General features: G+C 36.9%; 3 protein-coding genes across 3 annotated transcripts in view; all 3 read right to left on the bottom strand.

Moving 5' to 3' along the window:
* Window positions 1–669: 669 nt before the first annotated feature.
* On the bottom strand, window positions 670–4956 carry LOC108990127 (double-stranded RNA-binding protein 2). Its single transcript, XM_018963998.2, has 3 exons — window positions 4397–4956; window positions 2180–2399; window positions 670–1697 (listed from the first exon to the last, which is right to left on the bottom strand). Exons 1-3 carry the CDS (start codon window positions 4640–4642, stop codon window positions 970–972), a joined length of 1194 nt encoding a protein of 397 aa, XP_018819543.1. The 5' UTR covers window positions 4643–4956; the 3' UTR covers window positions 670–969.
* Window positions 4957–29146: 24190 nt separating this feature from the next.
* LOC108990112 (vacuolar fusion protein MON1 homolog) lies at window positions 29147–40482 on the bottom strand. Its single transcript, XM_018963979.2, has 14 exons — window positions 39695–40482; window positions 37338–37417; window positions 37126–37197; window positions 36949–36988; window positions 35891–35992; window positions 35656–35777; window positions 34672–34804; window positions 34422–34513; window positions 33658–33739; window positions 33400–33464; window positions 32500–32793; window positions 32292–32383; window positions 31098–31162; window positions 29147–29448 (listed from the first exon to the last, which is right to left on the bottom strand). The coding sequence occupies exons 1-14, from the start codon at window positions 40217–40219 to the stop codon at window positions 29353–29355; spliced, it is 1860 nt and encodes a 619-aa protein (XP_018819524.1). The 5' UTR covers window positions 40220–40482; the 3' UTR covers window positions 29147–29352.
* Window positions 40483–71926: 31444 nt separating this feature from the next.
* The window catches only part of LOC108990041, a 929-nt gene continuing 766 nt past the window's right edge, over window positions 71927–72089 (bottom strand). Inside the window, exon 1 of the mRNA XM_018963886.2 lies at window positions 71927–72089. This exon is cut by the window's right edge and continues 766 nt beyond it. The gene's annotated coding sequence lies outside the window, so the exon portion shown is untranslated.

Here is a 72089-nt window from a genome sequence, read left to right as displayed (position 1 = left end):
ACCTAGAGCAACGCAGGCTAAGTAGTGAGATTGATAAGCAACCCATTACAAGATGTTAACACCAAGATATCCAGATCATTGACTCTTTGATCCGTCTTGATCATAATTAGCTTCGTTTAGATTGAGAAACCATCTTAACTCATTTCATCTTATAATTACAATTTTATCAAATTTTCATACAAAATATAATAAACAATTTAAGTTTTTCAAATCTCAAAACAATAATAATATTAAAAAATAATATTCTAACAATATTTTATTCAACTTTTAACTTTTATCTAAAACGGGAGGCTAAAACTTTTCTCCCATCGTGCAATGCAAATTTTAGTGTGCACGATCTGATAAAATGGGCGTCTCCTCTCCCTTGATTGGAGACATTTTCTTCTCCTCGTGACTTTTTATTTTCTCCTGGATTCCACGGTGGAAAAGACCAACAGAAACAACTCTCCCCCCCTCACCTCGGGATAGCTAATTTCTCCGTGATTTGGAATGAAAGGAGAATTTGAGACAAAAGGTTCTATAAAATGATTGTATAAATTTGGAGGGGTGTTTGACTACAAAATTGTGGAAGATAAAACTCATGTAATCGACCACGTCTAACATTTCTTCCCTGAATGCCACAGTCATCGCAAGCCGGCCACTCATCAAGAGCTCTGAACCAAGTTCTCATAGAAAAAGGCAATTAATCACCTTTGCAAGTACACTCTCACATATAATATAACTACATGCACAAGCAATACTGGGATGAGCAGAGAAGACGCAACTGTTGTTGAATGCAAAGATTCTAGACTACTGATGCTAATTTAATCTGCGCTGTAGCTTTTAACAAAATAAAGATGGTAACAGTAACCAAAAAAGAGCTAAAGAACACTCAAATAACAGATGATAAAAAGACAGGCAAGCCAAACTTCAGACCAGCGCAAAACCATAACAAACCTTTCCATGAATTCAAGTCCACCTTAATCATCATTAGATTTTGAGTTGTTCCAGGCTCTGTACTGTCTCAAATTCTTGTGGACTGCTTGCACTTGTGTTCCCGGTTTCTTCTACTCGAGCTGGTAATTGACTTGGTTGGGCAGAAGCAGTAACAGTACGAGGATCTTCTTTTTGAACAACAGGGGAATCTTCTTTGCGAGCTGGTGGAGCAGCAAATACTGGAACAGCCTGCCTAATGGATACCGGAGGAGCAACTCGGACAGATGGGGCCCGCATCACCTGAGGGGTTGGCTTGGATGGTGGTGGTAGCGGTGGTGCAGAGTAAACGGGCACTGCAGTTCGTATTGTAACTGGTGGCGCAATACCATGGCAAGGTGTCCTAAATTGTCGGATGGGAACATAAGGAGCTGCTCCTGCTGCAGGGAACTTCTGAGGACGGTTCCCACGGCCTTCTAGTGAATAATGCTGTGACGGTAGCACCTGGCCATCATTTGCTATTGTTGATGGCAGTCTGTTTCGAGGAGCTGTCTTCTGGCAGATTAATGGGAGGATCTTTGATGTGGTAGCAGGGGGAGTTTGTGGACTGGTTGGCCTGGGGCTCTGAATTGTAAACTTCCTAGGAAATGGTATTGGAGCATTGGGGTTAGCCATTGCCATCTTCTCCTTCAAACAATATTTCAGTAAAGCCCGTGCTATTGTGATCTGTTCCAGCTCATCATTGTTTTCTGGTTCGGATGAAGAACCCACAGCTTCTTTTGGGACTGGCCAGAAAGAAAACAAATTATTTCTATTCAGTATTAAGTTCACAAGCTCCATCTACGAGCATTGGTGACAACTCAAGAGAGAGAGAGCGTCACTAATCTCATGACATTGAGCCTTAAATTATGGAAAAGGTAAGTCTTAACTGAATCAATAACTGGTCCACCATAGATTTTAACCTTCAGTAACAACTATCAGGTTTCAATCCAAAATGATGGTTGGAACACCAAGTCCAACTCTGTGCCACATTTATAGAGAATCTTCATATGCAAACATGTTTTGAAAATTATTGTTTGTACTTTTAATGGGAGCTCCAGAGATAGGTACGAGATTCATCCTCTAACGATGCCATTCCATATAGAAGTTTTAATAAGGAATGAATCCAATATGCCCAACAGCATTACCCCACTAGCGAAAGAGACCTGTCTTCCGACTTTTTACACTCTCACACCAACCATCAAAATAAAGTTGGACAAAGACTCACGTTGTTTTAGAGATGACCAAGCTGCCATAGCTGCATTCTTCTCAGCTTGTTTCTTATTCTTAGCAGGTTCCCCGGTGAATGTAATTCCAGCCAATTCCACGGTCCCTGTGAAAACAGGTAGGTGTCCAAGGCCTGACCTGAATGTTATGTACTGTGGCAATGGGGCTCCAACTCTTTGTGCTATTTCCTGCAAGAGGTTCTTGTAAACCCCCGTCTCATCCTAACCAAAATCAAGTCTAATCAGTATCAGAACAACCAAACTAACAACCAATATAACAACAAATGTTGACAAGTGTAACCACTTAGTGAAACGCATAGATATTCCCAATATAATTCAAAAAGTAAGGTAAAAGTGGTAGGCTATACATGGTGTTTGCTTAGTTATGTTCCATACAATTATATCTTGAATGTAGACTTTCCTTCATGAAAATGACATTGAATTATATGCATCTACTTATATCACCAGCATCCCTTCTCGTATAAACTTAATAGTCCATCAGTTGAAATCAGGCCTCTCTTATCTATCATCCTGTAGTCTATTATCAAGCATTAAAATTATAATCTCAGGAAGTATTTAGAAAAGATTGAGGAGTCACCGACCAAAAAATCGATGGTTTCGAGCATAGGGGAAGCTTCAAACAGGATAAGTGCAGCTAATCCAACAAATTTGGACAACAGTTATGCAACTTATATGAATAGATAAATTTATGGTACCTTAGCTGGCATAAATTTGACAACCAATAAAAGTCCACATATATAAAAAGCGATTTATTTTTGAAAAGTGTATATTTGCATATCCAAGTTAAATGAGGGTCACAAAAGTCATAAATTTAGCCTTTGGGTTTTTGGAAAATACAAAATAGCCCCTTTTTGAAAGGATAAACCTATTTTCTCCAATCCATAGGTACATAAACATCTGTTTCCATTAATTATTTCCATCAATGAATGTGTTAAATCCTCATTAATTTCTACATTATTAAAATTTAAGACTTCAAACTGCAAGTTAAAATCCCACATCTTTGAGAAACATAAATTGCTATATGCATTTAGATATTCCAATGGAAAAAATTAATTTTAACTTTATTTTACTAGCTAGCCTGAGCCTAACCTCCTCCAACACCTCACTTTTCTTTTCTTTCGTTTTTTGTTTTTTTTATAGAAAAAATAAGAACAGAAAAGATAAACTAATTTATGCAGGTATATCTTATGCTTCATCTTCTAATTTCCTTATTGTTTATGTGACAGTCCAAGGTATCAATCTACTTGAAAACCTCCTAGAAAAGCGTAGAGTTTTTTTTTTTAATAAAAAAGGACACGTCTCTTCATATTTATTAACTGGAACCCAATACCAGAAGTGTCTATCATTTGGGACCCAGAAACGCAAAAACCTCCACTGATTGATGCCGAAACAACCACTTCAGTTATCTGAGTTGATTTGTTAATATTTTGTTGTCTAATCTTCTGGAAGTTGTGACAACAAAAAAATTGATCTGAAATATTTATTTGGCATTATGTTTCCTCTATTTTCTTGGTAAACAATCAGAGGGTCAATACGCGGAAGAACAAGGGTTTGCTAAGTTCCGGTCATCAACCGCTCTCACTACTAACAGCAAACACAACCTTTATGACCGAAATGCCCTTGAATGAGCAATTCATTGAACCGGAAAATCCAGGAGAAACAGTACAGCTCGTTCCCAGGCATAAAAGACAAAACAAGAACCAGATGGCTCTCTCCTCTCTCTCTCTCACTCTCTCACATACACACGCAGACACTTCACTCCCAGAAGCTTCCCAAAATTGAACCAAAAACAATGAAACACAGAAAGTACATGATTTTATTTAGAAGTCACTGTTCGTCAGCTAAGGTCAGAAAATCCCACTGCCAATAAGCAAGTGCCCAAAAGCGGAGAAAGGGCGTTTCCGTCATTTCACAGAACAAGCCCATTCTTCAAATCCGCCGGGAAATTAAGGACAAACAGAGAAAGCTGTGTGCGCAGTACAGACGGCGCATGATAGCACGAAGTAAATAAAGTAAAGCGCAAAACAGAGAGAACGGCGCACGGAACAGGCGGCGCGCGTTAGCAAACAATATATGAAAGAAAACTCGTTTCGTGACACTGATTGATCGGTAGCAGTGAAACCAAATCGAAGGCTTAAATTAAGGAAGTGACGGAACCCTAACGGACCTTGAAGAGAAGGGAGGTAGGGGGGACTCACCAGGATCCTGGCGGCGAGGGAGTGAGAGGGGCCGCGGTTAGAGAGGGAGTTCAGAGCGACCTCGGCGGCGGAGTGCTCGGCCTGGCGGAGGGTGGAGCAGTAGTGGGGGCTCTCGAAGATCTCCCCGTTAAAGTTGACGGTGGCCTTGAACCTGGGCGCGTGGTCCGGACCTTCCCGAATGCACGTGTACGAGGGGAGGTTGAAGCAGCTCCGCTGGGCCAGCTCTTGAAGCTGGTTCTTGTACATTTCTTCAGCTCTCTCTCGCTCTCTTATCGCTCTCACTCTCGCTTCTCTATGCTACTCTCTCTCTCCCTATCTCTACTGCTAATTAAACTCGCTACTCTTTCCCAGGTTGGATTTAACTTGGAGCCCAGATCGGATCCGAGGGAGGGTTCCAGGGTCTGATCGAAACAAATGGGTACGGTTTTGGGTCGGGACTGTGGCGCCGGAGAATGGTGTCTCCGGCTAGAGGGAGCAAGGGAAACTGGACGTGAAGTTCAGAGAGAGAGAGAGAGTAATTTGAGAGGGGAGTTTTTATGTTTGTTTTTGATTATTTGGAGGGTGTGGAGTGGAGGATTATTAAAAACAAAAAAGAAAAAAGAAAGGGCGAATTTACAGTATTACACCACTAAATGCTTTTATTGCCCCGGGGTCAACCCAACATTGGGCTGCATGATGTCATCTCTTCCCCCTTCATTTTCTCCGCTGCTTCTGTGATAAATATATATTTATTTTACTTTAGCCTGTTACCAATATATGTTAATGTATTTTACACATTAAAATTATATCGAAAAGTATTTTTTTATTAAAAATTAAGTCGAAAATACCATGTCAAACTACGTATATAATTCACTAAATCGTCCCATTAGGGTACGTGCTGATGTTTTCGCAATAAGTAATGACAAGTTTCACTTCTATATATTTTTTCTTTCTCGGCTAAAAAGGTTAGAGAGGTGATCGGAGATGACTTTCTACTAGGATATTATTATAAAAGCATCTAACTTACTGGAGAGTCAGACAAGAGGGGTCTAGATAGCGAGAATCGCAAACACTTCGTACAAAACGAACTTGAGCCATAGCTTAACTTCAATTCCATGAGAGCATCAATGGTCCATAAGCCAATGTATCATCAATAATCCTGAACGCTTCTTATTGTGAGATTCGACTGTAGAAGCTAGTACCTACTACTAAACTCATGGATCACTGAGCCACCGTGGTGATTCACTTCCATTTATTCCTACCAGTTTAACATTAGAGTTTCTTTAGAAAACCAATATGTTTTTCAATAGTACTTGTAATTAATAATTTAGATTGTAAGCAATACTTTTTCCAAATGCCAATACGCGATGACACAATAATGTCCTTCTTAGACCAAGTTCAGCCCTTGCCTCGCAGCATATTTTCATGCAACTACACTGATGAGAGCTATGTAATATTTACAATACGCGGACTTCGTAATATTTGATCCTTTTAATTTGTTGATAAAGTAGACGTTATTATTAAGAAAAAATTTATTTATTATTTTTCATACTACACATCAACATGTGATTTGTCATTTTTATCATTTTATTTAAACACACGTGTTAATAACATTTATCTATTATTAAAATAAACATTTTAATAATCTTGTGTTGATGTAACATTGTGCATCAATTATTTAGATAAAACAAAAATTCAAGAATTGATGGTTAAGTCTACATCATCATACTAAGTAGATATGAAAAGAAGTATAATATATAACATTTTATATTATAAAGGATAGAGATTCTCTTCTGTTCGAATTGGATTATCTAATTTAAATAGAGAATAAACATATTAAATGAGTTATATGATAAAAAAAAAATTATCGAAAAATAAAGAGTAAGTACAAAAATAAATAATAACCTCCAAAAGAGGCATTTAGTTAGATAGATATTCAAGATAAGATAAAAGATGATCCCAATTCAATTAGAAAGAAAAGGATACACTAAACAAAAGGTATTGTTTGTATTCATAATCATTATCATCTCATCTCATCTCATCTCATCTCATTATTATAATTTTTTTAAATTTTTATATAAAATAAAATAAATAATTTAATTTTTTTTAATTTTTAAATAAAAATAATATTAAAAAAATATATTTTAATAATTTTTAATTTTCATCACAATTAATCTACTAAAACAAACTAGGACTTATGATTTGTGAAAGTGGTCATCAATTATCCGACCAATACCAATAAAAATGATTGCTTCATGATGACATAAACAATGCCATTTTTTTCAACTCATCACGTGATCTCAGTAATAATGCTCACGTGCCCCAATATATATATATATATATTTATATTTAAAACATATTATTGGGTATGAACACGTGGTGGCCTCCAAGCCACTTTGATGAACCCATGATAATATAAATATATTATAGGATGCTCAAGTCAGAGGATCATGAATCTCCATCACTAAGGATTGCCGTTTACGAAACTACCCCCTCATACCGTTAAGGTAGATGACGATGTATTTATTATCGGGATGACTTTTATGGTAATTAAACATTATTAAAAGTACCCAACTTCATTATCATGGAGAAGGTAAGTGGGGAACAAGCTTTTTTAATCTCCGAAATTGGTGAAAGTTTGACTGTTTGAAATCGCCTAAAGGCCACTAAAGAGTTCTATTACTTTTTTGACAGATTTAAGGGTGGGTTTGGTTTCACACACTTTTCAAAATCTATCTCATTTTAATATTTAAATATAATTTAAATATAAATATTTTAATTTTAATTTTTAATTTTTTCATCTAATTATTATAATTTTTTTAAATTTTTAAATAAAATATAAAAATATTTAATTTTTTCAAATCTCAAAATAAAAATAATATTAAAATAATTATATTATAACATTCTTTTAACTTTATAATTTTTTATTTAACTTTTTCTCTATCTTTTCTCAAAATTCTATAAAAATCTAATTCAAACAATTTCAGTATTATTCAAACTTTATCTCATTATTATTTATAGATTTTTTTATCTCATCTCATTTTATCTGTGTAACCAAACGAGACTTAAGTTTAACTAGATTTTGTTTTCAGAATTTAGCATTTAGATTAAAATAATATATAAATAAAATTAGTCATATATTATTAATTATTATTCATGCGAGTCTCTCGACAATTTTTTTTTTTATAATACTATAATAATAATAATAATAATAGTCTCTCGACAAAATTAAATGCTAAGAAATGCGATGTTTTAGGATGGGGCAATCTAAAGATTTTTGTTAATCTTGAATTTGTACTGAAATGAATTTAAACGTTCGAGATTTCTTCCCAACTACTTTCTTATGAAGAAGATATTTTAAGAAGAGCACTACTATAAAGATAAATAGATTACATAAAAGTAAATTTATAAATTAATATAGTTTCATGAGATTTATTAGATCTATTTTACAATAAAAATAATTTTAAATCTGACGTACCACATCAAGTCACGTCAATTTATAAGTTTATTTTTATGTAATCCCTCTATAACTAAAGTATTTTTCTTTTAAGAATAATACTATTTGATCATTTGAAACTTACGGTTCAATGGCTCTCTTGACATGGTGCCACTTGATTTATTAAAAATAAAATTAAAAAACACGAACATAAATGTGACAGAGGGAATCTAAGATTTCAATTTTTATATTTTTGTGTTATCCGATCTCCTTTTATTTTGAATATATTTTTGTTAAAGAAAATGATAGTATACCCCATGAGTTCATCCCCTCGTTTTGACCGCTCAAGTATTTATTTATTTATTTTTATTTTTTTGTTTAATGGTTAAGAAATTGACTTTTAGTGTATTAGCGTATTTAAAAAAAAAATTATTTAAAGATGTTTAAAAATGTGAAAAAGAAAAAAAAAGAAAAGAAAATTAAAATGTGTAATTTACATTAGTGGGCACGCCCAACAATCAAAGTTGGACGGCACGCTAGAAACACCCATTTTTTAATAAACCATGTGGCACCACATGGTGTATCACGTGAAGAAAGTCATTTGAACAGTAAGTTTAAGATGACCTAGTTGTAATTATAATTTTTTGAGATATTAAGAGGAAAAAACATAGAGATATTTTGGGAGCGACAAAAATTCCTACTGTCACCGAGGAAGAAACGTGGCATAAGTAAAAATGCAATATAATTTACATATTTCAAATGGGATAGGCTTGAAGATTCTGGCGAGCTAGAAGATGATCACTAGTTATTTGAATAGGTTTAGTAACATGAGAATCTTATTAATATATATTCTTGAGAATCCTATTAAATTCCTATGAATTCATAAGTCATATTTTTTAGGGTCTATATTTTGAAAAGGAAAAAGCTACTCTTCTTGCTCGGGCGTATAGTTGATTTTTTTTTAATATATTTTTTTACTTAATGATTAAGTAAATATTTTTTAATAATGTTGTAAATTTTTAAAAAAATATTTAAAAGTGTTAAAAAATATATGTTAAAAAAAAAACTAAAATAAACTAGCAGGAGCCCCGGCGGGAGCTCCCAACGGTGACTGTAGAGCCACATTTTTGAAAAATTTATAGATTTTTCGAAATTAAACACCCCATGAAGAAGAATGATCTTTATGACAAATTGAAGACAAATGGAGAATGGAACGTAAATGAGAAGTTTCAAAGGTCTTCTAGTTCTTCCCCCAATTCAATAAATGTAATTAATGGGTACTCCCCCCTCACCAAAACAAATTTATTGATAGTGGGCATTTAATGTATTGAAAAATCATTTAAAGAGCCCACATGCTTTCTCAAACTTATCTATATCCTTTTGTTTAATCATACGCAATAAATAAATAAAGAAAATCAAGATTTCCTAGGAAATCTTCTGTTTTCTAAAGCCCTTCGGAATTATTGCTGTCTTTGCATGCTGGTTAGTATTTACATTTAGAGCACTAATTGGGTACAAGTGGTCTTACCCTAAAGTTGGTAAGTAATATAGATCGACTATATCATGTTAGAAAATTCACATGAGGCCACGTGTTGGTCTTTAATTGTTTGACATATGGCATCAATATCCACGTCAGCCAAGCGATGGCTTACATGTGGCATACTTATAATATATGGTACGGTAATCCTCTTATTTAAGTTTATAGGAGATTTGAGAGATTTTCCAATTGTGAGTTTCTTAAACATCACGTATCAATTTTATGAGAGTTGAACACTAATGAGTTATTTGGATAGTGAGATGAGATGATTTTGGATAAAAATTAAAAAAATATTATTAGAATATTATTTTTTAATATTATTATTATTTTGAAATTTGAAAAAGTTGAATTGTTTATTATATTTTATGTGAAATTTAAAAAAATCATAATTATGAGATGAGATGAAATAAATTGAGAGTGTTTATTAATCCAAACGACTCTACGACTTAAATCGGAAAAAATGTAAAAACTAAGTATTTACAATTAACCCCTTGGGAGAAATGAGATTCTTGTAATTATTTCATGAAATTGAATTGCTCGAGGCACTAGCTAAGGATGCACTAAAACTCTCTCAGGAGAGCATAACAATAGAGGGAATCCCTCTTTGTATCCAACATATGCTAAATTAATGATGAAAGCTTGAATATTCAAAAAAAAAAAAAAAAAACATTTTTAACTAAAAACTTCTAAAATAACTCCACATACAACATTAAATGCTTATATAGGATTTATACTATCTGAGAATTCTATATAATTTGCAATACCCACATATTATGTTTATCTTTATACAAAATTGTACTATAAAATGATTAAGAAAAAAGATATTATCCATATCTTTAATATTAAGTTGAATACAGAGATTAAGGGTAGGTTTGGGGAGTGAGACGAGATAAGAATTTTGAGATTTTTGTGAATAGTGTGAAGATGAGATGAGTGAAAATTTTATATGAGTGTGAAGAATTTTTATGGGTCCCACAGTTGGATGTGCTTGGAAGTAAAGTTAAATGAGAATTTTATCTTTCTCAAAAACATAAAATCGTGGGTCCTACCATGTTTGCATTAATGGCCTGTCCTCCGGATCCATCTCCCGTTTCATCTCTTTCCCCTCACCGATTCATCTCTTTCCCCTCAAAAGGGAAACAGTTTCCTCGCCCATTCGTCTGTCTCCCCTCACTGTCCCAGATCATCGTTCTGCGCCCTGCGTTTCAATACTCATCTAAACACAAGTGAGATCTGGTCTTTTCGATGATCTTCAAGAGTGCCGCGATTCCAGCGTTTCAACTCTCCATAATTGTGGAGGTTTCAAGACCCTCCCTCTCCAGCTGAATCGAAGGACGCAAGCACGAGATTCCTTTGCAGACTCTCGAGTTCAATCATTCTGGCACAACTACCAACTGGGAACAAGGTAAGTTCCCCTATTTTTGATTAGATCTAAAACGAAATCAAAGTCCTCGACCCACTAGGGTTTTCTGAATGGGTTTCGAATCTTGGTTGAAAACATTGATTTGGTTGGATTTAATGCAAACAGTGGTTGGGATCACAGTGTGATCTCGTCTGATTTGAAGATGTTGTTGTTGTACATACTTTGTTGAGCGTCTTAAACAATTGGAAATTTGTACATTGGATACTCGAAATGTTAGGGTTCCGGTTCTAATGGTGGATGCTAAATTGGTCTGTTCACGCACCATTTCCCAAATTACGTGTCACATATCCTACGGGTCAGTAATAGAATTGTTAAAATTCCCTTTTTCCCTGGCACTTCATTGGACTCGATCAATGAAAACCTATATTCAACTTATTTATTTTGGGTGTTTATTGGATTTTCTCCTGGACTTGAACCAGCGTATCTGCTCTTGATTTTTATTTTAGTTTCCCGAGCTTTTAATGTTTGCGTTTTCTGAGTTGTGGCATCCTTTATTTGCTTTCCATTTTCTCTGCAGGGAGGGCCCTATTTAAGAACCCTCTCAGGGAAGTTGTTAAGTATGTTCATTGGGAACCTCTGCTAAGCAAGTGGGATTTCCCTAGGGGTGTAACCGGTCCGGTTCGGTCTGATTTTGGATAAAATCTAGGACCGAACCGGTATGTACCGGTTTTTGTATTTTTCAAAACCGATTACGTACCGGTTAGTCTCCTAAACCGGTACTTCCGGTTTTACCAGTTTCCGGTCCGGTCCGGTCTGGTTTTTCAATTTTTTTAAAATGTAAATTTCACAATTTGTCATTAAAAATTTGTTTAATATTAGTATTAGTTATACTATATTGGTGAAGTCTTCAGCAAAAATAGAGTTTGCCACATGTTTCTTGTGAGCAACAATGGGTTTCTTTGTGTGAAGTTAGTGCTTGAAGCAGTGTCTGAAGCAGTAAGGCATATTTGACATATTTGAATTCCATTCGACCATTTTGTGCAAAAAACCCAAGGCTTTCTTTTGATTTTTGGGTTGCATGTTTTTTTCTAGGCTTCAATTGTGATGCAATTGGTTTGCTTGACATCGGCATTCAGGTTATGGTTTTTTTAGGTTTATGAGTCTCTGTTGATTGTTTTGATCTACGAAAGTTTGATGAACCTGTTTTAGTGTTTGCTACTTTTCTATTGTGATGAAATTTAGGTTGTCCAAAGTAAAGATTCAAGTTTTGCTCCTCTTTGGTTTTGATAAATTCTCTTTACTGCTTTGATATCACCCTTGTGGGGTTTCACAATTCATTGTATTTTCTATTTGTTTTTGTCTTGCACGTATTTCGGCTGTGGTTTTCTTTTTAGTACAAGCCAAGATATGGCTGCTTGCTTTTTTTCCATTTTTGTTGCTTTTATTAAATACATGCATTTGCATCTAGACACATTCAAATACATATGTATCTATATCGTTCTTGTCTGGATTTTCTAATCAGAGATTGGATGATATAAATGTTTTGGGTTAAAAATAGTAGATTTAGCTTGTAATTAATTAATTAGCAGTGTTTTACTTGGGGGCTGAGTTGGTGCTTGTTTGTCTCTTGGCTTCTTCTTGAATGCTTTCATTCACCAAATTACTCTGAAACTGAATATATTCTCCCTAAAACAAACAAACAAGCAGAAAAGTATCTGAGATGGGTTCAAAGAGCATTAAATACGATTAGAATTAGTATATATATTGACAATTGCTATTCTCATCCAAATGTTGGTTTGATGATTCATGTATCTATTGGACTTCAATGGGATTGCATTGCATTGCTTGATGAAGTTCTATATCTGGTGAATTAGGCACTAAAATGGTATCAATTATTAATAAATTCTGAAATTTGCGGAATCTTGAACAATACAATAATTCTGAACACATTGCGATTTTTGTGATAATATCTCATGAATAGTTGCAGATTTTTTTTTTAAACCATTTTATTCGTCCTTTTGTTGTTGTTTTATGACATGTCAAACTGCATAATCGTACTCCAAGCCACACAGACTTATAATTTGTTCCCCATGATTATTATGATATATACTCTCGACGTTAATCTTTCGTTGTAATAACATTAGAAATAATTTCTGTCCATCAGAGTAGTGCATATAGCAATATATATATGTATGTATATTAACTAAACTAAAGCAAGATAATTTGAGGAAAATAAAGACTAGGTAGGTAGGTAGCTAGCCCACAAGGTCATTTCGGAAAGTGCTTCGATTGAAGAACACTTTGTGTGCTTTTGCCACTTGAGTAGTATAGAAGTCCACAAAACTCAAATAAAAAGTAGATAGGTAGCTAGGTAGCCCACCAGGTGATTTCATCTCTTGATTTTGCTTAAGTGACATTCTTCTAGTTTGGAATGTATATGTTGGAAGGAATGTGAGAAACCATTTTCTTCCAACATTGTTGACTTTCTCGTTTTAACTTTTTGTTCAAGAACTATGGCAACTAGAATCAGTGTGTCCATAAATTCAACCGATCCTATCAGGCCAGAAGAGGAGCTGCTATTGGGACGAATACCACAATGTTATTGTGGCATGCCATGCAAACTGCGGACGTCGGCCAAGCCCATCAGTTTTGGGAGGCGTTTTTTTAATTGTCGATACTATAAGGCAAAAAACCAGTACGAATTTTTCCAATGGGTTGATGCTTCAATCTCGCTACCAGTTTGTTGTAAGCGAACGTTGCAATTAGCAGAATGGAGAAGTCAAAGATTAGCGGCTGAACAAAAAAAAAAAGAGGATAGCAAGTTTCAATCAATGAAGATGAAGTACAATTGTGCGTTGATCATATCTTGGGTTTTATTTATTACCTTATTATGTCATGTTAAAATGTATAAACTTAATGATAATGTAAGTCAGTTAATGTTACCTTAAACATTTCCTATGAAATCATTAGTGTGAAATGTAAACCGAACGGTTGTTAGCAGAAGATACTTTATTTTGTACCTATGCTCAAAATATGTGCTCTTTTATGCCATTATCTTTATATATATAAATATAGGGAAAAAATTGCCATGGATTGTGACGGATATACCCTTGAGTTTCTTTATTCATTAGATATATTTGTTGTTTTGTATTATTCAATCCGTCGTTACCTCCTCCACCACGTAGTGACCATTGAATTTTGGGGTAGGTGGGTATTTTCATGATATGCTCTTTCAGTAGTATAGCATCTATTTATCAACAATTTTCCAGACGTACGTACATTACAAAAACCAATAATAAAAAACTACCTACAAACGTCTTGAATTATTTTTAGCCAATTATATATTAAAGTTATGCGTGCATTTCAATGAAATAAATAGACTATTTCCCAACCAAAAAAACATCGTTTTCTCTGGTTGGCAAGGTTAAATAGAATATATAGTGCTATTATCCTTACATGTAATTAGAATGCATCATATGAAAGTTTACAATCCGTTGTCATCTCCCATCATGAAAACATGCGTTATGTCTTCTGGTAGATTTTAACAGGTTTTTAATATTCTCATCTTATCCGCACCCAAAAAAATAATTAGAAAAAAAAATAAAGAAGGTCAGAGTATTATACATGTACTATATGAAAATAGATTGTTATTTTATTAGTATGAAAATATACATATATTATAATATATAATATGATATATTGTTTTTTATATATATCATATTATATGATATATATGTAATATATATTCTTTCTTTATAGCCTCATATATTGTTTATTTACAATTTACTATAGGCCGTAAAATTTGTTCACCTGCAATTTATAAGTTTGTATATATATGGAAAATGTAAATCAATCCAAAGCATAAAATTCCAAACAGTAATAATTATCTAAATAATGACAAAATCATAAAGTGTTTTGAAATAAACTTGTACACGTTCATGCTCCAAACCTACCTTCCCACATAGGGATCGCAATCGCATCTCTCTATGCTGCCATAGCTCCGGCTGACTCATGGGACATGTCAACCACTTCAGAGGGCTCGCCTGCCTTGTCGTTCCCGGTCATATTTTCTTCACTAAACTGAAGCGCTAATGCTGCCTGAATGAACTCATCATTTGGCGTTACCGTTCTAATAAGGTTGTGCAGCGTACAACATGCGGTAACAAGCATCCCTTGCCTCGTAGGGTGATAGCGAGGCATCACACTCAATATTTGAAATCGATTCTTCAATAACGCAAATGTACGTTCAATAATGTTGCGCAGCGATGAATGTCGAAAGTTGAAATAATCTTTATATCCTCGGATTGACGACCGCTATAACGATCAGACCGATGATACCTCTCTCGCGGATATAGAGGCATAAACTTCTCAATGCATGGGAATGCGGAATAGACAAGGTAATAATAGCCTGCAAAAGTTAATATGAAATGAAGCCACAACCAACGCGAATTACACCAATAATCAATTATTGGTCTACCAACTTATAATTAAAATAACCTAGCTATCATATAAAGTACAAACTTTACCTTCCGGTGGCCATAGTAAATTGATTCCGACGTCGACTCAAGGCATCCAGGAATACTCTTGCATCATGTGCTGTACCCTCCCAGCCAGTATATACATACGTGAACTTCATATTGAAGTTGCATAGGCACAGTATATTTTGTGCGATTTGACCATGATGATTTCTATATGCATTACTCAGCCTAGATGGTGCTCGGGCATTAATCATTGTGCCATCCAATGCACCAAGACATTTCTACATAACAATTATCATATAAAATATACGTGCACAATAAATTTAAAACCATAAGGCATATATAGAAAAGTTCATACCTCAAACCATGGATAATTGTGGGGGTTCTCCGTAATGTAAGGATGGACCCCATCTATCTCAGTGCGCCTAATCACAGTCCTCCCAAGCTGATGTAGTGCCCGCATCACATTCTTCACATAGCGGTTAATTGTCTAGCTTGAATGTTCGAATCGGTCCACAACGATGCGTTGACCCTGTGCATGCCCAACAAGAAGGCAAAATATGCCTACTGATTCCTCGACAGACACTCTCTCCGTACGGTCCATAATTAATGAGTCTCGTAAGAGGTCACAAACATAACGGAAGGCTTGCACCTCCATTCGAAACATTGTTTTGCAAGTTCTGGGGTTACTATTCAAGACTGCTTGAATATATTGATCCCCTCGTAGGCCAATATTGTGTTCGAGCATACGAACTCGACCTCCAGACAACTGTGATGCCATGAAGATCATGTACACGATGTTCGCCTCCTGCGTTGTGGATTCATCTCCACTCGAATGAGATGGGCATATTCCATCACCCGCCTCGCTCCTCTGAGACGTACTTGAGCATGTATCATCCATCTCGCTGTTTGTTTCCATCGATGGGGCTTCTTCCGAACTACTATTAGTTTCCATTATGCGTAATAGAATGCTTGTGATTCAAAAAAAAAAAAAAAAAATTATCTTAGTATCTTACTTTTCAAAATTGATGTTGTTCATGCTTATTTAAATATGGAGGCGGGAACGTTTTGGAATTATGTCAAGTGCATAACATCATGGAATTATGTAGATATCCTAACCAGCATAATCACAATAAGCACGTAACATAAATTCATCATGAAATATAATATCACAAAGTGCAGGGAAAGAAGAAATCCAATACTAATTAACAAACTAGACGTACTCAAATACAAAGCATCCCAAACATAAGTTGTTCGCCAATTGAAAAAACAGAAACGTCCTGCAAATAAACTAATTTAAATAAAGAAAACAATAGTTAGGCCTTCATAACCCAAACTCATCATCTGTCGTGACCGATCAGTTCAAACTCCAAACCCACTGACTTCTGCGAGTATCCGAGATCGACACAAACGACCTCTGGACTTTTGTGCTCAATAATCGGTCAAATGCCTTGTTAAATTGCTCGGGCGGTAGGGGATGTTGAACTTCTTCAAGCAATTTCATACAATGCATTTGGAGATCAAATGCCCCAGATGACTCCATGATATTATAAATTCATCATGAAATATAATATCACAAAGTGCAGGGAAAGAAGAAATCCAATGCTAATTAACAAACTAGACGTACTCAAATACAAAGCATCCCAAACATAAGTTGTTCGCCAATTGAAAAAACAGAAACGTCCTGCAAATAAACTAATTTAAATAAAGAAAACAATAGTTAGGCCTTCATAACCCAAACTCATCATCTGTCGTGACCGATCAGTTCAAACTCCAAGCCCACTGACTTCTGCGAGTATCCGAGATCGACACAAACGACCTCTAGACTTTTGTGCTCAATAATTGGTCAAATGCCTTGTTAAATTGCTCGGGCGGTAGGGGATGTTGAACTTCTTCAAGCAATTTCATACAATGCATTTGGAGATCAAATGCCCCAGATGACTCCATGCTAGTGTCGCCTTTACTGCGCTTCCTTGACCTGGTGTACTCTATCGATTCTATCGCTGCCTTCTCTCTAGCTTCGAAACTGCGTCTGATAGCATCGAGGGTCTCGCTCATTTGCTGGTGAATGGATGCGTCTTGGGTGGGCCCTCCCCTTTGTAGTCTATGAGACCCGTTGGCGTAGGAGGCGGAGAACAGTCTCGGTTGCACCTGGGATCGCCCGAGGGGTTGGCATGATCATCAGTGAGTGGTGTCCCACGATTCCCCATCTCTTCATCAAGCAAGCGCTCATCGTCACTGTCTGGGGCCTGATCTGTCGAAGCCCTATGCATTGTACCAGTTGCAACAGAACAGCTAAATATTACGCAAAATTGTTCATACTTTGGACATCCCATCGTCTTGAAATTTTTCCATGATGGTCTAACCTAAGGGCAGAACAGAGTAGTTAGAATAAACAATTAACATCATCGAATTATTGATGTCATCGACTCATCGCTAGTACTAAAAGCATTTAAAAATGACTTAAATAGATTGTAGTACCCGAAGGGCATTCGCCCAGTGTTCTTCACTAGCTACTGGTGCCTTCCTCTCTGGGTCCCACCCCAAGCCAATTTGCATCATAAGTTCCGTAAATTCTCGTTGTCTGCGTTTGAGACGAGCTAGTTTGCCTTTAACTTATAATCACTGTTCGTGATCCTCCCTCCCCTCAGTCTACCCATCAGGGTATCTTCATACAACATGTCTATCAACAAATCCTCGAATCCATCTGCTCATAAGCTTCCATCCCGAGTTGAATCGATTGCCTCATTCTCCATATAAATCTAATATATGCTCAAATGAAACCAACGATTGCACATGGAGTGAGATATCAAACACCCCAGATTGAGATTGTTCCAATTCACCATTACATGGTGAACACACAATGACATGTTTATCAACTAAGGAAGTTGGTAAATAATGACAGGAATTTTGAGTAATATGAAATCTATAATGAAGTAAGTATGAAAAAACAAGTCAAGGAAGAAGGTACAAAACTTGAAAATTGGTAAAATATGAAATGAAGTAACTACATTCGTACCTTATGAGAGGATGACCTGGATGTTGAGCGTAAATAGTAACGCTACATCAAGAAATGGTATAAGTTAGACCTCCATCTCAGGGCAAAAGTGCGACACCTTCTTCGGTAATATCAGTTGGTATCAACAATTATATATAAATCTTTGTAGTAAAACAAAAAGCCCAAGTATCTTTGTCTGGAATCACACTAAAATTCCTATTTTATTTTTTATGATCTTCTCTAATACATGTATACATAACCTTTTAGATCTAGATTTAGTAATATGCATACTTTTTCTGGTATAATCCGTACACCTCACTAATACCAAATAGCTATAACTTAATGAGGGGCAACAAAGAAGCAGAACATGAAAGGCTTTTGTTGCAAGTTTGAATGGATTTTAAAGACCAGATGCAACAGTCCTATTGAAATATACCAATGTACGTAATTGGATTTTAACGCCAGTAATCTTCAAACGTAAAATTAAACCCCATCTGGAGACTCCTGATCCAGATTATGCTTATCTTTATGTCTCCCAGAATATTGAAGCAGTTTCCGGCAGAGTCTTTGCATGCAGCAGCTTACAAGCACATGGATTTCCATTATTGCTTACCACAAACTTCGGCACCACAATAATGTGAGTTTGAGCTTTTATTGAAGGGTAATATATATATATATAAATATATATATATATATATATAGGACTTTGAGGATTTGCTGGATGAACTGTCCTTGTCCTTTCCTCCCCCGGACTTTGGTGGAGAAGTAGGGGCCTGAAGTAAAATTGGGTATTCAGGTCCTTTGGATGGGGCAGTCATGATCTGTGGAAATTCCGTAATATTCTGCAAATTTGGAGCAGATTGGGAAAATCTCTGATCAAGAAATCAACAATTTTTTGGACATAAGCGAATTTATCCCACCATTTTGTGAAATAAACTCGTGTCATAACATCATCATTTTTTTCATAGTTCCATTTAAATATCCACGGGAAGTGGTATTTTTTACAGAATAGTAAAGTATGGTGAAATTTTCTGGAGTGCTGATCTAAAGTTGGACTAGCGACTTTTGAAAATTGTTGATAAGCTTTGAAGAGCTCATCAGGAAGTATTTCAGGAGCGTATCCATATTGGTTCCTCCATTGGATGAACCAAAGAGGAAGGTTTCCTTTGAATTTTTTATCAAAGCAGAAAAACCAAGAATGGTCCATAGCAGGGGTTTGGAAGAACATGAAGCGCTTCCAGGCATCAATATAATCAAAATAAGAAAAAGCAGTGTCTATTTGGTCAAGATGTTTGGTAGCATATGGAGAGGATCCCCATTCTGCTTGAGTAATGACTTTGTGGATATAGGCACTGTGATAAATCAGCTTGTTGGGATCAAACTTGTCAGTGATGGGTTTGATAACCAAGGAATTTGTTTGGATTAAAATACTTGAATAAAACTGGAGATTTTTTGAGAAATCTTTAGGGATCCAGTGAAAAAGAGGAGGAAAATATGAAGAAGAAATTTTGAATGGATCTGTGAATATCGTGCTATTGGGCTCGATATGAAACAGATAAGAAACAAAATTCTTTTTCAAGAACTCAGCTTTTCCTTTTGGGAGGAAAAATTGAGGGGTAATAGGAATGGGTTTTGACTCAATTGCTTTCGCATATGGGTCAAAAGAAGTAGTTACCGTAGACGAGAAAGTCTGTGGTTGAATAGGTTTGCCAAGAGGTTGGAACCTATTAGCAATATCAAGTGCTGTGGAAACAGCACTAGTAGAAGCAGATCCAGCCTCACTCTTGATGAGGTTTATACTGGGCAATGGTGGTGGTGGATTCACCTTTTTCTCTCTCTCTCGGGGTTTCTTTTTGCTGGCCATGGTGAGGTTTCTGCAAAAATTCACGTGTGAGAAAGTCAGGGATAAAATTTTTTGTGCCTTTGATATATTCAATATCAAAATCAAAAACACTTAAAATACCTTGCCATCGTGCAAAAATATGTTTTGATGCAATGTTTTTAACATCTTTTTCTAAAACAGATTTTGCGGACATGCAATCAATTCTGACCAAAAACTTTTGATTTAAAGGTCAGATTGAAATTTGGAAATACATAGTACTATAGCCAAAATTTCTTTTTTAATAGTACTATAATTTTCTTGTGCAGGATTCCAGGTTCCAGAATGGAAGCGAACAATTTGTTCGGATGAACCTAGTGAAACACATTGTTTCAGAATGCCACCATAACCAATGTCTGAGGCATCAGTTTGCACAATTTTAAAAGAATCAGAAGTAGGGATACCAAGGCACGGAAGAGTTTTGACATGTGCCTTAATTTTCCTTACTAAATTAGTATGAATTTCCGTCCAAGGAGGAGGATTAGAAAGAAGTCGTTTAAACAAAGGACGACATTGTTTCCTCATATCCTTGTAGAAATCAGCAACATAATTGAGAGATCCTAAGAACCTCTGCAATTGATTTTTATCAAGAATGACATCAGGGAATTTATCAGCAAATTCGATAGCTCTTTGGATTGGCCTGATTTTGCCTTCAGAGATGTCGTAACCAAGGAATCTAATCTTGGTTTGAAACAATTTAATTTTTGTTGCTGAGACAACAAGACCATTGAATCTAATGATGTCAAGAAACGTTTGCAAATGTTTCTAATGTTCATCAATAGATTTGGAAAAAACAAGAACATCGTCAATGTAGACAATGGTGAAAGTAGAGAATGAATTGAAGATATCATTCATAATATTTTGGAATTCGGAGGGGGCGTTTTTTAAACCAAAAGGCATGACGTTCCACTCGAAATGACCAAAAGGGGTAACAAAAGTAGTCTTATACCTATCTGACTCGGCTATTTGGATTTGCCAAAAACCGGACTTAAGGTCAAATTTGGAGAAGACTACAGCATCACTCAACCTATGAATTAAGTCTTGCTTATTGGGAATAGGATACCTAATCCATTCTAAGACTTTGTTCAAAGGTTTGTAATTAATAACCAGACGAGGGGTACCTCGTTCTAGTTCAGCATTTTTCTGGACATAAAAAGCAGGACAAGACCAAGGTGACTTGCTATTCCTGATAATGCCTTTATTTTGAAGATCAGTTATCTCCTTTTAACAATATTCCAGCGTCTTGCTATTCATCTGAATAGAATTAGCTTTTGTTGGAATATTGGCTTCATTAAACCCTTTAATGTATGGGAGAGAAACTATATGTTTCTTCCTATACCAAAAAGCATTGGGTAAATCAGAACAAACATCTGTTATTAAACGTTTGTTGAAAGCATCAATTTTTGAAATCAAAATAGAATTGGATAATTGTTCAGAAATCTTTCTGTACTTGATTTCCTGTTGGAGGAAATTCAAATGTTTTTGTTTTGCTAAAAAGAAAGATTTCTTGCTCTTATCCGAATCAATTTCAAAACGAGAAGCAAAGTGAAACTTTACTTTCTGACCAAAAGGGTCGGTAGTGATACCGTCTTTCTCAGTCATGAAAGGATATAAAGAAGAGATAAAAGGGATTCCCAAAATTACTTTGTCAGACATGTTTTTGACTAAAACGGAGGGAATCCGAAAACAAATGTCATCCTGGCAAATATGAGCATTATTGAGCTCATAATTAATGGTCATCTTTGAGCCATTTGCCGAGAATAACCTTTCAGTTGATTTTTCAAAATATTTACTAGGAATGAGTCCTTGAATGCAATTCAAGTCTGATCCGGAATCAATCATAGCAACAACAGAGAATTGAAAATCATGAGCAACAATAATATTAACTCGTGAAAACCATTTGGGAGGAATAGTATGACGAATTAGACAAATCTGGTTGTCGGCAGGGGAATCCTGTTGACTGGAACCAGCCTCAGTTTGCTCATTATCAGAAGGAATGTCTTGATCAAGTTGTTTGTCAATCTTGATTAATAAAAATTCTTGTCTTAAAACTTCATTCTCAGACTTGAGGTTATTTATATCAGATCTGAGATCAGCAATTTCTTTTTTGACAGAATTTATTTCAAATTGTAAATCAGAAACAGAAATACTCTTGGATTTTTTCTTTGAAAATCTTTCCAAGGTTTCTTGAAAATTAACCCTTTGATTAGAAGGTTTAGGATCCTTTCGGAGCATTGACTTCTTTAGCTTTAGAAGATAGTCTTCTTTAAGCTCAGGGTTAGTAATTTGAGAAATCAAGGTTAGCAAAAGATTCTCCTCTTCTTCCTCCTTAGTTAAGACATTGATTGTCTTACTAGGGGGTTTACAACAAGTAGAATTACAATTGCAACCTAGCTTTAAGTCAGAAGGATCAGGAGTAGTGGCTTCAGAGTGATATTCTGAATCACTAGAGCTATACTCAAGATTCTCCGATGATGAAGACGAATCTGTTTCTAGGAGTCGAAACAGTTCTTCTCTATCATTGGGATGAATATCCATCTGGCTAAACTTCTTTTTAAAAGCTTTGGCTTTCTTGGGACATTTGTTAGCAAAATGCCCAGTCTTGCCACATAAATAACATTTTCCAGAAGAATCATCTTTGGAATTTTTGAAATTCCTTTTCTTTGGAAAAGATTTGGAAAAAGGTTTTTTATAAGTTTTCTTATAAAATTCATCACGGGGTTTTCTCCTGAAACCACCATAAGGTTTAGTAGATTTATGCTTTCTTTTAGACGGAGCAATACTAGGAAGACCGAATTGTTCACAGAATGTGCCCATTTCGTATTTGGCCTTCTTACTATTTCTCATCTGTTCACGAAGCATTCTTTGATCATGGCACATACTAATGCCAAGTTTCTTAACAACACTGAAGATGTCACCATAGGTGTATTCTTCGTAGTTAAGTAATCCATCAGCACTAGTAAGTTCTTCCTTGACTTTGTAAGCAAAGAGTCTAGGCAATCCATCAATAAATTTCTCCTTCCAGTAAGGCTTTTGACTATCGTCACGAAGCATTACTCGAGAAATAAAAACATCTTGATACCACCTATAATCTGACATCTGATGACATCTGAGATTATTCAACTGATCGCTTACGCGACTAGTTATATTAGATGGTGTTCCAATAAAATGTTTTAAAATAGTGAAAATCAAAGTGTTGATACTATCAGGATGTGCAGTCCCAATAGTTTCATCAAAAATAGGTAATCCTTCCTTATTGCATTTTACTGCATGCTAGATGGATTCCCTTGCATCACTGGTTAGGTACTTATCCCACCAGTTCCTTAAAACTCTGGTAAAACCTTGAGTTAAAATTGTAACAATATCTGGTTGCCTAATGTTATTGTTGATATAAGCATTAGCAACCATTGACATTTTACTCATGGTATTGATGATTTCTTATATATATATATATAAATATATATATATATATATATATATATATCCTTATGTACGTGGGTAAGACAACGAAGATAAACTCAAATGCTTAAGGGCCAAAAGGAAGACGTAAAGGTTGGTTTGGCTACTTGACTGCACCTAGCTCAGTTGAGTTTGGTTTAGATTTAGACTTATTTCAATATCTAAATATTCAATTTTTAAATTATTAAACTCATGACAATTCAAAATCTCTTTACATGTGAGATCTACAATTTTTTTTAACTTGACATCTTTTTACATATGAGACTCTATAAAATGATATAGTAGAAATAGTCTTTTTTAACTTATAATCTTTTTTAACCCCCAAATCTGCCCTTATAATCTTTTTTAACTTATAATAAATACATTTCAACTCATCTTAACATTTAAATACATCTAAACCCATCTTAGATAAATTTTATAGAATCTACTATATCATTTCAACTCATTACTATTTATAAAAAATTCAATTCAACTCAACTTCCAAACGAAACTTACAACACTATTGGTATCAGAAGGCACTTATCAATCTACTCGCAAAAGTATTCAATATGTACAGGAAATACATATTGAACTCATATTCTTAGAAAAATATATTAGCATTATTAATAAGATCAAAATAATAAAAATATAGTAGAAATAAAGTACCACAAGCATTATTAATGAGAGCCAACAAACAGGCAGATTTTGAGCCAGCAGCATTAAACAAGAATTTCCCTACGCCCCCCTTTTATGTTAATTTCCTACCAGTTGATAAACTACCACATCCATTGCATGCAATTGTGAGCACCTGTTTGTAGTCATGTCTTCAAAGCTTGCAGAGGACATAGATTCCTCTATACGTAACAGATAGAAAGTGCATACAAGATTGCAAAGAATCACATTATCAATAACCGTGGGGCTATTGATAAACTAGCAGACGTGTTGTTGGAGAAGGAAACTCTCACGGGAGATGAATTCAGGGCATTAGAGTCTGGTTTACTGATATATCTTCAATTGAGACTGATGTCCGGGTGATGATAGAAGTCTAGGGAAGCTCAGTATAATTGTACAATGGTTGAGATGTTTAAAGTCTCAACCATACTTATGTCAAGGAGGGATGCAAAGCTAGATAGATATATAGATACAAGAACAATGAACTTACTTGCATGTAATCTGCCAAATGCATCCATGTTCCCAACCATTGGTTCTCCACAAGGTCATTTTTGGTTTTTATAGATTTTAGTTTCTATCAAACAAAGTCACTGTACAAGATCGAAATCTGAAAATACTATCAGACCGCAAGAGAAGGAGGCAAAAATCTGTCATTATACAGTCTTGAAAGTTGAAACGCCCTTAGCCCCATCTCAAGAAAATAAGCTATCAAGTTAATTTCTCTATTCACATGTTTAAATCGAACAGATAAGTCCCTTATTGCAGCCTCTATAGTTCCCATGTCTCTCTGAAATCTCAATGCATCATACCATCTTCTGTTAACCAACTAAACAATAGGCATGTTAATCAGATTATACCTCAACACTAGAGCATATCTCAAACCATAATAGCAATGCATACATGCCCTTTGCAAAGGTTTTCTAGGATTGGGACTATTTGCCCCACTCTATTTGTTGCAGTGCATATTTCAGTTAAGCAACCATGTAATTTCGTACAAAATAAATCCCAAATTAAGAAAGCCTAAGAAGCAATTTAGTGAAATTTAAAGCAAGCAAAATAATGCTGAGTCTGATTTTCTAACCGACCCATCACAGGTCATCTAGAACAAGCAAAATCACAAACCCAAGGAAATTTACCTGGTAGGAGCGTGTCTTAGGACCCGTGGTGGTGGACGTATGAACGGCGAGGCATCCCTTGCGATGTTTGGGGATTTGGTTGTGAGACTTGCACCGGTTCATTGGGGTGAAGACGGTTGGACTGGAAACTGGGACTTTATACACCATTATGTTGTTTCCGCACCAGACGAAGTGAACAAACAGTGAATGACGTTCGTACAGATTCAAACCACTCGATTGCCCACGGGTCTCTGTTGAGGTCACTTCTCTTCTTGGAAAGGATGCAGAACAGGGGCTATGGTTTAGGGGCAGAGATTCGCTGGGTTGGGGTACACATTGCACTGCCAATGCAGAGATTAGAGGCAGAGATTCTCATGTGTAGGAGTGATTTGAGGTTCGACTTGTTTCGAGCACAGTTTATTGACGGGAACGGAAACACGATTTAACTGCGTCAATATAGAGTTGCAGGACATGAGATTCGGAGGTGGAGGAGATGATTCTCGCAGTTAGGGCATGGAGGAGAAATCCCACCTCGGGGTTGGGCCAGAACTGGAATCGACGGTATAAAGATGAACCTGCGTGAAACAAGATCTGGAAACCTTTCAATCTGTTGAAGCTTCTGATGCAATGTAAATGTTACTCTCATTACATGTGGGAGGGGTCGTTGAAAGAGGGACGCAAGAAGTAATGGCAAACGGTAGCAGTACAAAGTACCATTGTGGAGAACTGGTACTGACAGACGAGATGTGAAGTCCTGTCTATGAACAGTGAAAGGAAAACCGAGACAGAATTCTTGATTGTGTTTTTAAGCAAAATTATGTTTGGATATTTCATCTTGTCTCTGACTTGAAATGGGACAAGAATTCTCGGTTTTGTTCGCGGCCCCAAACCTGCCCTAAGAATTTTGAAGATAATAAAAGAGACACGAGTCATCAAACATGATAACGAGGGATTGCTTATCTTTCTATAAAGAGAAACTATTGATTTTCTCTAGAAAAGTTTCTCATTCTCATCTCCGTTCATTTTTCAGTATTTTTCTATTCATAAATTTTCAGTACTTGTTTATTCATAAATTTTGTTACTAGTGTTTTTAATCATTCATTTTTCTATGCTAGATTTTGATTAGATCTACCGCATTCTAGCAATTGACTGCCTGCACGCGCTCTACCACACAATCCCCAGCCACTGATCTATTGAGATGAAGCGGAATTGCAACGAAAATTTAGATGCGTGATCCTCATGGGCGACTTGATCTGCACGTGGCTGCTATGCGTTGCCGTGCCAAAATGCATTCGACGGCTACATGTGCAGTACTAGTAGTTTCACCACCTCAAGATCTTTTAATTTGACCCACCCCATCTCACAACCACTGATGCGTGGTCTCCACGTGCCGTCACAACGAAAATCAGTCAGTTGCATACTAGACCATTCGATGTCAGTCTTCCTATTATGTTTTTGCTTTCTCTAATCGTTGATCTTAAGGTAGGGAATACGAGTCTCTTAAAAAAATATCTCAATACAAAACTGCAGTGCACCTTCAACAATTTGTACATCTATAGAACTATAAAAAACCATCATTTAAGATAGTGCCCTCTTTATAAGATATGAGTTGAGATTAAGTTTTTTTTATCTAAAAAGTCGATCTTTTTTTTTTGCCTTCTACTTTGGTATTGTAATTGTATATTTGTTAGAAATCACACCCCTTCCTCATATATCTCATTTTCTTTATGTTAATGATATATATGCTTGATTCATGGAGAAAAAAGAAGAAGAAGAGAGATACGAGGTGAGTGAGGTAGCCGCATCAACGTATGGGACCATTCTTTGATACCAGAAACAATGATAAAATTAGGCCTAAACCAAAAGATGCAAAAGTACATAATGAGTACCATCAATCTGAGGGTGTGATGAGAGGATAAGTAATTACACAAAAAAGCTTTTTCATCGATGATGATGAGTAATATTATATATAATTATGTATTATATAAGTATTATATATTTTTTTTTAAAAAATAAAATAAATTTATTATTTTTATTTTATATTAACATCATATTTATTTTTTATTTTTAAAAGAAATACACGTACTTATACACTCTAACAAATATCTTCATTCAATAAAGAAACGAAGGTTGGGTTGGTCCTCGACTCCACTGGAATGAGTGAGCAGTAATTGGCTTGGGGTGTGTCTTCTCCACCAATTACACGTGTAAAACCTATGAAAGCAGTCTGACAAACCCTAATAAGTAGGGTGAATCAACAGTATAAGGTGAGAGGTGAGGTCAACGCGCAGAAAAAGCAGGAAAACCTGAAGAAAAAGGTGACAAATGAGCTCATTCTCATGGGACCCCCAATAATCATTACAGAGCACCCAACTCTCATCAGTTTAAAGCCATTGATTTGAGAGGTTGTCTTCACCAAACCATACCACACCACAACACATCCTTTTGTCTCTTCTTCTATAAACCGTCCTGTTCTATATTCCATTCGATAAATTATTTACATCAGCCAACAGTTGGCTACATCTCAACATATTGGTGTGTTCAATTAAAGAAGAAAAAGAAAAACAATTATGATGGAAGAGTGCCGACTGATGTATAATCGGGCATTCCATTCTTCCCAAAGATGCATTTTTATCATTTGGGTGTAGAAAAAATATTTGCATCAGCCTACTATTCATCACACACTCAACACACTTAGTGTATTGAGATTTAAAAAAAAAAAAAAATTTGAATGTATGGTGTGTAAAGTGTGTAGGCTGATGCATAGAATTACCCTTAGGTGTAATAGGCGATTTTATATTTAAAAAAAAACATTCCTCAGCAATTATTCCTCTAAATCAGTTTTTTCAATTTTATCGATTCCGATCTAATTTTTTTATTTTATATATACTATATTATATATAATAGAATATATTATAATTATATTATAGTGATATATTTTAATATATTATAATATCTAGTGATATAGTATTAGCTAATATTGTAATAAACTATAGTGATATAAGATTTTAAAATTTAATATTATATTAATTAATAAGTTATCATATAATACAAAAATATTTTATATATAATTATATATTATATACAAAAATTATATACAATGTAAAAAATTAATATATATATGAACTGGCCCGATTTTAGAAAAAGAAAAACCAGAACCAAATCGATTTTGTCTAGTTTTAAGAAAAATAAAATTGATACCGGACTAAACCAAACTTGATACCGGACCGAACGGTTCAGTTTGGTCTGGTCCGGTTTACCAGTTTTTTTTTACACCCCTACTTTCTATATCACTGGTTCTAAAGATAAGCATTAGCATTAGTAGTAAAGATTATAAATAAATGAATAATATTACATGCAGTCGTAGAATAGGTAAACGCCATGCAGTCATTTTGAAAAAAATAAGTCCTATTATTAAAAAATTATTATTTTTTCATGAGTCCTTTATTTATACACTTTTTTCAAAATGATTGTACGTCACTTGCACACTCACGACTGCAATTATCATTTATCTAAATAAATTTAGCAGTTCCTTCGGATCCATGCTTCAAGTAAAAAAAGCTTGCATTCAGAACTGCACAGCACAGCTCAATTGCTTTGCCGTAGATCTGATACCATCCCATGGCATCCGCTCCCAAAGTAGTGCATAAAATCAACTTGCACAAGACGAGTCCCCAACCCAAAACCATATTTAAAAACGTCATGCTCAACCACTAACAGGAAGTACAAGATCTTGTAATATTACATGGCTTTTCATACATTTTCCCTGTCATAAGCATGTCTAACATCGACTAAACTTAATAACCCCAACCGTCATATCAAGTATTCGAAAGTCCATCCTAAAAACTTTCTGTTGCAACAGATATCATGCTTTTGATCTGTATATTTCCATTTATTAGTATTTTAGTGACTTGACAAATTGGTAGGACTAGCTAGCATCAGCAATCAGCACCATTTTAATGAAAGCGCGTGGAAAATAAAAAATAAAAAAAAATTTGTGGGATTTCATTAGAGATAAAACAAAACTATAGTACACTCTGCATTACAGAAAAATTTATATATCACCATGAAAAGGGGCTTGCGCCAAGCAAAAAAATCTCGTTTTCCACATCTTTCACCCATTGGGAAACCCGGTTGCAAGTCTTTACTGCCAATGCCTGCAAATACAAGACCATAGCAATCAAAACTCAGAATGCACCCAACATATGCAGAAACAATAGGTACAAATGAATCAATGACGGATAATAGCTCGATTGACTGCATGCTTTCAAAGTGTATTTCACCTGGTCAGTATATCTTTCTGGATTATAATATATGCAAAACAAAAGCTTATTAAATTTGGCAAAATAGATTCATATGATGAAACAGAGTGAAAGACACGGGAAACTTCAACAGCTCATCTAGACATGTAAGCCACAACAGCCCACCTAGACTGTAACGCGTAAAGGTAGCAAGAAGGTTAATATATCTATTTGACCAAAAAGAAAAGATGGAATATGTAAAATTCGACAAGAGGAACTCTTCCTCTTGGATGAAATGATAAAGGCATACCCGAAAATACATGTATAAAAGCTTTGTACAGGTATCAACAAAAAATGATCAACCAATTAGTCAAAAACACACACAATGAGGATTGTATCCATTTTATTTTGAAACTCTAAAAAAATATAATCCGTTCCGTTATTCCAAGTGGTTACCTGTTCTACCTAATGAAGAACTTGCTATTCTTGAGGCTTGGATTCAAGAAGTCCTATATAACTTAAGGGCACAATAAAACTTCAATTCTTTTTATCACTGATTCATGTAGAATTCCTATATAATAACTTATTGTATCTTCTGTTATTTAAATTGTGTATCTCCATCGCTTATTTAAATTGTGCATCTCCATCACTTATTTAAATTGTGTATCTTCAAATAAGAGTTTGAAGAATGATTTTCACAGATAAAATTATAATCGTTGTTACTTTGAACACAAGCAAAACAGTTAGCATTGTACTTTTTGACTCCTACAAGGGCTTCCTCCTCTATTCCATATTATTGTTTTAGTAAAAAGCATAGTCACATACATATAGGCAACTATACAAGGTAGGAACCTGCCTCATTTTATTGCATGGAATTTCAATATAACTGATCGGATCTCACAAACTACAAATATCTTTTCTCTTGGATGAAGGAAGAAATTACTCAATCCATTTCCATATTGCTCATGATATATATAATAACTAGAGCACCCATTTCAAATGCATATCCCATGTTAACACAGCAGGTTTCTTAATATGCACAAGAAAAAATTGACTGTACTGTATGTGCCAATTGCCATCTAGCTAATGAACCCATGGAAACGAAGGTTGCACAAGTGGTACTTCCTGATATCATTCTTAGGACCAATAAGTTAAATTCTTTATGATATGGAACTCAAACAAGTTCTTGCCAATAGTAAAAGTTTAGATGTAGGGACTAACATGGTCCACAAGTTGTTAGACAATCTGTTATTTCAAACTATTGCACTAACTATAAAAATTTTCTCGTGACAGGTCCTGCTGCTGGTTTGAACCATAGCAAAGTCACCTTTTCCTTTTCTTTTTCAAAACCCTGCTACAAAGAAAGATGTTCACTGAAAATATCCCATATACCTAGGCAGGAATAAGTAAACTACTTGCCCGGTCTCTCCAAACGTATTTTCATTCCATTTTGTTCTAACTAAACAGTAACGTATAACTGGAAGATAACAAAGGTTGACAAGTATGATAATTAGCATAAAGCAAACAAACAAAACGAATCTCAGATACATAAGCTTAAATAAGACCTTGTCTGCCAGTGGATCAAATGCCGCATATAGTTCAAAATCCGGGGTGACCCAACAGAGTAGAACTGCCATGTTAAAAAGACCATGAAATTTCACCAGGAAAGCCTTTCAAATGAAGCAAGTAAACAAGGACATGAACATCTAATCTTACGCCACTGAAACAAGCTTGTCAAGGAAAATGATTTCTAGTTATGAAAAGAGGTACAACTAAGAAGAAGCCAAATTCAGATTATGAAATGAAAAAGGATAGAATAAAGCACATAAATCAAATGCGAAACAGCGGCTGAATACAATTTTTCGAGCAAATCTATCAACACAAGTTGCATGTTTTGGCAGTGGTTAGAGGATGTAATCAAACTAAGTCAAGCCAAGTATTGAATTTTCAAGCTCCGTGCATTTCATTTTTATTTGAAAACAGGTCTTGCTCAAGCTTATCTGACCTAGATTTTCTGTCCATGAACAATTCAATAGTTTTTCCAATTAATTTGAGCTTATTCACCAGTTACTTGATTAATTTATTAGTTTCATAAAGGAAACAAATTTTGTTACTGCAATCTTATACATTTTCATAAATTTGTATAAACATTTAGTTATTTAATTATGTTTAACATTATATCATCATGTTCAACACTTTTATTACTGATTAAAAAATGATCATATCATCGTGTTCAAGAAGTGAACTATATGTATGAACTTGACAAATCTTGTATTTGTAATGTATGGAATACAGTTTCTAGCACAAAATTAATGATTTATACCACATCTTATGACTTTATCCCTAAATTTCTTTTTTTTTGATAAGTGACTTTATCCCTAAATTTCAACAAACAAATTTTGAGTTTATATGAATATCTTTATACAGGTTACATACACATTTTTTGTATCTATATCAAGACCCGTATTTATAAATAATTTAAATTATATATACTGCCTTGAGACATAAATTCTTTATCTTTTAAAATATTTAATAGGCTCTCATTATAAAATTAAAAATAATACTATAAAAAATAATAAATACAAAGTTAGTTTATAAAAGTTTATACACATTGAGCTGAGTTTATATAAGTTTGAATCATTTAATAAACTAGCCTAAATTTTGCTCAAACTTGGTTCATTTGTTAAGTGAATCAAACTCATGTTGAGTTTATTCAACATTTCCAAACTAGTTGTAGAATGGACTAAGAGATTAAATACCATAATGTTCATCTCTTCTAAACTGAGTTTTGTGGGGACCGGTTCCTCTATCATGCATGGACACATAAAGTTTCTGGTAAGCTCTATATAATCTGCAAAACAATAAATTAGTTACCTTACCAAAAACAACGAAGTAAAGCATTAGCCTAACCATACACTCCCATTCAAAGCTTGTCTAGCAAAGTTGCAGCAAGATTCAACATAATACCTTTTCTGCTGTTGTGGGCTATTAATTGGTGGTGAGAACTCCGAAGATACATATTGATCTAGAAATATACTACGGTACATGAAATGCCAAAGTCCAGCAGGTCCACCAATGCCCACATATGGTTCTCTGAATCTCTCAGGAGAATCTTTAGGTTGGCCTAAATGTGGAGATAAAGACCCAGAACGAGGTAAGGGATCAATAGGCAAATCCTCGACATGCATCCCACCGTCTAGCATGGATCTCTGAACTTCACTGAGAACATTTGACTTCAAAAGGACCCCTTCAATACGAATCCTATGAAATTGCAGCAAAAGTTCTCAATATAAAATTAACCAAAAGATAACACCCTATAAATTACATAGTAAGCTTATGTTTATTTGGTTTGCGTGCATAGGGTCAGCAAAATTTAGGCCTCGTTTGGATAGCTATCTCAACCCATCTCATCTAATCTTATCTCCTTGCCAAACATCACTCAAACACATACTTTTCAATTTCAAATCTTCAACATTTTCATCTAATCATTATAAATTTCCCAAACTTCCAAATAAAACACAAAAAAAATTTCAACTTTTTCAAATCCCAAAACAAAAATAATATTAAAAAATTATATTCTAACAATATTTTAACTTTATATCATTTTTATTCAACCTTTTCTCTCTTCTTTCCCGAAATCCATAAAATATCTTAACTCAAACAAATGAGGCTTTAGTAAAATATCTTAACTCACAGATTTTGCATCTCATCTCAACATCCAAACAAGGCCTTAGTAACATTCCTTTTTTCCATTCTTTTCTTTAAAGGTCACATCGGTCATATTAGGCCAAAACGTACGTCATTTCTTTGAAAAAAGAAATGCAACATAATGCACCCCCACTGAATTATTTTAAAACCATAGTTTACCTGCAATCCTTGAGATGATAAAAGGCATCTGAACTTGTAGTAAGCAACATCAAGTATGTGTCATCCTGCAATGAGTAGAACATGTCAAAGTCATTTCTTCTATCATTGATCCCACCGGTATACAAGAAAATGTCTACTGCACATAAAAACTGTACAATTGGCATAAATATATATAGAGGCCAGCTTTTTCATACCACCACTAGCCAGGATCTTATAAACTAAGCAACTAAACTGTGTGAATGTGAACCCAAAACTCACATCAAAATAATGAACATAGGCATACAAAAATGCCATGGGATTATATCTTGGCAGGCAAATTGGTGAAAAAGATTCGGAAGTCCTGCATGAAGCAAAAAAGCATATATAAATTTGCAGCATCAAATATTTTCAGAAATAAAAATGTATTAACAATAAATATAGCTTTGACATTTGTGGGTTATCTTATGTCCTATTGATATTTATAGATATAATAAGACTTATCTTCTGTGTGGTTGTACTTAAAAAAAATATTCCTCTGGGTTGTTATTCTATCAGCATGTGCCTCTCCAAAAAAAAAAAAAATGTTCACAGCTAAAGAAAAAAAAAAAAAAAAAGGAAAATAGGAATGTTTTGTGAGACATCAATGGTAGAATATGTTTAAAAAGTTTTTGACAAAATGTGGACATTGAGAGCGTGGCACACACAAAAAAATGCGTGATTAGAAATTTAGAACACGCAGATTCTTGAAACGTTATGTGCAGGTAGTGAATTATAACTTATAATAAGGATATTTTTTAGGAATGCATAAATCAAGACAAGATAGGAATGCAGACTTCATTTACCAAAACATATAAATTAGCTAAAGAAGAAATTGAGTGGAAACCAGTTAAGCAATTTAGAAGAGCCAGCACTCTTGTTTTCCAACAAATCAGAACCAAGAGATAGTTCAATGTACTTCTTAGTCATGCTACAGAGTAAAATTGTCCATGACAGAAGGATCATCAACAAATGACATAAGACTTCTCAAAGCCAAAATAACTTGCCTAAATGATTCCGATGACATAACAAAGTTGGCAAGTAATAGCATATCATCAGGATGAAGAGAAGCCTTTTGAGCACCAACAAGACTGACAACCTGCAACCAAGCTTCAAAGCTCTGAATTGCTCTAACCAGTAAATATTTATAAACTGGGAAAAAAGAGAGGAAAAGATCTGACTCAATAGATGTACCCCTAAGGATGCATAAATTCAGAAAAGAAAAAGTAGGTGAAACAATGGGATAGGGGTGTTAACCTTATGCTTGCACATTAATATTGCAAATAGAACACCTGAATCAGAAACATCTTGTAGTACAGCACCTGCAGCTTGCCTCGTCACGTAAGCAAGGGGAAGACAAGTGTACGAATGAAGAAAAGTAGCTGGATTCCTAAAATCAAAGAAATGAACAAAAAAACTTATAAGCCTATGAAATAGCATGACACTTTTTTTGTGGGGAGGGGAGTGGGGAAAGGGAGGGGCAGGGGCATTATGATTAGCAGCTTATAGATAACAGCAAAGTAAACCTTATGAGAAACAACCAAAAATAAGACAGACATTTCAACTTGCATTTCAACTTCATTGACTACAAAAGAGTTCACGAAACGTCAAAAATAGAAACATTGCAGAGCAGTAACCAGAATGGATTTTGAAAAATTATATTTTAAACTATAGTTGCATTAACCAGGACAGATATGATGGTTTTGCATCCAAGGTAGCTTAAGAATGAAAAAATTATATGCGACTCTATACTTGGCAAAAGAAGAAAAAAGTAAAGATTAAATTCCTTACTATTATATGACATTTTAAGTGGATCCATCCAATCAGTCAAATGCTCAAACTTTCAACTGGAGACCCAGCCCATTCACAGTTTTGTGAATGGTTTAAATTAGAAAACTCTTGTTTATCCAAGGTAGTTTCATGAATGGTTTAAGTTAGAAAATATTTTTTCATATGCATTTACTAAGCAATACAAGAGCATCTACAAATGTGAGCTCCAAGGTTGTTCTAATCTAGCAATAAGATCCTGGCTTTCTACATAATATTCAATATTTTCACTTCCCCAGAGAAAGGAGCTCATGAATCTCCCCTCTTTGCAGGGCTGCTAAACAAAAATATGAATGCATTCATATACATCTCTGCTGACAGTCAATCAACCCTTTTTACCTACGAAAAAAATGCATATATATCCGTTTTGCAACAAATGCATTCCAATATGCAGAAGGGAATAGAGAAACAAACCAACTGAATGAATGGATTAAAGATGAGAAGACAACATCAGTTCCTCCAAGCAAAGGTGTCATATCAAACTTTGGGTTCTTCTCGAAGCACCTATTAACTGACTTTGTTAAAATAAGAAGCATCTGCATCCATATTATAATCAATCATGTGAGGAAGTCCACTGATTATTATGAAGAAAAAGATAACTAAAGTAGCTAATATATTCAGAAGGGCAAAACTGTGCAGGTAATGATACCTGACCATAAATTAGCTCCAGTTGCCCCCTCAACGACTCGTAAGGCTCCTCTGTGCAGCTAATGCAAACCAAGTAAATGGGTCCCTTCACAAGAAAAACCACCTGTACATCCAAATCAATTTATTTAGCTGATTGCCAAAAGGACTTTGAAGACCCTCTAAATTGTAAAAGTAATTGTATACAAGCTTCAATTTCTAGGCATTCTATTCCACAAGCAACAAATGACATGTTTTTTCTCTTTGATATGAAACAAGAATTTCAATAAAAAGTGCAAAAGGCACAATCCAGGTACACACAATGTATATAAGAAAGACCCATTTCACAGATTTGGTTCTTGTAGTAGGTATGCCTTATTTTCAGGCAAGGAACTTGTATAAACTGCTCTGATCCTCCTTTTACTAGTTGTCTCAGCTGGAATCCTAATTGGGCTCTCCTTCCTTTTACTATTGACAGAATTCCAAACTTCAGTTCCTATTTCCTTTAGTATTCTCTCCTACTATAACGACCCAAGTCAGGCCCAAGCCACATCAAGCTCATACTCTAAAAAGACTAGTCAAGGTTACAATTGAAGCCCCTTGAAAACATTATAAAGGGCTTGAACTTCACCCTCCCAAACACAATCACACATCTGGGGGATTACACCTACCCAACTCTGGAAAAACATCAAGTCTTGTGGATGATAATTCAACACCAATCTCAATAAAGAAGTGAGAGAGAGAGAGATCCACAATGTGTCATGATCTCAAGATGAATATTTTTTTTCCTTTCTTCTTTTTCCAACTCTAAGAACTAAAAACCAGGAATAAAGACAAACACAAGTAATACAACTGGCAAGAAAAGTATTTTGGGTCAATATAATAACTAGCAGCCTCTAATAGACGCGTTTTAGGTATTCAGGAGAATCAGAAAAGAATGGTGAAAATCACTTCTGAATTGTTTCATGAACAAGAGTTCTCAGGAGAATGAGAGAACACTTCATCTTATGTCTCCAAGAAACAAATATGGCTAGCAAGCAGATAACTGCAAGAATGAAAATTTCAAAAGAATGTAAAAAATACCTGGTGCTTTCCTGCCCTGACCAGTTTGACACGATCCCCCCTGAAAAGTGATTAATAAACAAACCATTGAGAGCCTTTATAGATTTGGCTTCAAATAAACAATTAAGCTAGGAAAAGGGGCACAATGGTACACAGAAATTCATAAAATAAACAACTATGGAAGAAAGATCCAGGTACCCATTCTCCACAAAGGATATAATGGCCTGCAATGTTGCTGAAAATCCTGCTAGCTTGTGTTCATCTCCGTATCTGGCAATTAATATTCAAGACAAGATATAAAACAACAAAAGGCCCAGATAAGAATTTAAAAGCTTGGACTATGTTTTTTTTGCATTGGCATGAAAACTGAACAGTTTCTGCTAAAGAAATTGCAGGAGCCAAATACAAACCTGGAAAATATTGGTTTGCCTGAGTTACTTAAAATGAAAAAGTGCTTCTTCCTTTTTCTCCATGATATGGAAGCATCATCCTGCACTTCAGTATTAATCAAGCAGTCCATAATATATAACTACATGAATTTGCTACTTTTTCTAAAAATAACAGCACCATTAAAAAAAAAAAAAAAAAACTAAAATAGCCATATAGTTTGACGCTATTTCATCAGACAAAACACTGAGCTCTGGAATCAGACTAATTATTTTTTTGATAAGGAATAAAACTTCATTACAAGGCGCAACCCAAGTACATGATCTATAAAAGAAAGATACCTATGTAGAAGGAGAAAAAGATAAAAGAAAACCATGTAAACTAAACTCATTAAAGTCTAAAAAACTGGCCAAAGAAAGTATTGGGAAAGAAAGTTTTGATCTCATCCAGTATCCATTTCATGATACATATAATTTGTATCATTCATTTCCCTCTGAATATACCATTGAGGCAAATAGGAACCATCTTCTACTATACTGCAATTTGTGGTCTACAATCCTCCCCCTAATCCTCCCCGAGAGTTAAAAAGGTCAACCATTCCTCTGAGCACGATCGAAGCCAAACCAACTCAATTGAAAAAGTCACTACACAAGCACTAGCAATCTTGCAACAGATTAAAAAAGTTAACAATAGGCTTCCCATCCTCACACACGCATCACCAATCCATCACAATGATGTGCATTTTCCTTGGATTATCTATGGTGAGATTTTTTCTAGCAACGTTGTCAAGCAAAACACACAGCTATTAAAGGGACCTTAGTCAAGCAAACACTCTTCCGAGGAAGGGAGTTTTTATCATGTGGAGCAGTGATATCACAGAATGAATGAACATTGAGCATCCCTTTTGAAAGGAGCCCAAAGAAGTTTGCCTTCACCCCCTCGTCTCAAACTAGTGGAATACAACAAATTAAATAATGCATTAAAAAGTATCTACCTCCCAATGATGAGCTGCTCTAATAAAACTAAGATTCAAAATGGACTGCCATATAACTGTTTTTTTTTTTTTTTTTTTTAATGTCGGGGAATCTCTCCAAAGCAGGGCCCTTCGGACCCACCCCTGCAGAATAAACCCTGGTCCCGTGCACCGCACCCTCGGAAGTTTCCCTACACGGAACTGGCTAAATCGCTAGCCTTTCACCGGGGGGTGTGGCCCCAAAAGATTGTTTACACCCATGAGGTGTTGAACCTTGGACTTTGAAGGGAGTGATACCCCAAGAACAAGGCCTTCACCACTTGGGCCAACCCCTTGGGGTTTATAACCGTCTTTAGCATGAGCAATATTGTAAACACCCAGGAAGCTTCCTAGAGAATCCTATCTCCACACCACAAATAATGACAGAAGCTAACCTCTAAGACGCGTCTTCCACCTCAAATCTAATATGGCCTCCAAATGTTTCTTATGTTCTCCTATATTCCCACCCCATGATGCCTTTGGACCTCATCAAAATACAACCCACCCTATGAACATTCACATTTAGAATTGATCTAGTTTGAAAAACAAATGCCATTGCGATGTGAATTTTATACTCTATTTATATCCTTCATTACTGGTTCTTACATTTATCCCATATTAGTTGTTTAGTAGCCTAGCTCGACTGGGGGAGACTCCTAATGGAATGTACAATCCTTAAACAAGGTGAGATATTACTGCTGACCTCAGAGCTCACACCAACTTTTCTCTTCCAAACCTCCCTTCCCAAAAAAGGCAGATGCTTTTGTAGGCAGGAGCTACTTCACTTCTAAACTAATAACTCAATAGAAATGAGGACTATAATAAATAAAGAGTTCTTTGGTTATCAAACATCCCCTTCCCTTGTTTTGGCGAGTTAAATTTGAATCTTATGTTGAATAACAGGCAGCTGGAACCACAACTTGCTACTAAGAACTACTCAACAAGAGTATGAATTCTAACATCCAGCAACATTGCACTAAAACTAAAAATTTCCCAAATATTTTGATATTAACTCGTCCAAGAGTACAGCCACGGAGAAGATTATATTGGAACCCCAAAATGCGTCTGTAAGAGGCAGACAAATCCTAGACCTGGTGCTTATAGCAAATGAAAGTTTAGATAGAATATTTACGTCGAGAGGGATACTTTTCAAATTAGACATTGCAAAAACCTATGATCATGTTAATTGGAAATTCCTGCTTTACTTGCTTGCGTTCATTTTGGGAAAAGACGATGATACGCAAGCACGTAGAATAAAATCTGTCCAATGTGTATTTATGCGTGAAGCCTGCACAATTGATCCGAAAGCACATAGAATACTGATAAAAATTTATACAATTGAACAACAAGGATCCCCAAATGCAGTACCTCATCGAGGTGCCGCTTGCCAGGTACCCATGAGGCTGGTAAATCCGAAACCCCATCGACCAAATCATCATTCCTCACTTCTTGTATCTCATCATCGCCTATCCCATCAATTCCCGACCCACCACTGCTGGCACTGGTACTACCCCTTTCACCGGCATACCCACTACTACTAGGGCTCGACTGCCCATCGACTTCCAGCTCCGAGTTCGTCCTCCTCCACACCACGCGTCGCTCCACACTCTCCCTCACCTCCTGGACCTCAAAACTGCTCTCAATTCGTTCCTCAACACCACTGACGCTTCCTTCTCCTTCATAGCTTCTTTGGATTTCCGTTCGGTGATTGCTTTCCGTCAGAGACCCATTCGCGACGCCGTTTAGGGACCCATCCTGAATCGTCTGCGCTTCGTTGTCGGGCTCAGTCAACGCGACCGATGCAAATTGATCTTCGAGCGGTTTGGGGCTAAGGTTGGGGTCCGGACCGGTGGATTCTTCGCCAGAGAGTGAGGAGCTAGAATCGGAGGACATTGACGCGAGAAAGGCTTAGAGGTTTTCCAATTACGGTGGAATCCTCAAGAGAATATAGCTCGGGTTTCTTCTTTTAGCTTTTGGTTGGTTGGAGAGAAAAATGAGAGAGAGAAGGGGGGGGGAGGGCAGAATTTGTGGTGCGTCGCCTACCAGTCGTTGGCCGGTGCAATCCGTACGCGAAACGCAGCGCTAAGGCCACGACTCGAAGGCAGAGCCTGACCGGTTGGTGGAAACGTGTAGCTGATCCGAATGCACGTCTCGTTCGCAGTCTATCTAGTACGGGCCGGGTTGATGCCATCTGTATATATTCTCTATATTCTGTTCATCACTTCGGCTTTTGTTTTTTTTTTTTGACAAGGCATCTTATTATTAAGAAAAATAGTTTAATAGAAATTTTTATATAATTAAATTTATAAATCGGATATCATATTAAAAAAATATAAAGATGATAAAAAAAAAAAAATACTAAGTATAAATCCTTCATTCTTTGTAAAAAATAGATCTACCTAAAAAAATAAATTTTTTCTTTTTTACAAAAACGAGATTCACTGTTTTTATAAAATAACTGTATAAAACTTGTACAAATCATTATTATAAAAAAAAATAGTATATTATAGCATTTCTCTTCTCTGCATTTTGTTTATTTATTTTATTTAATATTTTATTATATTTATTATTTCTTAAAAAATTATAAATAAGTTTAATAAAATTTCAACAATCTATTTTAAGAAAATTATTATTATAATTATTAAATCAAAATAAAGAATTTTTTTAAAAGAATTTTTTTAATTATAAAGATATTTCATAAAAATAAATTCATAAATATATATGATTTGATGTGATAAATTAAATTATAAAATTAATTTCATTATAAAAAAATATAATATATTATATAAAATCATATAAATTTATAAATTTATTTTTATGAAATGTTATATTTCATCTAAAAAAAAATACTCCCATAGTGTACCCTTTTTTTAAAAAAAACAAAAAAAAAGAAAGCATTCATAGTACACTGACTGGCTTGGGCCCGTTCGAAGCCTAATTATTATAATAGTAAACGCCAAAACTTAGCAGTAGCATTTATCTTCTCAGAAATTTCCGGAGGAAACGGCATATTATCTGTCACTTTGGGCCTTTTGCATAAACAGACAAAGGCTATATGCTTTTCTTCTGTCTCTTTGTTTGTCCATTCTTACTAATAATTAGGTTGTTCCTATGTCATTGACAAACTTGTACATCCCCAACACGACGATTGGATCCTTAAAATCGCAGGTAACCGGTTATATCATCAGTTTCTCACCACACCCAAAACCCAAGGGATTGATTGGGTTTGGCAATGTCTATTCGGGCCGGACTGATTTTTTTTTTCATCCGGTTCAAAACCCAATTTATCCGAAAGAGTAGTAATGCTACTTATTATCTCAACTTCCATCATCCTTCCATCATCTTATAATGTGTCATTAAATGATTGAAAATTATTTATTATATTTTACTTATAAACTTATCATCTAATATCACATCATAAGATGATAGGAAGATAATAAAAATTAAAATGATGAATAGATTTTTTCTAGCTGAAATGATCTCTTGTTAGGCCTATTGACTAATTTTGGTGGTCGCCAAGTGGCAAGTCTATTGAGATTATCGTTTTCATCGTACGAGAAACTTCAAGTGGTTTATCTACGTAGATAAGGAAATTTCAAATGTAGAAAGTTTTTATAAAATATGTAATAAGAGTATATGGCTTTAATATAAATAGAACTACTATAGTAATAAAGAGATTTTATAAAAATAAAATTACAAACTGACATGATTTCATGTGATATATTACATCTAATTTACAAAAAAATAATTTTACAAATTGACATGCCACGTCAAGCCACGTAGGTTTGTGGGTTGACTTTTATGAAATTCTTTTGTAGCCAAAATATTTCTCTAATGTGAAAGTCATAATTTTCTATTACAAAGATTAGGAAAAATAATCTTCATCTAGATTTTTATTAATTTTCAGTCACACTTACTATATGTCATGTTTCAAATGGTTATCTATTTAAGTGGACAGATGAAACCATTTAAAATATGACATATTTTACGCTATTTGAATTATAAAAATAAAGAGTGGTATTATTTTTTCTTTAGACAAAGAGTAGGGTACCGTTTGGATACAAAAACAGTTTCATTTCATCTCATCATTATAATTTTTTCAAATTCTTACATAAAATATAATAAACAATTCAACTTTTCAAATCTTAAAACAATAATAATATTAAAAAAATAATATTCTAACAATATTTTATTCAATTTTCAACTTTCATATTTTATCTAGAATATTCTCATCTCATCTCATTTTACTATTCAAAAGTAGCCTATATCTCCTCTTCTCCCAAGACATAAAAGGTATGCCCTAATAATTGCTAAATTTTAAGAGGATCAAAGAGAGAAAAATCTAATTTCCTACGGCATTGGTAATTTAATTGAGCAACACAGGGATTGTAACGAGGGTTATTTATAAAGTTTGCAATTAAATTGTGTATGTCATGGCATGATTATTATTTTGTTCTAACAAGTTAACCAAAATACTATTTATCATCGTTTTTATTGTTATGATCTTCTCTTATGATCTCCTTCTGTAGCATTAACGAATGGAAAAATAAGTAAAAGTTGATAGATAGTTTTTCAATCACTTAATGACACATTAGAAGCTTATGTAAAGATGATGATTAATAGAATGATGAATAATGCGACTCTATTTATATATTAATATGAAATGAGTTCAATGCATTATGCGCTAAATAGATAGATATATAATCACATTTTTTTTATTATTATTAAAGTCTTAGATAAATATCATATGTTTATGTTTAGATCATCACAAATTGAAACTGAGAATTTGAAGTAGTGATCAAGTGGGGAAGATTTAAGGTTGGGTAATTTATTCTTATTTGTCTGTTATTATCATTAGTAAATTGGATAAATATGAAAATCGAATCTCGGATTATTAATATTAAAAGAGAAATAGGCATTGTCGAAGTACACTAGACGTAAATAAGAAAAAATGTCGGACTAAGAAGAAGAAATATGTACAAGAAAACTATGAAAGTTAAGTCCATTAAAATTAATAGCTATCAATACCCATAGAAAAAACGTATTGAAGAAGAGAGATCTAAGTTCCTATGCTCTCAAAGTTTCGATCATTTATATCCACACAAATGCAATACATAATTCATATTGGGATCATCTTCCTTACTATTGCAAATTTGTGGAATACTTTAATGAGTCATAATAGATGTTTCAAACAAGCCGATCATGAATAGAGTGCTTTAACAACCGTCTTCACTGTAGCAAATCATGGGACCCGACCATTTATTTAGTACCATTACATCATCATCTTTCAATTTCTGCCTGGGGTCTAATGTTCTAGTGGTGTCTATCGAGGTTTCGCCCCTTAGGTACTTTCTTTTTCTTTCTTTATCAATGAAACTATATTCTCTAGAAAAATTATATATACAACCGCGTGGGGAACCACGTCCCACGCGGGAAAGAAATGAAAATGCTCATTTCACCCTTACGGCCCTACCCAAAACCAGTTCACAGAGCAAATTCCTTCGTATCCTCCCAAATTATAGAGACCTCTCATCTTTTCCAACTCCCAGAGCAATATTTCCCAAGTCTGTAGAATAAAGATCAAACCCGAACCAGAGTCGGAGCAATTACCATAAGCCACCTCAAAGCATACCTCCTCCTCCTACGGTTCCGGTGAACCAGTCACTCGTCCACACGCATCCAACGGTTTCAACCACCACGTCACAGTCTCCTCCACTATGCAACGTTAAGATCCTCCACAACCCCTGTCGTACACCACTGTCGCTCAAGTCAATATTGGACGTCTAAGAGGCCCCTATTTTTGCACAAAAAAACAAAGCATTGGGCTCTCCAATTTTGAGTCACCATGAGCCACTGCAAACCACCACCATGAGAGGGACAACAATTTCAATAGTCGTGAGTGATTGTGGGAAGAGAGAATCTGATTCAATTTTGAGGATTCCTCAAAAGCCTGCATGCGGCTCTATATTCTCCATTATCTGACAAACATAAATGAAAATTGAAAATAAGTGGTTATTGTTTTTGGTCTATAATCATATCACATGATTTGCATGCAGAATTAAGAAGTTCAACAAACCCTGGCACTAGCATCATTCAGTCCTTTGAGGGCATCTCTAATTTTGTCAAACTCCGTATCGGCTTCTTCACCAAACTGTGAGAGATAAGCTGACCTTTCATCCAAGTACTTTCTTCATCATCTCCTATCCTCTAAACGCCATATCTCTTTCTATGTGTGTCGTCTTGGCTGAGGTTCGTTTGGTTGGGAGAGAAAAGTTAATAGAGAAAAGTTGAGAAAAAGGACTCAAGTAAAGGCTATTGGATTCGTATGAGAAGGGGGCTCGACTTTCTAGACTCTGAAACTGCTCTAAAGGTATTAAGTTTAGGAGGAAGAGAAAGGTTTGGCTGCACTGGCTGGGGTTTGGGCTCGCCTCTGCAATCGGCATCTACACGATTAGTTTGTTTATGCCTTCATTTTTGCCATATATCAGCGGCTTGCTTGTCCCCGATACCGGAAATATATTATTTAGTTGGCTTGCCTTAAAAGGAAAAGAAAGGAATAAAACTGGAAAACAAGGAAAAGAAAAGTTGGCTTGCCTTAGAGACATTTTTACTTGCACTCGGACGAAGCTTCATGCTTTTCGGTTTTATAAAAAGGGCCAGCAAAGTTCAGAGTTCGGTGTGAGTTCGAGAATTTATTCGGAGTTTTTAGCAATTTTATTCCAGCTCTCAATTCGCCCAGCTCTTTATTTTTCTTCTGTGTGAGTTGCCCAGCTCTTTATTTTTTGTTTCGATTTTTCCTCCTTCTGCATACGGGATGTTCCCCCCCCCCCCTTTTTTAATATTATCTGCTGCCTGCCACGTTAGTCGGTTCCGTGGTGGGGACGCAGGGGCTGTTGTCCCTAGCATTTCTGTATATTATTATTTTAATAAATAAATAAATTAAAAAAAATCGATTTCAGAAACCCATCTCAGAACTCATCCCTGTTTTGCATCTCAGAACTCTTCATTCTTTGGCCATCTGAGCAACAGGCATCAACCATCTCGTCTTTGTGCCGTCGAAACTTCGCCACTGTGCCAGAAGAAACTGCGCCGCTGTGCTGTTGAACCCCCATTGTGCCGTCGAACCCCATCTCGTCTTCATCCTCTTCATTTTCCTCCTGGTGGGTATGAGCATTCTTTGCTCTGTTTTTTTTTTTTTTTTTTTTTGTTACTATTTTCTATATCTTTGACCACCCATCAGTATAGTTTTACCTTTCTGCAACCAATGACGGGTACCTAGTAAAATAGTTGGTTCAAGTACTGGATAAATGAAAATATTTACGTGTTCAGAGAATGGAACATGGTTAGTTGCTATATATTCATTCATAATTTCGATTTTTTGTTTTCTTTTGTAACATGCCTTTTTTATAGTGGTACTGGTTTGGTATTTAGCTTTGGTTTTGGTGGCGAAGCTTCTTCACTTGGGATGGGTACATTATTTGCCTGTAAAAATGAATGCAAGGAGATGGAAGCCGAGATGTGCTTTGTGTTGCATCAAATGAAAGGGAATTCGCAGTTGAAATGCAGGGAAGGGAATTTGTAAATGAAACGCCGCATTTCATTTATCCACGTGGAGGCCCGTGTACGTGGGGGTTACTCCTCCCGAGTACGAATAGACTTTTTGATTATTTAAACAAAAGGAATTGCTACGGAACGGCCTAAGTTAAGTAGTCCAGTGACACATAGTGAGTTGACATTTCTTTTTTACTTATTTTTATCTTCTTGCTTCTGATAGTTGTACTCATTTCATTTCATTTCTTTTTGTAATTTTTTAAATAAAAAAATTAAAATACCTTTCAAATAAAAAAACTCTGTATTTTAGTTAGTTTTCCCCTCTTCTTCCGATTTTCTCTCTTTCAGTCTAGTGTGAGGAAGCTGATGCCGTAAGTAGACGCCATGAAGAATTTTCTGCCATCATGAACGCAACGATTCTGTCTCGTAAAGAAGGTGCTTTCATTTTAGTTAAGTTAAAAAATATATTAGTTTAATTTTAGTTAGGTTCTTTGGAAACCCTTGCTACGTTCATTTAAACCCAACTCTAATCAAAATATTGTATATGATACAAGATCATTTGTTGATGATAAATATTATTGTTTTTTGATAGTTAGCAATTTCCTTTTTTAGTCTTGATTTTTTGCTTAATTTCATTAGTACAATTGATTTTTCACCTTTCTTTATTATTGTATTTTCTTCTCCCATAAAAATGCTACTCACATTACCGTGCCACAATAGTCTTGGCCCTGCCCCTCCACTGATTTTGGCTAATTTATTGATTTAGGAACCAAGCCATAAATGAAGGAAAGTTAGAAATTCAATGAATTTGGAAAAAAAAAAATAATATAATAGTGCCAATTGCACAAGTTAACACCATAACAAAATCTTATGGAAAATAATAAGAGAAAAGATACTTACAACCGTGAATTGCGTAACCGCCGCGTAATTGCTTTGAAAAAAATGAATAAAACATGAGACCCACATGAAAAAAATTAATTTTTTAATAGTGGATCCCACTCTTTTTCAAAGCGATTACGCGGCGATTACGCACTTCACGGTTGTATGTAGAATTACTCAAATAATAATATGACCACCAAATGTGTCCACTCATATTTTTATTGTTTTATTTTTTTAATAGTTAAGGAAGTGACTATTAGTAAGTTTATATTTTTTTTAATTTTTTATTTAATGGTTAAGGATATTTAAAAAATCATTAAAGAAATAGAAGGAATGCAACATGTTTTACACTGTTAGAGGAAAGAAAAAACATGGGATGTCATCTCATGGTGCGCTGCAGGACTAATTTACCCGGGCCATTCTAGACTTTTTCTTAAACAAAACATTTTTCAATCTTAAACTTTCAACTTTTTATCTAATTATTATAATTTTTTCAAACTTTCAAACAAAACACAAAATATCACTACTATTCATAAACTATTTCATTACTATTCACAAATTTCTAATCTCATCTCATCTGTGTAACTAAACGAAACCTTAGACAAATGGACTATTTTATTAACAAGAGGAATAGACTAGAAGCTTTTGAATTTCAAAAAACTGAAAAATGCTAAGATCTCATGTCGAACTGCTGTAGAAATTTAGTAGAGAGCGTATCCATAGCCATTGGAGAGAAGAGTGCAATGGTTTGGTCTTTCACTTCCAATATTCACTCTCTATAAAAACTTAGAGCGGAATGCGTAGAGTAAAAAATGAATGTAGTCATCTGGTGCATTTGCTGAATTTGAAATTTTCCTCTTTTCTGAATTTGTCATCTAGTGTGGCAAATATGTTCCCTTGGCTATTAATAAAAGGGTTTACACTCTCTCCAATTGCATACATTTTCCAATGAGTGTAGCCATCGTTCACCACATGGAAGTATCCGTACTAACATCTGCATTTATATATATATGTGAAAGAATATGTTCCACACAACATGAAAATAAAGGGCATATCTGAATAAAGGGTCGCAACAATTTTTTCCCAGAGTTGCTCAAAATGTTTAGGAGGTTTCAGAAAAAGCAAAGAAAAGAATGAGAAAGACTTAAAAAAAAAAAAAAAAACTCAAAAGCACAATATCGTTGTATAGTAGAGCATGACTACTTAGGGTTTTGCATCCGGAAATGAATCTGGATACCTGAAAATATTCGAATCTGCATCTGGATTTTTAAAATCGACGGATACCTGCCCGGCTAAAACCGGTTACAACCTGACGGGTATTAGGTATATATATGCAGCTTGTAACCGGGTATCCGGCTAAAACCTAGAAAACAAACAATTTTACACACATAGAAAATTATTCTAAGTTTTTCTTTTCTTCTTCTTTTTCTTCTAGATTAAAAATCTAAAAAACAAACAATTTAACAGACATATACAATCATTCTCCTCCTCTTCTTCTACTTCTTCTTGTTGTCTTCATAACCTTTTGCACATATACAATACTTGATGTTCTTCAAAATTTTCATTTCAAGATCTTCAAAGATTAAACAAAGAAAAAAGGCCACATCCATCCTCAGATTATGCAATATACAAAAGGGCAATTCAAATTGCATAGACAATCAAAATAATTCAATAAACTATATCTACCTGTAATTGCACCATCACCTTCATCAAGTTCATAGCTCCACCCTTTATCATCCAAAGCATTATGTCATTATTGCAACAACGAGGTAAAGAGATTATAATTTTAATTAATCAAACAGTTGGGATAGAAAAGGAAACAAAATAACATGGTAAAGAGATTAACCAGCAAGAAAGTGATCTTACAAGATACACAAATCCTTTTGCAGCTTCAGCAATGTTGGCCTCACACTCGATGAGTACTGCAAAATATTCTGCCTGTTATAAATGTTGGCAAACTGAGAGCAACATTAGAATGAAGAAATTTATTCAACCCTCAGTATAAATGCAAAATAACAGATTTCATCAAGCAATGAAGCGGGGAGAACCGCTTGGGAAGTAGTAGAACTTCCTACTGGAGAGGATTTAAATGAGTGGCTTGCTATCAACAGTAATAATCCTGTCTCATGCACTTTAGGAAGTAGCCTATGAAAGCTTATAATATTTTCTATATAATCAATTTAGTATATATGGGTGTGTGCTGATTTGCTGTATTGACTAATCTATACAAATGCTCTTTGGCTGGTGCGTAAAATTTCAAATTATAATTTGGTTTAAGTTAATTATCTACTACACTAACAAATAAGATGATAGGTCGATTTGGTTTGGGCTAATGATGGATAATATCACATGTGTAGGCGAAGTGCTTTACTGTTTGCTGTTATCCGATAAAATGAAAGAGCGTCCACAGATTTTGTGAAGATAGGTTATTCAGGCATCTGGCTGTCCTTTTGGTAATCTCTTTGTTTTTAAGCTATACAAAATGTGACTTCATTCACTGTTACCGAGCTAGGAAACCATGATTCTTTCTGGATGTGTTGGGAGGGCATTAAGTGATGTTATGTGTTTCATCCCCTTTATGTTCAAGGATTTTGTCGATAATTTGTTTGTTTTGTTGTCTATTATGTGACATAGAAGGATCATATATTTGGGCTCTTCAACAATTTTGTTTTTTATTGGCACCGGGTGTCCAGGAACAGCGTCCCTAGTCTCGCTAATCTCGGGGGGTGCACAGCCCTCGGCAAGGTGTTTCTGGCAAGTGCACTTTCGGGTAATTCAAGGGAAAAATCCCACAGTCCAATGCCTCTTAGAGATTGTTTGCATTCAAGGAGATTTGAACCTTAAACCTAGAGGGAGCATACCCCCAAGCTCAAGTTCTTTACCACTTGAGCCAACCCATAAGGATTTTTCAACAAAAAATGAATACTATAATAGAACTTTGAGAACCCAAATTTAATCTACCATTTTCATCAGCAAAAATGCTTCAGCACTAGTACTGTAGAACGTGGGAAAATGTAAACTTGTACCACATGTTAACTTTTTTTTCATCACCAACAAGAAGTAAAAACCAACTATAGTCTAGTGAAGTGAAAGAAGAGTTTATCTATTTGGAATAGATAGGTTAACGGGGTGTAACCGGTCCGGTTTTAGACAATTTTTGGAATCAAACTGGTACCCATTGATTTTGAGAAATTGAGAACCGATATGAATTAATTCATCACTGAAACTGGAACTTTTGATTTTTTTAGTTTCGGTTCAATCTAGTAGGGTTTTACCGGACGGTTACAATCTCCATTGATTTCTAAATCTTTTATATGAATCTACATTTTCTGTTTTATTAGTTTATAAGCCTGTAGAGTCATAAAGTGACAAACATTATTTTCCAAACCAGGGCTACAGGCTGCAACAATATAATTTGGGTGGCTCTACAACCATCGCTCCCAGTCTCGCTGGGAGCCACCATATGTGTAAAACGTTGTATTTTTTTATTTTACATTTTTATACATATATTTTTTTAATACTCCAAAATATTTTTAAAAAAAATAAAAAAAAATAATATCATTAAAAAATACTTACTTAATCATTAAGTAAAAAAAAATATTAAAAAAATTAAAAAAATATAGCAGGATCTGGAGTGGGACCGGGAGCGGTGAGAGTAGCTTTACTCGTATAATTTTCCTTCACAGCTGCAGTGTAATTTTCCTTCACAATGAATCACAGTGCATAAATGAATCACAGTGCAATGCATGCAACACTGCATAAAACATGCAAACCGAGAGAGTCATGCACAATTACAGTATTCACCAAAAGAATATGGGTGGTGGACACATCAGTTAACAAGAAGTGTTTTGGAATTGCCTTCCTGATTAGCTTGGATATATTGAGCGGTGGACACATCACTTCACAAAACTAGTGAACTTTCAATCAAAGATCTAAAAGTTTTGAAACCATATCGAGAGGGGAGACGGAATTGATAACGAGGGGGCAGGGGTCGTTCGAGGTGGGTTGTGAGTCGTGACGGCTGCACAGGGTTGAGTGACTCAGCCCGTTTGGATTTAGAAAGTGTTTCATCTCATCTCATCATTACAATTTTTTCAAATTCTCATATAAAATATTATAAATAATTCAACTTTTTCAAATCTCAATTCAATTTTTTCAAATTTCAAAATAATAATAATATTAAAAAATAATATTTTAACAATATTTTTTTCAAGTTTCATTTTTCATCTAAAACCATCTCATTTCATCTCTGAATTCAAAGCAACCTTCAAAGTGAGATTGAGGAAGGGCTGTGAGGGAGTGATGTCACGTGAGGGCGTGAGTTTTAGGGCTTGTTTCGATAGAGAAATGATCTCATCTTATCTCATCATTATAACTTTTTCAAATTTTTAAATAAAATATAATAAACAATTTAACTGTTTCAAATTCTAAAACAATAATAATATTAAAAAATAATATTCTAATAATATTTATTCAACTCATCTAAAACTATCTCATCTAATCTCATCTTACTATCCAAACGAACCCTAAGAATTATAGATTTTGAACCAAATGACGCCGTTTACTACTCTAAAAATGACACCATTTTGAGTTCAAAAAATGAGTGAGTGTTTCAGGCCTTCGGCCCTTGGGCTTGAACCTTGTTTTCATGCTTTGAATCTTTTTTTCCCTAAACTCTAAACCAAACCCTATTTTTTAAATCCTAAATTTAATTTTAATCCTGAATTATTTATGATTTTTATAATTTTTTTCAACATTAAATTTAGTTATTAGAATTTGGTATTTATTATTAACAATTACTAATTCATTAGCATCTAATTATACTAGTATAGTCTAAGTAGTGTCTAACTTATTAGTGAGATTAACTTATTAGTGAGAGTAAATTAGTATAGTATAATTAGTGATATTAACTTATTATACTATACTTATTTATATACTAGTAAGTACTGTCTAATTTATTTTTATACTAGACTTATCCTATAGTGTCTAATTCCATTTTATTATACTAGTGTCTAACATATTCTTATACTTGATTATATATGTTAGTAATAATATAATGTTTACATATACTAAATTAAAAGTCTATTTATATTATAGTACAAGTATATTATTTTTTAATAATTAACATATACTAGTATAATATTGAATTTAACTATAATCTATATAAATTCTGGTCTTTCTATATGAGTATATTAATATATGATCAAATGTGTCAAAATATTTTCATACAAAAGAATATATATTATAGTTTATTATGCAAAAAATTTATTTATCATATGTATATATAAAAAGTAAGTTTATATTAATAACTTATTTTAGTTTTATGTTATAAGATTAATAGATATAAATAATAAGATTAAGATTTCATGTTGTATTAACTAGAAATTCAAGATAATATAAAAAATATTTTATATATAATAGAAAAAATATTAATATATATATATACTGGTTTGGTTCGGTTTGAATCAGTGTTCTAAATATCAAAATCGGAACTGGATCGATTTCTAACCGGTTTTGATTATTAGGAACTGGACTGAACACATTGGTTTGATCGGTTTTACCGACTCACCAGTTTTATTTACCGCCTAGTTAACATAAATTTCTTCCATATACTATGTTTTCTTTAAACTCAACCACAAATATAAAGACAAACCTTGCATCAAAGGTGTAGAATATAAAGGCAAGTTTGGAAATAATTACCTAGAGTGAAAAAAAAAAGTCCACCAAGGACCTAAAATGGTTTTGCAGCAGTCTTTTACCTAGAGTAATTAGCAGCAATATTTTCCCACTCGAACTGGTTTTATAACCTAAAATGTCCATGAAGGACCTTGTTTTTGCTAATTCTATAAACAACAAAGGGAAGTAAACAAAAATGAAAACAATTTTCTTTTGGATATGCAACAGAGAATGCAATGGAAATGAAATTTAAGAGTGCAAATTCACAATCTTTCAAAATAATCAACACCCTCTTGTTGTGTAAACCCCTTAGCAAGTAATCTAGCCTTATAGCTCTCAAGTGTTCCATCAGACCTAAGCTTCACTTTATAGACCCATTTGCAGCCAATTATACTCTTTCCAAGGGGAAGAGTAGTTAAAGTCTATGTTTTGTTAGTTTCTAAGGCTGTGATTTCTTCAGTCATGGCAGTTCTCCAATGAGGAATTTTAATAGCTTGATGGAAAAATTTAGGCTAAAAAATAGTAGAAAGAGCTATGACAAAGGCCTTGTGTTTGGATGAAAATGTGAATATGAAAGAGAGCTAGAAAGAGGATAAAGATTACCTGAAATAGAACCAGAAATCTCATTGGAAGATGAATAAGAGCAAGCCTTCAAAAATGCCAAATAACAATGAAAATCATGCAAATACCCAAGTGGCCTGTGAGCTCGAGAAGATCTTCTAAGAGGAGGAACATGTGAAATAGAGGAAGGGTCAGGTTGGTCTGAAGGAATATGTGTATGTTGAGTAGAAGCAGGTGGGGAAGAGTTAGAGAAAGGAACATGAAAATGAGATTGATCAGAAATGGGTTGAGGAAGGATAATAAAAACAGGAGGCTGAACAAAATTAATATTGTGAGATAAATATTGGAAAGGAAAAATGTGTTCATGGAACACAACATCTCGGGAAATGAAAACTGTATGATCATCAAAGATCATACAATTTGTAACCTTTAATAGCAAGGGGATAACCAAGAAATATCCATCTTTGAGCTCGAGGATCAAATTTAGACATGTTATGAGCTAATGTAGAAGCATAACAAAGGGATCCAAATACTTTCAGATGAGCATAAGAAGGAAGTTTATTAAAGAGTAGCTAATAGGGATTTTTATTGTTCAACAAAGGGGGAGGAAGTCTGTTGATTAAGTACACATCAGTAAGGATGGAGTCTGACTAGAAATGTAAAGGAAGATTGGATTGAAAAAGAATAGAACGAGCAACATTTAAAATGTGTTGGTGCTTCCTCTCAACCATTGAATTCTGTTGAGGAGTAGCTACACAAGAAAGTTGGTGAGTTATACCTTTACTAGAGAAGAAATTATGCATGGAAAATTTACTACCATTATCAGTTCGAATGAATTTTATTTTAGAATTGAACTAAGTTGCAACCATAGCAACAAAATGTTGTAACAAGACCCGAGCATCAGATTTAGATTTTAACAAATAAACCCAAGTGTTGCGAGAAAAGTCATCTACTTTGGTAAAAAAATATTTGAAACCATCCAAGGAATGGGATTGAAATGGTTTCCAAATATTACAATGTATGAGCTCAAATGAACAAGTAGATTAATGCTGACTATGTGAAGGAAAAGGTAACCTCTTGTGTTTAGCAAGGGGACAAACATCACAAGTTGTGGAATTATTAACAGAAATATTAGGAACAATTGAAGACATCATTTACATTCTAGAAAGAGAGGGATGTCCTAATCTCTTATGCCAAATTTCAAAAGTAAGATGACTAGATTGTAAAGCAAAAACATAATTGGAAGACAAATATTTTGAGCAATTCACAGGTGAATCTGGTTGTTGCAACATGTAGAGTCCTTATTTGGCTTTCCACTTCCCAATCATTCTCCAATGGATGAGGTCCTGTATGAAGCAAGTATCATGAAGAAAGGTTATACAACAAGAAGAAGACTTAGTAAGTTTACTTACAAAGAGAACATTGAAATGAAAGGAAGGGATACAAACACATTGTGTAAAACAAGCCGAGGAATAAATGAATAGATCTAACATGTGTAACTGGTGCAGAAATGCCATTTGACAAATGAGTTATGTATAGGTTGAAAGGATTTGAAGAGAGAAATAGAATAAACCATGTGGTCTGTGGCACCAGTATCAATGATCCATTCATCATGAAGAATGGAGTAAGATGTGCTTTGTTGAGAGAAAAAACAGAACGTGGAGAAGAGAAGGAACACTTACTAGAAAGTTGATCAAGTGGAGATGTTACCAGATTTGTTGTTTGTGGTGAAGGAGTTGAGGATTCAGGATGAAGGAGTGCCAAAAGTTGTTGACATTGCTGTGGAGTAAGAGGCATTGAGGGATTGGATGTAGAATTTGCAACATGATGAGCAGAATGGATAGGAGGTAGAGAGTTGGATGTAGAATTGGAGGATCTGCCTTTGGATCGATATCCAAGAGGATATCCATACAACTTAAAACATTTCTCCACAGTGTGCCCTGGAAAGGAACAAGGAGACCAAATAGGTCTGTGAGTGGAAGGTTTTGCCATATGAATAGGTTTGGCAGAGGAAGAAAAGGCAGCATATGGTATGCTTGAAACCAAACCAGATCCAATGTCATGCTGTCGTTCCTCTTGAAGGACCAGAGAAAAAACCTTGTTGATAGGAGGCAAAGGATCAATGAGAAGGATCTGACCTCTAACATGTGAATAGGAATCATTTAATCCCATCAGAAAACGTAAAACATACTCTTGTTGATGCATAGCCAGAAAGGAACGTAAACCGCCACAAGAACAAACAGGTAGAGGCCAATAATTCTTCAATTCATCCCAAAGGCCTTTCATCTGAGTAAAATACGCACTGATAGAAAGGTCATCTTGTGTAAGAGATGCAATGGACTTTTGTAATTGGAAAACTTGAGGACCATTGACTTGAGAAAACCACTCTTTAAGATCAGACCACATCTCCATGGCAAAATCGACATAGATGACTAATAGCAATCTCTTTAGAAAGAGAATTAAGTAACCTAGAAAGCACCATATTGTTGCATCGAGTCCATGATTGAAACGATGGAGAAGTTTCTAGAGGAGATGGAACAGAGCCATCGATGAAGCAGACTTTATTCCTGGCAGTCATTGCAATGAGCATGGAACGACGCCATGTGTTGTAATTGTCACCTGTAAGGAGTTGAGTAACAAGCATTGTGCTTGGACTATCACCATGGTGAAGGTAATATAGATAAGAAGAATCTGTAGGAAGAGAAGAAGAGGAAACAAATGAACTAGGAGAAGTCATATTTATGCGGGAAAAGATTCTTCCGATACCATGATAAGTTTTGAACTAAGGGGTTTGCAAGTTCTGTAAAATTGTATTAACTTTAAATCAAAGTACATATGTGCTCTTATATATAAGCCAAAAAGAGGAGGGAAAAAATAATTTGAAAACTAAGTAAGTGAACTAACATAACTTGGTTCACAACTAAACTAACTAGAACTGAAGGAAAATACTTCTAATACTTTAAAATCGTAATCGGACCAACAAATGAGAATTGCAAAGAAACAAAGAACTTTATGACAAGCATCAAAAAAATGAAATGAGAACCCTGGGACAGAGAGGCACTCTAGAGCAAAAAAACCAATAAGTAAAAATGTGGAAATCATTACAATAGCTTGGGATTGAAATAGATTACTTTAAGAGGATAAGTAAAAATATTACCGTGTGAAGTAAAATTCATTACCACGCCTCTGAGTATTCAGCCGTGCAAAGGAAACCAAAACCAAAAGTTGTAGCTATCGAATGGGGAAGAGCCAAGCCGAAACAGAGAGCCTTTGATAGAATCAAACTCTAGACGACGAAAAACAAAGTGGCAAAACCAAGAAATGGAATAGAGAAATTAAGAGAAAATGGAAGGCTCGAGAGCCAAGGGAATGGAAAAGAGAGAAAATTGAGGGAAGAGAGTGTTGATGTTGTGTTTTGCAACCCAAGCAGTATCGTGATGTCCAAGTTCCACGTCACCTGCAACAAAGAGGAAGAAGAGGCTCCAGTGATACCTGGGGTCACTCCGATGCCTAAGTCAGTGGATAGTTCAATGAAGAAAGCTAAAAAATACAGAAGAACAATAGGGTTATCATAAAGAGTGTGAGAGCGAGCCTCCCGTAGAAGGGATCTCTCCTATTTATACCAGGTTCGAGTTCCACTGTTGAGGGAGATCGTGGTGTGTCAGGTGTAGGACCTGCTACCACTCATTTTCTTGTCTTCCCAGCATGTCAGTCTGTCAGTCCATGACCTAGCAGGAGATCATGCCGTGTTAGTCGTGCTAGGTCTGTCCTGTAGCCACCTCTCTGCCATGACAGTGTGTTAGATCACGGGCGAGCCATCCTTCGTACGTGGGGTGTGCCGTTGCGCACTGGGTCTCCTGACACAGGCATTGATCGCAGCCTGCCTTGGGTCTATTTGTGATCTGGTACGTGCCGCCGTCTGTGTGCAATTGGGCGTCTTGTCTGGTGCTTTGTGATAGGGTTCGGCAATTTTCTGAGTCTCGGGACGTTCTTCTTGGCACCTCTGAGCTTTGGTGTCGACAGGCCATCTTGGGTTGGTTTGTGCTCGTTACCCTATTTGCGGGCCCGGGGTCTCTAGCTTCCTCCCTTGGGCCTGGAGTTCCATATCCCGGCCTTATTGGGTTTGGGCCCTTCTGGGATGGGCCTTCCCTCACAGTACCTCGCGAATTCTTATCACGGTCACGGGGTGGGAATTCGTAACTCCTCCATCAAGGCTCCGCCCATTCAGTTTTTGTCGCTTCAAGTTTCTCGATACCTCCCCTTCAGTTTCTGCCGATTCAGCTTCTGTCGATGTGACTTTCTGAGGCCACTTGCTTGTCAATAAATTCATCTCCTTGTTTCCTATGATCGTACTATTTCTCGAAGGTTGATTAGACGTTCTAGCTGTCCTTTTCCTCACCCTGGGACCTTATTGGTCTATGCTACCCTCTCTTCTGTCTCGACGGTTGCCGCCGTTTCGGTTGTTGGTGCCGCGTGGCATTTGCTGACGTCACTTCCCTTAGTGCCGCTTCATTTCCCGAGCCCCTTACAGCTTCCTTTCCCTATTTAAAGTGCTCCTCCTCTTTTTTCTTCCTTCTCCACTTCTTCTTCGACAGTTCCCTCTTCGACTGTTCTTTCTTTCTCCATTTTCCCAGCCATTTCTTCCTTATCCATTTCTCCTATTTTCTCCCCAACCATCATGCTCACCTTCCTTCATCTTCTTCAGTCACCATTTTCCCGCAGCTTCCCATCCCTACGATGGCACCTATTGATGTCGTTCCTCCATAGTTTAGGGGGAAACACTGGGTTTCCACTGTCTCCGGAGCTGACCTCAGAGCATTCCGCTCTAAGTATAGGATTCGCCCTTCTGTGGTTCTGGAGATGCCTCGAGGCGAGCATGCAGTGAACCCTGACAACACCGCAACGAGGGTGGCTCTCTTCCAGTTAATGTTTGTCAATGGTCTTCGCCTCCCGTTCTGTAGCCCGATTCGAGAAGTTTTAAATTACCTCGGCCTAGCCCCGTCGTAGCTCCACCCTAACGCGTGGCGTCTCCTGACTTCCAGTTGTATCATCTACCGAATGGTACTGAGCAAGACCTCCAAAGAATATCCAGACTTGATGCCTTAGGATTTCTTTTACGCATATCGGCTTGTCTACCTACTGGGTAACGTTGTTAGCTTCTAGGCCCGGTCTTCAGGCCAAAAGATCGCTTTGCTCGAGAACCGTTTCTCGAGCATAAAGGAATGGTCCCGCAAGTTCTTCTTCGTGTCCGGCCCGAACTGGGAATATCTTGAAGGGAAGCCACCCACAAAGAGTTCCCCATTCAGGCGAGTTGGGGGTACCCCCTGTCTGCGGAGAGCCTGGAGCTTACTCTCCATCGAAGGGAAGAGGGGTGGTACGAGTTGGTCACAACTTGGGTGTGGGCCCACTCGAACGAGTCGAAGACTGATCTGATCCTTTCTGACGAGAACATCAGTGACTACTTAACCACGCCCAACCGTTTGTACGCCATCGGAATAAATCTCTTGGGTAGCATTCCGCCTTTTGAAACCCGGCCCTCTCACCTAAAACACGCCTCACGTCTTTCTAGCCATTAGGCTAAGCGATTGAAGGTGCACATCGATTCTCCCCCACAAAGTGGTGATGCCGGGGGCTCTACCCCTTCCGGTGGTCTGGTCGGGGAATCTGGAAGCCATTCCCAAATGCCTCAGGTCCAGGAGTCCGTGCGTGCGGAGATTTCGGTTCCCTCGATATGGGGGACAACGATGTCATTTCCTAGCGATTCTGGCCTTGCTGTCGGTCCTTTTGCTTCAATCAGTTCTTGAACCACTAAACCTTTCCAGGACCCGTTGCTTCCTTTGGCAGAAGAATTGGAAGCTTGTGATCTTCAGGTGGCGTTTTTCGCTTCTCTAAGGCACCCCTTCTCTCACAAGTCTAGCTCATTCGAGCCCTTCACTTCTTTTGAGGATACTCTTTAGGAGTTGACTGTTAGCAGGGTTCCATAGGCAGGTTCATTGCCCGGGCCCCGTGTTGCAGAGCAGCCCCCTTCTTGAGACTCAACTCAAAGAGATGCCGAGGGTGAGCCAGGCGAGATGACCCTGGAGCCTGGGTCTTAGGAGGAGGAGTCGAGCCCTTCTCGAGCCTCAACTTATGGAGACAGCGAGACGACCCCCATGCCAAGCCCCTCATGAGCCTCAACTCACAAAGACACTCTGGGCGATGAAGGCGACTTGACCCTAGAGCCTGGGTTGCGGGAGGCAGAGCCAAGCCCTTCCTGAGCCACAAGCTCAGAAGGGACGCAGGCAAAATTCTTCTTTCAAGATGAAGAAGAAGAAGACAGAGAAGAAGTGGATAGAGAAGGTGAGGAAGGTGAGGGGTTGACTCCCGAAGCTCCTCTTACTGCAGCTCAGAGCTTGGTTGAGGATCCTCCCCCTATCGTGACGACGACAATTCTCAAGCTTCAACTCCCGTGGCGCCCGGGCATGCAACAGACCTGGGGGTCCCTTCCCAATTTTTCTTGGCAGCTGGCAGTTGCCGATCCCTCATCTTCCTCCAGGGCAGAGCCGACACAGTCCCTAGCCTCGGCTCTGGACAAGACTTGGTCCGATACTTCCAAGCGCGTAGGCCAGATGTTGAGACCCCTGTTCGCCTAGGTATGCTCATCCCTTTCCGCTAGCCTTGTTTCTTTCTCGCTTACATTATTATTCACAAAAATCCTTTTCTCACTTCCTTTTTATTTTATTTTTGTATGCCGCGGACCAATTGGCCACGACGATCGGGGAGGAATTGGGAGAGTTGGAGGAGGCTAACCGGGAGCTCGGTTCCTCAAGGCGCTTTGGATATTTCAAGTTAAAGCAAGCAGCTTGAAGGATAAAGGACCTAAAGACCAAGTGGAAGGAACTGATCAATGAGGTGGCATTCATGAAGGAACAAAACCACCATCTAGAAACGATCGTCGCGTGGTGCAAAGAGAAGAAGAAGACGCTTAAGAACCTTTTGCGCAATGCTGACCAGGACTTTTTTTTATTTGACATCAGAGAGGAAGCATCTCGAAGAGGCTCACGTTGCTTCTGAGCGGAGCTTGGTCATTGGGAAAGTAGAGCTGAGGACCGCTCGAGAGCAATTGGAGTCGGTTTGGGAGGAATTGCAGAAGTCCAGGGAGGTGATGGAGTCCGCACGTAAGGAGATGGAGGAATCCTGACGGGGTCGGGCGCTAGTAGTTGGGCAGCGTTCGAGGCTATTATTCGAGAACTTCGGGCACTTTCAGGAGGCCCAATGCTTGAGGGAACAACTTCGGTTGGCGAAGGCAAGCATTGTTGAGCTCTTGCAATTGGGGGTCCAGAAGAACATCAACCTCCTGTCCCACAACATGGAGATTGCCAACTTGAAGTCTCGTCTGGGTGACGTTTCCAAGTTTTTTTAGGAGTCTGATCACGGATTGTGAACGCCAACGCTATCCGAGACGCGGTATGGTCATATGGCTACAGTGGTGACCTCAAGAGGATGCACCAACACCTGTTGCGGCATCCCGAGTTGGACTTGCATACCTTGTCTTTGGCATTCCTCCCTCCCGACCCTGAGGAGCAAGATTTTGTCAAGAATTTTGGAAAGCCCGAGTATCCTCCCTTCCCTCCAGGCGCTCCTCGCCTCCTTCTTCCCAATGATAGGCTCGGGCCTCCACCCCTTTTTCTTTTTGGCATTGCACCTTGTAACTTGTAAGCTTTGACGAATTGAATGAAAAGCTTGTTTCTGGCAACTGTTGTGTTCTTTTGTTTTCCGTCTTCTCTTTTCCATTTTTTTTGCCTGGTTTCAGTGAGGGCTTGAGGCCAGGTCCCGGGGCTCGAGACCTTACTTTGTTGGACGGGGGGTTGGGACCAAATTCTGAGACTTGGGGCTATACCCCGCAGCGAGTCAAGGGGCTCGTCTTCTTGCAAGTGTAAGGACTCGGCTTTGTTGGATGAGGGGTCGGGACCCAATCCTGGGACTTGGACCTTTACCCCACAACGAGTCATAGGACTCGTCGTCTTGCGAGTGTAAGGACTCAACTTTGTTGGACGGAGGGTCGGTTCCGAGTCCTGAGACTTGGAACCTTACCTCGCAGCAAGTCAAGGGATCCGTCTTCTTGCGAGTGTAAGGAGTTGACTTTTATCGAGTCAAGGGACCCATCTTCCTGCGAGTGTAAGGACTTGACTTTGTTGGATTGAGAGTCGGTTCCAAGTCTTGGGACTTGGAACCTTATCTTGCAACGAGTCAAGGGACCTGTCTTCTTGTGAGTATAAGGACTCGACTTTTATCGAGTCAAGGGACCCGTCTTCTTGCGAGTATAAGGACTCGACTTTTATCGAGTCAAGAGACCCGTATTCTTGCTAGTCTAAGGACTCAACTTTGTTGGATAGGGGGTCAGGACCCAATCCTGGGACTTGGACGCTTACCCCTCTGCGAGTCAAGGGACTCGTCTTCTTGCGAGTGTAAGGACTCGACTTTGTTGGACGGAGGGTCGGTTTTGAGTCATGGGACGTGGAGCCTTACCCAACAACGAGTCAATGGACCCATCTTCTTGCTAGTGTAGGGACTCGACTTTTATTGAGTTAAGGGACCCATTTTCTTGCGAGTGTAAGGACTTGACTTTTATTGCGTCGAGGGACCCGTCTTCTTGCTAGTGTAATGACTTGAATTTGTTGGACGGGGGGTCGGTTTCAAGTCCTGGGACTTGGAACCTTACCCCTCAGTAAGTCAATGGACCTGTCTTCTTATGAGTGTAAGGACTCGACTTTTATCGAGTCAAGGGACCCGTCTTCTTGCCAGTGTAAAGACTCGGCTTTGTTAGACGAGGGGTCAGTTCTGAGTCCTGGGACTTGGAACCTTACCCCGCAGTGAGTCAAGGGACCCGTCTTCTTGCGAGTGTAGAGACTTTACTTTTATTGAGTCAAATGACCCGTCTTCTTGCGAGTGTAAGGACTTGACTTTGTTGGATGGGGGGTCGGGACCCAATCCTGGGACTTGGACCCTTACCCCTCAGTAGGTCGGTTCCAAGTCATGAGACTTGAAATCTTACCTCGTAGTGAGTCAAGAGACCTGTCTGCTTGCAAGTGTAGGGACTCGACTTTGTTTCAATAGGAGATTTGAGAAAAACATCCTGACGTTGTCATTCATTCATAATTGTTTGCACAAGTTGCTGCCTTACGCTTATACACATAGTACTTTTTAAAGTGTTTTGCATTCCAAAGGTGGGGTAGCTCGTGTCCTTGGCTGTCTTTAAGGCAATAAGAGTCGTGTCGGTTGCTTGTGGTGACTGCATAAGGCCCTTCCCATCGTGGCCCCAACTTTCCTTCCTCTGGGGTAGTTTTTCCCGTCTGTCACAACACCACGTTGCCTATCTTGAAGGATTGTGGCTTGACTAGTTTGTTGAAGTACTGCTTTGCCTTTCGCTTGTTACTCGCCGTTCGCATCATGCTTCCTCCCTTCTTTCCTCAAGGACATCCAAATTCTTGGCTAGCCTTTCATTGTTTATGTCCAGGTTGAAGTGTTGGATACAGAATGTGGGCATTCCGACTTCTACAGGAATTACAGCTTTGCTCCTGTAAGTGAGGGCAAACGGCTTCTCGCCGGTGGGGGTTCGGACAATGGTTCGGTATGCCCACAGTACGCTTGGGAGCTCTTCGGCCCACGCGCCTTTGTTCGCCCTATCATTTTCTTGAGGGTGGAGAGGAGGGTTTTGTTGGTTGCCTTAGCCTGCCCATTGGCTTGAGGGTAGGAATACTTTACCTTAATCCTGAGCTCTATGCACCATTCCCGGTAGTGGGTGTAGTCAAACTGTCTCTTGTTGTCTGATACAAGGCTCTGAGGTATGCCGAATCGGCAGACTATAAAGTTCCACAGGAACTTCGTGATGGTTTAGGAGGTGATGCTTGCGAGTGCCTCCGCTTTGACCCACTTGGTGAAGTAGTCGACTACAACCATGACAAACTTGGCTCCTTCCCTTGTTACCAGAAATGAGCCAATCAGGTCTAGGCCCCATTGGGCGAAAGGCCACAGGGCCATGATTGAGGTCAGCTCCTCTGCTGGGCAGTGCGGAATCGGTTCGTGCTCCTAACGTATTAGGCATTTCTTGGCGAATTCCTCCACATCTTTGAGGAACGGGGCCAGTAGTATCTGGCCCAGGTTATTCTTGCAACTAAAGCCCATCCTCCTGAGTGGCTTTCATAAATTTCTTCGTGGATCTCTTCTAGCACGTTGATAGAGTGACAATAATGTATTAAATAAACATAAATTTGAGTCAATTTTGGAACAAAATTGCGTTACATGCTAGTTTAATACATTAAAAAGAAAGAAGGAAAGTTTGATGCATGACTTAAAAAAAGAAAAGAAAAGAGTTTTTACACGAGGACATTGACATATTTCTCCCTCTCTCTTTGTTTTCTTTTTCAGCCCTAGCCTCCAGTGATGAACCGCACTAAACAGGAGGGGATAACCAACTCATGGAATATTTGGGAAAGAAAGTGGAGTAGAGGTTGGTACAGGAGCATAAGAAGGGGAAAGATTCGTGTGAATGGAGAGTCTTTTTGGACAGAGTAGATTTTGAGAAACGGAAAGATTCGATTGCCCATTTGGCGAGTCGTCTTGAGGTGTCCGGTTTTTGTAGCACCTTCTTAAGGGGGAGGTTGATGAGCACTTTCATCGGGTGGGCTTGAAAATATGGCCTTAATCTCCTAGCTACAGTAATTAGGGCGAACACCAGCATTTCCTTTTGGGAGTACCTTGCTTCATCAACACGAAAGACTCGGCTCATGTAGTAGATGGGCTGTTGTCATTCTTCCGTTTCTCGGACTAGTACAACCGATACAACGTGTGGGGACACTAATAAAGTACATAGTCAAGGTCTCACCTGGTCTCGTCTAGCTTAGCAGTGGGGGGTGACTCAGGTATAACTTTAGATCTCGGTGAAGGCCTTTTCGCAAGTCTCATCCCAATTTTAGGCCTTCCTTAGGAGTTTGAAGAAGGGTAGGCACCGATTGGTTGATCAGGCGATGAACCGACTCAGGGCTGCCACTCGCCCGACCAACCTCTAGACTTCATGAAGGTTATGGGGGGAAGGCATCCCAATCACTGCTTCTACCTTCTCAGGATTAGCTTCGATCCCTCTCTCCGAGACCATGTACCCTAGGAACTTACCTGTCTCCACACCAAACATGCATTTCAACGGGTTGAGCTTCATCCGATATTGCCGGAGGACGGAGAACGCTTCTTGTTGATTTATTAAATGTTTTCCGGACTCATTGCTTTTCACCAACAAATCGTCTACATACACTTTCATATTCTAGCCGATCTGTTGTTTGAACATTCGGTTGACTATCCATTGGTAGGTGGCCCCTACATTCTTCAGGACAAACAACATTGCTTTGTAGCAATAGGGCCTTCGGTCTATTATGAACACTGTCTTTTCTTTATCGTCCTGATTCATCCTGATTTGGTTGTACTTGGTATAAGCGTCTATAAAGCTAAAGATGGGATGTCCTGCTGTCAAATCCACTATTATGTCGATGCGTGATAAGGGGAAGCTATCTTTTGGGCATATTTTATTCAGGTTGGTGAAGTCGACACTCTTCTGCCACTTCCTGTTGCCCTTCTTCACCAAAACTACATTAGATATCCATTCGGGTAGTGGACATCTCGGATGAATCCTCTCGCTAAGAGGTGAACTATCTCTTCAGCTATCGCCCCATACTTTTTAGCGCTGAAACTACGCCGTTTCTGCTTAACTTTCCGCGTCGTTGGGTTGACGCAAAGCCGGTGCTCGATGACAGAATTGTCGATCCCGGGCATATCCTCGTGGCTCTTAGCGAACACATCTCGGTGTTCGATGCGGAGAGATACCAGGGCCGCTCTCATCTTCGAGTCCAGCTTAGTCCCGATCCGGACCTATTGTCCCGGTTCCTATTGATCAATGGTCAAAAGCTTCAAAGGCTCATTGGGTGTGGCTTGCCGGAGGGCCTGTTCATCGTGGACTTCTCCATCCCATTCAGTCAGGACCGGAGGTGAACCCAGCTTGAGTGCTTCTTTAGGCCTTTCGATCAATGCTACGACTTTGACCTTGTGCCTCAATTCCTGGTCGTAACATTCTCGTGCCAGGACCTGCTTGTCGCAGATATTGCCCATTCCCGAGCCAGTGGTAGACTTCATTTTGAGGTGGTAAGTGGACGTCACCGCCTTCAAGCTGTTCAGGGTGGGGCGTCCTAGTATGGCATTGTACGAAGATGGGGCCTTGACGACTAAGAAGTCGGTCATGGTGGTCGTGGTTCTAGGCGCCTTCCTTGCCAAGACTGAAAGAGTTATGGCCACTATTGGTTGAACAATGTCTCTTGTGAAGCCCTTGAGTGGCATTGGAGCCGGGTGTAGTTGATCTGGGTTGATGTCCATCTTGACAGAGGCTTCCCAAAATAGGATGTTGGCCGAACTGCCGTTGTCGATCCGGATCCTTTGCATTCTGAAGTTCACCACTTGCATTGTTACCACCAACGCATCGTCATGTGGGTGGAGGTCGCCTTCTTCATCCCCTTCATCGAAGGTTATCGTGGTGCCTTCAGTATGCCTTGGCGGCCTGCTTGCACCCCTTTCGATGCTGAATACTTCCTTGTAGTGTGCCTTCTGGGCGTGTGCCTTTCAGGCCAACGAAGTGGCTCCACCTCCCACATATCCTCTGATGATTGTGCTGATCTCCCCAAGCAGTTTGTCCTCCACTAGGGCGCTTCTTCACCTTCCGTCCCTAGCTCCCTGCCTTCTCGGGTTCTCTCCTTGCCGAAAGCCTGGGCGCCTACCTCCGCGTCGATCCACTTGATTCTCCGACTGGCATGCCCGATTCTTCTGCTCTTCTTCCTTTACTCTTTTCAGGGCATAGCAGTCCCGAGTGCTGTGTCAGTTGTTCATGTGGTACTCACAGTACGGGCGGTTCTCCACCTCTCTAGGTCGTTCTCTTTTGGGGCTTGAGTGTTGGTTCCACTCTATTGCCAAGTTTGTGTGGGCGTGGCCCCCCTGGAGCTGAGCAGGTGCTTCTCCCTTTTTCTACGCATCCGGTGCTCCCCTCATTTCCCCTCCTCGATCACGGTTGGGTTGCTGCTCTGATGCCTTCATGCCGGCCCGCTCTACCTCGGATCGTCGCGGGGTAGTCAGGGGCTCGAGGGTGTCTTCAGCATTAATGAACCCTTCTGCTCGGTCCATGAACTCCTTTAGCGTGGTAGGAGTCTTTCGTGTTATCTCAGACATAAACGGATTATGTGGCTAGATTCCTCCCAGGAGCGATGCCAACGTGATCTTCTCATCTGTGGTTATGCACTCCCAATTGAACCGCGAGAGATATAACTTCAGATTCTCGGCTTCCCGCTGTTTGACAGTAAGGAGGTAAGCTGCCGAGCATCTCCTCTTACGACTGGCCAGGAACTACGTCATGAAGAGGTGGGCGAGCTCCACGAAGCTCCTTATTGTTCCTGACGATAACGACCCAAACCAGGTCTGAGCGGCTCCCTTCAAGGTTAATGGGAAGGCTCGACAGGCGACCTCTCTCGGGAAACCATGCAAGGTCATGTGGGCCTTCAATGTTTCCAGGTGCTCCAGTGGGTCTTTGGATCTGTCGTACGCTTCCATCTAGGGGACTTTGAACTTGGGGGAAAGAGGCATAACCATGAACCCTGAGCTGTACGGGAGGTTAGAGCTGACAAGTAGCTGATCTACGGTTGATGGGGTGTCTATCTTCTTCTCCATCTCTGCACATTTGTCACCCAACTCTCGGATTTTGAGGTGCATCCTGCATCTCTCCTCTTCTGCCGCAGTGTCTGTTGGGGCCCTCCGCAAATCCTCATGCTCGTTGCTGCTCGGTTTTGCTCCCCCCACCAGCTTCTAGTTGGCGAACCTGAGGACTGCGTTCTCCTGGCGGAGTGTTCCCGTTTCCTCTGCTAGCTTTCCTATGGTCTCCTCCATGCTTGCGAGTCGTGCTTCCATCGTTTCTTCCTCATGATCTCCCCTTCTTGTAGTTTGGGACCGCGTTGCTGTTGGCATGCGAAGCACACACTTTTATAGAAAAATAGATCTCACAGACACCACTGTTGATATCGTGTTTCACAGCCTGAGCAGTATCGCGATGTTCAAGTTCCACGTCGCGTGCAACAAAGAGAAAGAAGAGGCTCCGGTGATACCTGAGGTCACTTCGATGCCTAAGTCAGTGGATAGTTCAATGAAGAAAGCTCAAGAATACAGAAGAACAATAGGGTTATCAGACAGAGTGTGAGAGAAAGCCTCCCGTAGAAGTGATCTCCCCTATTTATACCTGGTTCGGGTTCCACTGTTGAGGGAGATGGTGGTGCATTAGTTGTCAGACCGGCCACTAGTCATTTTCTTGTCACCCTAGCTTGTCAGTCTGCGGCTTAGCGGGAGATTGTGCTGTGTCAGTCATGCTATGTCTGTCCTACGACCACCTCCTTGCCATGACAATGTGTTAGATCGTGGGTGAGTTGTCCTGCGTACGTGGGTGTGCCATTGCATGGCGGGTCTTCTAACACAAGCATTGATCGCGGCGTGCCTTGGGTCTGTCAAATCTGTGATTGAGCACTTGCCACCGTACGCTTGCAAATTGGCATCCTGTCCGGTGCTTTGTGATAGGGCTCGGCAATTTGCCGAGTCCCGGGATGTTCTTCTTGGCACCTCTGAGCTTTGGTGTCGATAAGCCATCCTGGGTTGGTTTGCACTCGTTACCCGATCTACCGGCCCGGGGTCTCCAACTTCCTCTTTGGGTCTGGAGTTCCATAGCTCGTCTGGGATGGGCCCTCCCTCACATAGAGTTCTGACCATTGCAATGTGAAATAAAATAATAAAAACAAAACATATGATTGAGCTACCGTAACATGTTATATATGACCCAAGAGTGTGAAACATTGTAGCTCAAAGCCAAATTTATTCAATAGAACATTAGTAGTAGACTCAACAAAATTATATTTTGGCCAAAGTTTAACTAGATTGCATAAAAACTTACTGTAGTGGACTCAACAAAACTACATTGTTTTTAACTTTGATCATTTTCACTGACCAAATCTGCTGAGTCCAAATTGTTGGCCAAGTATTAGTTTGGCATAAAAGATCCCCTCTCCCGCGTGCTCACAACTCCAAAAAATTCCTCTTCGTATCAAAAGTATGAAGTGCTCAAATCCCAAACTCAACCATAAAAGGTGGCCAGTCTCCATCATTCATCATTTTAATGACGTGGTATCATCTTATTGGAGTGCTTTAAGTTCTAGTTCTGCAATATTATGATTAGTTGATGTCAATTTTTTTTAAAAAAATCTTATATTAACGTTAGAATAAATAAAAAGGTAAAAATTAATATTTTAATAGAATAATGATAAATTTGAAGAGTCTGTTATTTGTTATTTGGTGTTGTTGAAAAGCGACTAACTAAATTTATAAAAGTGAATTTTCTAGCTAGATTTTGCCTAAACTTTGTTGAATCCACTATTATTGCTCTGTCTACATGTACAGAACTCCATGAATTTGAACGTGTAGTTATCTTATAATAGAAAAATGACCAATTTATAATTATTTTATAACTATTTTATAAATTTATAAGAAATGAAGAACAATTTCACAAAATTAAAACCATTTTTAATGAAATGACATGATTGTCTTGGTTGATTTCAAAATGGAAAGTGATTCTCTTAAATCTGACTTCGACTTTAACTTTATCAAAGTTCAAATTTGAACTTCGACTCCAACTTTAATTTGTGTAAATTTCGAACCGACTTTGACTTGGATTTGTTGAAGTGGAGTTAGATTTTGAGTTTTTTTGGATTTTTTTTTTTTTTTTTAGTTTCATATTTGGCTACATTTTTAAAAAAGAATTTTTTGTGGGCGACTCAAATTTTAGTTTTTTCAAAAATTAAAAACTAAAACTAAATCATTCATTATTAATTTACTTCTATACTAATTATCTAAGTTATTCTTATACTAGACTTATATTATAGTATCTAATTACATGTTATTGTATTATACTAGTGTCTAACTTTTTTATAATTTATTTCTACACTAGATTTATTTCTAGTATCTAATTACATGTTATTATATTTTAATAAATTATTATTATGTGTTATTAATTTATTATACTAGACTTATTAGTTAATTCTATACTAATGTCTAGTTTATTTCTATACAAGACTTATACTATAGTGTCTAATTACATGTTATTATACATTAGTATTATATGTTATTATACTAATATCTAACTTAATCATATACTAGACTTTTTAGTGTCTAATTACATATTATAATACTTTAGTAAATTAATATTTTGTGTTATTAACTTATTATACACTATGTAGGATAGTAATGCTATAATGTTTACATATACTAAACTATTATTACTTTATTTACGTTATAGTATAAGTATATTGTTTTATAATAATTAAATCTTATTTGTATATTATTGAATTAATTATATAAATTTTAGTTATATAACTATATAAATATATTAATATATATGATAAATATATATATATATAATAAATACATATTTTTACTAGGAAAGGAACATATATGCTCTCATAAAAGCAACTCACGAGTCACGAGAGTTTCACTTTAAAGCAATTATTTCCCCTAGAGAACTAAACAAGCGTGTGAGCTTTTGTTTCGAATTTGCTTCAACTCAAACCAACCAACCCTCGCGGTTTCTGTATTTATTTAAAGCACGTGAAACGTGAAGGTTGAAAAAGAGTAAAGAGGAAAGAATAAAGAACAAAATAATCAAAATTTCCACGCATGCATCCGATGCCGGTTTCACAAAAAATCCATGATGTCTTGGGTGACGCGATGGCACCGCTCGCCAACAGTTTTTCATAATTCCCATGTCGCCAGTAAAGCCAGAAAACGAGAGGCGGACTTGAACAAAACAAAAACACTAAAGGGGGGACCTGGGTAATATAATGGTGACAGATGGATGATATCTTGTCAATATAATAATGGTCAACCAACGGTTCCTATCTGTGGCTCCCACCGACCCCCCCAAAATCTAACGGTCCAAAATCTTCTCATTCTTCTGCTCTTAAAAACATCTGTCGATTCCGGCGGTAGTTACTTACTTCTGCACTTTAAAGCACGACACCTATTCAAACCTCCGCGGTTTCCTTCTTTTCTTTCTTTCTTGTGGCTCTGGTCGCCTATTCTTGCATTAAATTCTATTAAAGACGTTCAGCATTTTCTTTCGCTTTTATTTTCAACTACTCTGTTTGCATGTCATTTTCGTATAAAAGTTTAATTTCGTTATGACCCAATTACCCATTTGAGAAAAATTTCAAGTTCATCTATTTTTATAAGAAACTCTCAGAATTATTGATACGTATGTATAAATTTTAAGAGAAATGATATTTATAATTTTAGAATATATAATTTTTGTTAAAAAATAAATAAATTTAAAATTTATATAAAAAAATTATTTTTATAATTATAAATTTCATTTTTTTAAAAAGAAGTGCATGGAATTTATAAACATCTGGATTGTAATTAACATTATTCAAATTTCAAATATACTAGTCTCGCATAGATTATACAAATTTGTAAAATGTGAATCCCACAAAAAATAATTATTTTTACACTTATTAAAGACGTGACACATTTTTAATGAAAAAAAGTTATTCTCTTTAATTATTATTTATTATCTTACATTTTATAAAAAAATATTTTAATATCTTATAAAAAAATTATAAATATAAAATGTGAAGATAAATAATTACCGAATGCATTCATCTTTTACGAATGACTATGAAGAACGAGTCTCGTGAGATTTGTAAAACTTATTTAATATCTATTTCAGGTTGAGAATCTCTATGTTTTGTTTTGTTTTTGTAAATCTTTCTTATTTATTTGTAAAAACTTTTCATCTAATTCATTATCTAGAATTCATAGCCTACGCAAATCCCAACACAAAATAAATCTTAAAATCTTTTAAATTCAAATAATTCTTCATTTTTCTTACCCACATCCATAAAACCTAAAAAACTGATCATCGATCTAAAAAAATGCTTAAAAATTATAAAAACAACTCCGCTAACCCCATAACATGGCTTATGATCTTGGAGTACTTGTTCAATAATTTGGACAAACCGGGATGCATGGATTATAAACAGCTAATAATCCGATATCCAGCAAAATTAAATTGCGTGATAAATAGTAGTAATTAAAGTCCTACATAGGCCGTATTAAATCATTTAAATAAAAGAAAAATATAATTGTAATTGATTTTACATATTAATATGCACATTTATTTAATATAATTAATCAAAAAATATATTTTATTGATAATAATATTAATTTAAATTTAGAATATGAAGATAATAATATGAATATACAGATTGATATACAAATTTATTTGTATATAACAAAACTCTTAAATAAATTAGGACTAACCACCGAACACTAACAAGTAGCTAGTCCTGCCCGACCCTCCCACACGCCATTGACTACGCCATTCATGCATATCGGAGACTGCCGAAAACAAGATGGAGGTCCAGAAATTGCAGGCAAAGACCGGACATGCAAGGACGTTGTGGACATCTTTGTGAGCCATTAATTCCATGCATTGTTTCATGGGGGTAATATTCTTCGAAACCTTTAAAAAATATGTCAGTAGTTCCGTCCATTTCTGGGCGAAAAATTGAAACAAAACTCGTTTATTTTGTTTTTTTCAAACCAACCCCACCATACACTTCGATCATGGGTACCCAAAACCTACCCAATCATTGAACCACCGGACCTACATCCCATTTATATTGACAACTTGCCCCCACCATCCACCTCCCTCTTCAACCACTTCTATATACCGCTTTAATTTCTTTTTTTCTAAAAAACAGGACCCAACCACCTCAGCACACGGAAAAAAGAAAAAAACTGCGTACGTACGAGTACGACATTATACGAGGAGAATTCAAGGAAATTATCAAGACGAAATCCCCTCTGCAAATTCGAATATAGTCTCGAGAGTTAGAATTACATTCGCCAATCGTCCAAGATGTTCCTCTTCTTCGAGTAAGAGTCATCATATTACGTAAAATTAAAACCCAAAAAAAATAAAAATTTTTGATGGCAA

Source organism: Juglans regia, chromosome 14 (assembly GCF_001411555.2).
Source record: "Juglans regia cultivar Chandler chromosome 14, Walnut 2.0, whole genome shotgun sequence".
Taxonomy (NCBI): domain Eukaryota; kingdom Viridiplantae; phylum Streptophyta; class Magnoliopsida; order Fagales; family Juglandaceae; genus Juglans; species Juglans regia.
This window is presented reverse-complemented; position numbering and strand designations above follow the sequence as displayed.

Coding starts and splice junctions, on each gene's coding strand:
- LOC108990127 (XM_018963998.2), bottom strand. CDS start 4,642: ATGTACAAGAACCAGCTTCAAGAGCTGGCCCAGCGGAGCTGCTTCAAC. Junction 2,400..4,396: donor CCCTCGCCGCCAGGATCCTG/GTGAGTCCCCCC, acceptor GATTTTGGTTAG/GATGAGACGGGGGTTTACAA. Junction 1,698..2,179: donor TTGGTCATCTCTAAAACAAC/GTGAGTCTTTGT, acceptor CTTTCTGGCCAG/TCCCAAAAGAAGCTGTGGGT.
- LOC108990112 (XM_018963979.2), bottom strand. CDS start 40,219: ATGTCCTCCGATTCTAGCTCCTCACTCTCTGGCGAAGAATCCACCGGT. Junction 35,778..35,890: donor TGGAGCTAATTTATGGTCAG/GTATCATTACCT, acceptor ATATGGATGCAG/ATGCTTCTTATTTTAACAAA. Junction 31,163..32,291: donor TAGAAGAGATGAACATTATG/GTATTTAATCTC, acceptor TTAACATGGCAG/TTCTACTCTGTTGGGTCACC.